The sequence below is a fragment of the Bidens hawaiensis genome, unplaced genomic scaffold (genome assembly GCF_021521415.1).
Source record: "Bidens hawaiensis isolate Kalapana, Puna unplaced genomic scaffold, B.hawaiensis_p1.1 tig00004124_1, whole genome shotgun sequence".
Classification (NCBI taxonomy): Eukaryota; Viridiplantae; Streptophyta; class Magnoliopsida; order Asterales; family Asteraceae; genus Bidens; species Bidens hawaiensis.
In genome coordinates, this window is record NW_027491244.1 from 361303 (window position 1) to 433391 (window position 72089).

General features: G+C 36.7%; 1 protein-coding gene and 1 pseudogene across 2 annotated transcripts; both read right to left on the bottom strand.

Annotated features, from left to right (window-relative positions):
- Positions 1–35810: 35810 nt before the first annotated feature.
- LOC143625580 (uncharacterized) lies at positions 35811–38916 on the bottom strand. Its single transcript, XM_077095879.1, has 3 exons — positions 37891–38916; positions 36488–37084; positions 35811–36197 (listed from the first exon to the last, which is right to left on the bottom strand). The coding sequence occupies exons 1-3, from the start codon at positions 38698–38700 to the stop codon at positions 36156–36158; spliced, it is 1449 nt and encodes a 482-aa protein (XP_076951994.1). The 5' UTR covers positions 38701–38916; the 3' UTR covers positions 35811–36155.
- Positions 38917–47967: 9051 nt separating this feature from the next.
- LOC143625574 (uncharacterized) lies at positions 47968–48994 on the bottom strand (annotated as a pseudogene). The gene is made up of 4 exons (XR_013152295.1): positions 48972–48994; positions 48405–48924; positions 48251–48339; positions 47968–48143 (listed from the first exon to the last, which is right to left on the bottom strand). The product of XR_013152295.1 is annotated as an uncharacterized LOC143625574 (transcript).
- Between the last annotated feature and the right edge of the window lie 23095 nt (positions 48995–72089).

Genomic DNA, 72089 nt, shown 5'->3' on the forward strand with positions numbered 1-72089 from the left:
AAACTTCATTTCTGCGTCATCAGTCACTGATTTGACCTTGCAGAACCTGCTCGAATATTCACTTTGCATCTGCTGCAACAAACAATGATGAAATTGCCTTTAGTACCTGTTCATTCTTGACTTGTACATTCTCCTTATCAGTTTGTACCATCGGCAATATTTTTCAACAAACATTTACTGTTTGTGCAGCACGAACACACAAAACCCTAATTTTTCAATCCAAAAAAAAGTTTCGTAATCTGAAATTAATCACTATAGCCCTATCCAAGTCATCTCGAAATCAAAGAAACCTATCTTCATATCATAATCAACCTTTTCAGATCTAGAAATAATCAGATGAACAGTGTTGCCCCAAAACGAGCCAAATAACACTGTTACATCAGATCTGGACCGTTTTGACCAAATAAACATGAAATTGATGTTGGATCTCCAAACGAGTCATCAACCCAAACATCAATCCATATACTTTTCTCTGAATCATCAAATAATTTCAAAACCCCCAAAAAATAATTTCAACGAACTTCATCGTTTAACGTCCATGGTGGATTCAAGAGAGAAATGAATCTGTTCAGGGGTTAGTCTGAATGATTCGGTAACCCAGGCTCTGATACCAATTGTTAGGTCCGAGCCCCGGTACGGAAGCGTGAATAATAGTCATTACTAATCAACGGTGTGGAGCTCGGATCTAGGGTTAGGATCGAATCTAACTCGTATTCACTCTTGAATGATGTCAGTTGGACGGATGAGGTGTATTGGGAGAGAGCCTGATTTGATTAACAATCAACAATAAAGTAGGATGAACAATTGTAATCAAAACACAAACAAGATAGAAACGGTAGTATGAAATATTAGCCGAATGATTCTCATTAAGATGAAACACTCATACATACATTCATACATACAATCAATTAAGAAATATCTCAGCCGCCACCAGGAGAGCTCATCCTGGAGGCAGAGACTCTCTCAAAGGGATAAAACCCTAAATCTCACACATACACAATACAGTCACTCATACTAGACAAATGAATAAAAACATCTATTTATACTAGCCTAGCATGACTTGGTCTTCAAGCCATCCACCCTTGGTTGAGACCAAAATAATATATTTTTCACCCAAAGATTAATTCGATGCGTCGGTCTAAAATATAAGTCCCAACAGATCCATCACCAGTTGCATCCTCTAGATGGTTCCCACCAGAATCGTTTTTCCAACAATCTTGTCAACTATGGCTTGAATTACCCGATGAGAAGTTTTTTCTTGAGTCCTTTTGGCTCAATACCTTGAAAAGCTTAAAAAGCTAGATCATAATAATGACCAATAGCATCAAGTTAAGGAAAGGTCTTCATATTCATAGCTCTCACAGCACTTGCAAAATCATTGGCATCATGGGGTCGGTATACTAAAAGTCCCTCAAGGGAATGGCCGGCTTGAGCTTCCTCGAATCCAATGGCAGGTCATGGTGACGATCGTGAACAATGGCCCTTGTACAAACCTCACCTAGGATATAGTTGAATTCACCACTATGCATAAGAGACAATATGAGGAATACCTTGCTTAAACAGCAGTTGTTTATGCGAAAGAAGCTCATTAACCTTTGTTTGAATATTAGCAAAAGTAGCATCCATAACAAGCTTCTCATCCGTAAGCTTCTGCCCGTCAGCTTCTAGCTTCTCTCGATCCTTAGCTAGCTTCCTCTTCTCTTAAACCATTGAATTCCTATCTTGACTAACCTTGTTGCGCTTCTCAAAAAGATCTTTGACCTAGGCTTCCACCTAGTTACGCCATCTTTGGTGGAAGCGTTAGCAACAACAAGTTCATGAACCAAAATCTGCTCATGATCAGTCAAAGTCCCAACATTCTCATTAGCCTCAACCAAGGCGCTCTCCAACTTCACCTTCTCATCCTTAAGCTTCTTAATCTCTCCCAAAGCATAACTCCATCGTCCTAAACCATCCGGAACAAGAGCAGTCAAGTAAGCCAAGTATTGCATAATCTTCGCTGTCACCTCACCATCGCACAACGACTCGACAACCTTTTTGTCAGCTGGAGGAATGCAATGAAGAAGAAGATCTTGTCAAACATAAACCTTCTTCAAAGGCGTCACAGTTATAAACCTTCCATGCTGGAACATACACGGTAGTCGCTTCATTTGAATAACATCTTCAACATCAGTAGTTCGGGATGCAAACCCCTTCCAAGCTCAACGACCTAGAAGTAAAGAAGGTGCCTCGTCATTGGAGTGACAAGCACCTCAAGCATTTTCTAGTCTAGGTCCCATTTCAAAATCTATGTAGTAGTTGTTTCAGTGTGATGTGAGTTGAAAATCAATGAATGACATTATATTTTGAGTAACAATACTATTATCTTGTCTAAGGATGAGCCCCACCAAACTAGGCTCCATGAGGTCCGATGAAATTCCTACCCGTGTACAGGGTTGAGCTCCTAGGCCATATCGCTCAACAGGTAACAAGATGCTATATTTTCATGTATACAGGTTGAGTCCCTAAAACAATACGACACCATGGAAAACATAAAAATAAACTATCTCCATGTAACGAATTTGAGCATCTCTTACCAACTTGTTCCATAAGTACAAGAAGCTAGATGCTTACAAAGTTGATAAGCTTAGAAAACTAAAGACCTATGTAACAATATACCACAAACAAGCTAATTAAAATCTTATGGACTGACGAAAGGATGGGATATATTTTACATTGGTTCTTAGTTACTAAGGTAAAAAAGGGTGTCTACAGCACCACTCCTTAACAAAGTTTCGAAGGCATTGTAAAATTGTGACACCCTGCACTTTCACGTTAACATCGTTAACCCAAACTCCGTTATCTTACACGTCATGCATAACATTTACACGAGTAAAAAATGAGTCACACACATGGTTCTGTCAGTACACGTTGATGATTAATGTTGAGTTAGATATGTTTAAATAATCCAGATATAATTGTTATGTACTAGATAATTTTATGTGTTACACGATTTAGTACATTAATCTCGCTTAACATGCTATTATTTATTAAATAAGAAGATAACAACTTGATCAGATGTTTATAATATTATCTATGTGAAAATACATGCTAAATGATTGTGTGTTTAATTCATACCGTATTTTATGAAATTGCGATCGATTACGTGTAATTTGTATGTTTTCACCTTTTACAAATTAATATTTATGAAGGAAAAAATGAGGCTTAGGTTTATTAACTTGGGTTAGTATTTTATTCTTAATGATTCATTATAATCCGGTTTGGGTGTTATAAAGTTCGTTTAAAGCCAAAACTGATTCTAGAAGGACCATTCTTGTAAATATGATTAATTATAATATTAATAAAATAACCACCCTAATCCCACCCATAAACCGCTTTAGCCTCCATCTGCCTCACACCCCCACACACAAACCCTTCGATTCAAGTTCCATTCTTGCAATTAGTGGTGTCTTTGAGTGATTTACATGATTCCTAATGTTAATTGGTAAGTTTTATGTATAAATTTTATGTTTTGATGAGTTATTGTGAAACCCTAGATATTCAATCTCTGTAAATTTGACGATTATAACGTTAATTAAGGAATTAGAACCCTAGGGATGACATAAACATGTTAGGGTTTGAGTTTTGATAACAATAGTTTGCTGACAGGTTCGTTCTCGTTTATTGATTGGTTTGTAACTTGATGTTAATCGATGATTATTGATCGATTCTTGATTCTAGGATATAGAATTCTGAGTCTAGTTTCCAAAAAGGTAAATTTTATAATTTTTGGACAAGTTTTGAATAGTTTTTTGTTATTTTACAAAAACATGTGTCAAAGCTTATGCGGTGATTCAAATTCTGGTCGGTCTTCCCGACATCATTACTTGATATTAAAAAATCCAAATGAGTTTGTTCCACTCCTGGAACATAGAATTATGAGTCTAAAAGACAACCGAATTGGCCTTGCATAATTTGGATAAATAAGTTTAGAGAACCATGAAACAACTTTTTGTTGCGCAATCTGCTGAACTGTTGGTACATATCTGCAATGATTGAATTATTGTGAGTTTTGTATGCATGAGTAAATATAATAAAATAAAAATTTTGAGAAACCTAATTCTTATATGCTACTGTGGTAAATTTTGTATAATTTATTCTTAAGTTTTAATTAGTAATTAAAATCAGTTTGTACATACCATAATCTGTCTCGTGAACAGAATTATCATAAGTTAAGTTGTATGATGAATATTTGGTTTATTTGCCGTGATATGATGTGTGGACACATGTTAAGACTTTTTGGTACTTTGACATTACTTATTATCACCAACGAGTTTCGTATCAAGTTTGTGTTTGTGTGTGAGTCCATACTTGGGTTTTATAGTCATGTGTTGTTAAACTCATTCTCATAACTTAAAGACTTGTACTAGGTAACAATTAGCGAGTCAAATGCATACTTTTGGTTTTGAGAAAAATCTATTACACGCGACACCAGGTGAGTTCTTGATTTTTCCTATTTGTTTCTGGAGAGAAAACACAAAACTATTTTCGTATACTTGTTTTCTAGAAAGAAAACACCAAACATTTTCCTTACTTGTTTTCTGGATTGAAAACACTAAACTATTTTCGTATACATGTTTTCCGGATTGAAAACACTAAACTATTTTCGTATACTTTTTTTCTGGATTGAAAACACAAAACATTTGCCTATACATGTTTTCTGGATTGAAAACACGGACGTACTTACATAATAGTTTTCTGGAGGAAAACGCAGCAACTAATTTTGGATTTATGTAATTTCTTATATATCACAAGTGTATACTAGATGCCCTCATATCACTTAAAGTCCTTACATACCTTCAACCGTTAAGATGGGATCGCGGGGAAATTTAAGTAGTACTACTGGGTTTGACAAACCCCACCTGCTAAAACTCGACTGGAGGTCGGACGGGTGTAATTGTCCTAACATACTTGCGCTAGATTTATGTGATATACCTGATAAGAAGGCTTACAGACAGTCAGCTTCGGTTCAAACATCTAGTGGCTTGTAAATGGGTTAGCTACCCTGGTATATTTGAAAATGCTAAATCTACTTACACCTATACTACTTATGCTACGTATACTACATATACTATATATACGAATTTTTACTACAACTATTGCACTCACCAACCTCGTGATGACCCTTGAGTATTTATACTTGCACAGGTTGTTAGATATGCTAAGGAGCGGGTTGCATTGCATATATCAGGAGTCACAGTTGTCGGATGAACTTTTATTTCACATTGTTTAAATTTGATGGGTTGTGCATGTTTGAGCACGAGGTTTATTATTTTAAACCATTTACTTTACGCTTCCGCAATACTTAAAACTATATAGTTTGGTTTTTGTTTTCTCATGTTTGATTGAGACATAATAATATTTCAAATATTTTGAATTGGATGTTTGGTATAACAAATGAACTAGATCCTGGTATGTCACACGCCTCGCGATAAAATTCCGTTCGTCGAAATTTGAGGGTGTGACATATTGGTATCAGAGCCATTGGTTATAGTGAACTCGGTTTGTTTACAAACAAAAAAAAACAGTCTATAACCTTTTCAAAGCTCAACAGTTTTTCAAACGTGTCAACCTATCAGTACATTGTTTTCATGCATTACATTACGTAGCATTCACACATACACACACACACACACTATGTGACTGGTATTCCCACAATAACTAGTTCACCGTTTCTAGCTGATAAGATATCCTTTAATTTGTTATCTCGCGTCTTGCTTCACATCCTGATACGTCTTTTGACGCCATCACTAGTTTGGAAGCGGTAGGTATAGCACTAATGGAAGGTAAGGAGGCATGAGAGGAGTCGCGACACGCCAGCACCCTAGGTGACACCAAGGAGTGGCAGTGATTACCAGGCTTAGTAAGACACTGAATACATTGACAACAAGTTCCCTTCTTCCACTGATTTCAGCATTATCTCATTGACTTTCACTACTTCTATTTATGATATTATCACTATCTTATAAAGGCATAATAGAAGGGACATAACACCCCAATGTAAGATAAATTGACGAGTAGGGTCCGAAACGTAATCGTGAATCTATAGGTACATTGGTGTGAGATGGGATTCCATTGTGTAAACATTTTTCTAAAACAAATTCTTGGAACTCTAAACTCTGTCATCTAAAGTTATTGAAGACTAGGAGCCCTCGACTACCACAAGTGAAATTTCTCATCCTGATTAATCCTTGTTTTAGTGAATTCAAAACTCTCATCAAAACTTAGTTAAGAAACCCTCTCGATTGAAAACTCTCCGAGAATGGACCTCTAGCTTTGACTTATATGTGGAAATTGGAGAAACCCTTGTATATTAACATCATGTCCCATATGCTCCATCTATAAATTTCCTTGAACTCTATTGCGCTGACTGGTGGTCAACCCTCCGCCTAAGTTGATTTATGGAATATCGCAACAAACTCTACAGCCAGACTTTCTACAAGATAATCATGTTGTCTCAAATCCTTAAGCTTTGTGTTAACCAACCTATATTGTATGGACACCATTTCCGAATAATAGATCACCCTCCTACAACGATATTATCTGTGATGAACACATATGAATCTTTCACTTTGTTTTTCCATTTTTCTTTCCCGTGGTATGGAATCTTGATTTGAAACTTCTTTCACATAAGAAGTTGTCTCTACACTTGAAGCATCTTATATCACACATATGATGAATAGATCCATCATTCAACCAATCGGAAAGAACACCCTTTATTAGCCGGCGTAAAGCTCTCTGTTTTTCGAAACCCTCCTTTGAGAATCCAACCAAACCCGCTAAATATGTAATTCACGAAGTGAAAGCATTTGGTCGGCAATGCAATTATTCTTATGGATACGACCCTAGACAAGACACCTAAGCTCAATCCTTCGGGCAAAAGTTAAGGAACGAATTCAAACTATTCTACTTCTCCTTCAGTTATCGTTCACATTGGCAAAGTAATGATTGGTGATAGGAGCCACTTGCAATGTTCTATTAGTTTGGTGGGTTAGCTGCGGTACACCCTATATATAAGCACAACAGTATGTTGATGGTGGGGACTAGAGCCAGATCATTTCTCGATCTTAGCCCCTTAAGCATATTCACTCTGCTTTGACCTTACATAACCGGTACTCACACCAAAGACCATGAATCTTAAATTTTATAAAGCATCACAAAAATCATTCATGCAAGACATTTCTCAAATTGTTATACAGCCATGCGCTAACTCTCGTTTCGGACTCAAACTATCATAATCAAAATTTCAAGACGAAATTTCTTTTAACAAGGGGATGATATGACAACCAAGAATTTTTTTTTATTGTTTTTAAACTTTGGCAACTCTGCCCAAACTTTGGAAGCACTAATCGATAGACGGGATGTCTAATTTCTTTATTTTGATCATACATATAGACGAAAAGTCTACGTAATTTCATTTTGATCATACACATAGATAGGGAGTCTACTTATTTACTTAGCGACACCTATCAATTTTCGGGACGAAAATTCTTTCAACAAGGGAATAATGTGACACCTTGCACTTTCACGTTAACACGGTTAACCCAAACTCCGTTATCTTACACGTCATGCGTAACATTTACACGAGTCAAAAATGAGTCACACACATGGTTCTGTCAGTACACGTTGGTGATTAATGTTGAGTTAGATATGTTTAAATAATCCAGATATAATTGTTATGTGCTAGATGATTTTACGTGTTACACGATTTAGTACATTAATCTCGCTTAACATGCTATTATTTATTAAATAAGAAGATAACATCTCGATCGTATGTTTATAATATTATCTGTGTGAAAATACATGCTAAATGATGGCATGTTTAATTCATACCTTATTTCATGAAATTGCGATCGATTGCGCGTAATTTGTACGTTTTCACCTTTTACAAATTAATATTTTTGAAGGAAAAAAACGAGGCTTAGGTTTATTAACTTGGGTTAGTATTTTATTTGTAATGATTCATTATGATCCGATTTGGGTGTTATAAAGTTCGTTTAAAGCCAAAACTGATTCTAGAAGGACCATTCTTGTAAATATGATTAATTATAATATTAATAAAATAACCAACCCTAATCCCCACCCATAAACCGTTGACCTTCAGCCTCCATCTGCCTCGCACCCCCACACAAAAACCCTTCGATTCAAGCTCCATTCTTGCAATTAATGGTGTCTTTGAGTGATTTACATGATTCCTAATGTTAATTGGTAAGTTTTATGTATCAATTTTATGTTTTGATGAGTTATTGTGAAACCCTAGATATTCAATCCCTGTAAATTTTATGATTATAATGTTAATTGACGAATTAGAACCCTAGGGATGACACAAACATGTTAGGGTTTAAGTTTTGATGACAACAGTTTGCTGACAGGTTCGTACTCGTTTATTGATTGGTTTGTAACTTGATGTTTAACGATGATTATTGATCTATTCTTGATTCTAGGATATAACATTCTGAGTCTAGTTTCTAGAAAGGTAAATTTTGTAATTGTTGGACAAGTTTTGAATAGGTTTTATTATTATACAAAAACATGTGTCAAATCTGATGCGGGGATTCAAATTCTGGCTTGTTTTCCCGACATCATTACTTGATATTAACAAAGCCAAATGATTTGGTTCCACTTCTGGAACTTAGAATTATGAGTCTAAAAGACAACAAAATTGTCCTTGCACATTTGGATAAATGAGTTTATAGAACCATTAAACAACTTTTTGTTGCGTAATCTGCTGAACTGTTGGTACAAATCTACAATGATTGAATTATTGTGAGTTTTTTATGCATGAGTAAATATAATAAAAAGTTTTTTGAGAAACCTAATTCTTATATGCTACTGTGGTAAATTTTGTATAATTTATCCTTAAGTTTTAATTAGTGATTAAAATCAGTTTGTACATGCCTTAATCTGTCTCGTGAACTGAATTGATCATAAGTTGAGTTGTATGATGAATATTTGGTTTATTTGTCGTGATATGATGTGTGGATACATGTTAAGAAATTTTGGTATAGTTTACAATACTTATTATCACCAACGAGTGTCGTGCCAAGGTTGTATTTGTGTGTGAGTCCATACTTGGGTTTTAGAGTCATGTGTTGTTGAACACATTCTCATAACTTAAAGACTTGCACTAGGTAACGATTAGCGAGTCAAGTGCATACTTTTGGTTTTGAGAAAAGTCTATTACACGCGACACTAGGTGAGTTCATGCTTTTTCCCATTTGTTTTGAGGACAGAAAACACAAAACTATCTGCAATGATTGAATTATTGTGAGTTTTGTATGCATGAGTAAATATAATAAAATAAAAATTTTGAGAAACCTAATTCTTATATGCTACTGTGGTAAATTTTGTATAATTTATTCTTAAGTTTTAATTAGTAATTAAAATCAGTTTGTACATGCCATAATCTGTCTCGTGAACTGAATTATCATAAGTTAAGTTGTATGATAAATATTTGGTTTATTTGTCGTGATATGATGTGTGGACACATGTTAAGACTTTTTAGTACTTTGACATTACTTATTGTCACCAACGAGTTTCGTATCAAGTTTGTGTTTGTGTGTGAGTCCATACTTGGGTTTTATAGTCATGTGTTGTTAAACTCATTCTCATAACTTAAAGACTTGTACTAGGTAACAATTAGCGAGTCAAATGCATACTTTTGGTTTTGAGAAAAATCTATTACACGCGACACCAGGTGAGTTCATGATTTTTCCTATTTGTTTCTGGAGAGAAAACACAAAACTATTTTCGTATACTTGTTTTCTAGAAAGAAAACACCAAACATTTTCCTTACTTGTTTTCTGGATTGAAAACACTAAACTATTTTCGTATACATGTTTTCTGGATTGAAAACAGTAAACTATTTTCGTATACTTTTTTTCTGGATTGAAAACACAAAACATTTGCATATACATGTTTTCTGGATTGAAAACACGGACGTACTTACATAATAGTTTTCTGGAGGAAAACGCAGCAACTAATTTTGGATTTATGTAATTTCTTATATATCACAAGTGTATACTAGATGCCCTCATATCACTTAAAGTCCCTACATACCTTCAACCGTTAAGATGGGATCGCGGGGAAATTTAAGTAGTACTACTGGGTTTGACAAACCTCACCTACTAAAACTCGACTGGAGGTCGGACGGGTGTAAATTGTCCTAACATACTTGCGCCAGCGTTTTGTTATATACCTGGTAAGAAGACTTACAGACAGTCAGCTTCGTTTCAAACGTCTAGTGGCTAGTAAATGGGTTAGCTACCCTGGTATATTTGAAAAATGCTAAATCTACTTACACGTATACTACTTATGCTACGTGTACTACATATTCTATATATACTACTTTTTACTACAACTGTTGAACTCACCAACCTCGTGTTGACCCTCGAGTATTTATACTTGACCAGGTTGCTAGATGTGCAAAGGAGCGGGTTGCATTGAATATATCAGGAGACACAGTTGTCGCATGAAATTTTATTTCACATTGTTTAAATTTGATGGGTTGTGCATGTTTGAGCACGAGGTTTATTATTTTAAACCATTTACTTTACGCTTCCACAATACTTAAAACTGTTTAGTTTGGTTTTTGTTTTCTCATGTTTGATTGAGACATAATAATATTTTGAATATTTTGAATTGGATATTTGGTATAACAAATGAGCTAGAACCTGGTATGTCACCCGCCTCACGGTAAAACTCTGTTCGTCGAAATTTGAGGGTGTGACAAAAATAATAAACAAAACACGAAAAGAAAACATAGAGAAACAAATAAACAACTAAGAGATAGATTTGAAAACATAAACGCACCATAAGGAGGTGCTACAAGCATCATAAAGTTAAAAGTAGAAATTTTCCGTGCCAACAAAGGCTTACAAATCAAAATAAAAGAAGCTTAACACATGAAGCTTTGAAACAAATAACAAAGTTACTTACCAACAACAACATCCTCCTCTCCTAAAGCTTTGGGAGCCTCACCAAAAAGGTTCCCGTATAGCGTGTTCAGTTCGACATCAAAGGCATCGGGGAAAGCTTCAGAAGGGACGGGAGATGAAGTATGCTCAAATTCTCTTAAAGGAGAAAGAGTGCACTCGAGATATGTAGCAAGGGAAGGAGTAACCTCAACTTCCCCACTTCAATCATCAGCGTCAAAAGGATCTTCAGTAGCCAGTACTTCGACATTGATTTGTCCATCACCAGTTGCATCCTCTGGATGGTCCCATCTGAATCGTTTTCCCAACAATCTTGTCAACCATGGCTTGAATTACCCGATGAGCAAATTTTTTCTTGAGACCTTCTGGCTCAATACCTTAAAAATATGAAAAAAGGTAGATCATAACAATGAGCAACAACTTCAAGGTAAGAAAAGGTCTTCGTCTCCATAGCTCTCACAACACTTGCAAAATCAGTGGCAGCGTGGGGTCGGTAAGCTGAAAGTCCCTCAAGGGAGCGACCAACTTTACCTGCATCAAATCCAATGGACTGGCCATGGTGACAACCGTGATCAATGGGTCTTGTATAAACCTCACCAATGGCAGAGTTGAATTCACCACTATGTAGAAGATAGAGACAACATGAGGAATGCCTTGCTCAAACAACGGTCATTTCTCGAAAAGAAATTAATTAACCTGTGTTTCAATATTAGCAATGGTAGCATCCGCAACAAGCTTCTCATCCGTAAGCTTCCACCTATCAGCTTCTAGCTTCTCTCGATCCTTAGCTAGCTTCCTCTTCTCTTCAACCATAGAATTCCTATCTTGACGAACCTTGTTGCGCTGCTCAAAAAGAAATTTGACATAGGCTTCCACCTTGTTCCAATCGTCTTCGGTGGAAGCGTTAGAAACAACAAGCTCATGAACCAAACTCTGCTCATGAGTAGTCGAAGTCCCAACCTTCTCATTCGCCTCAACCAAGGCGCTCTCCAACTTCACTTTCTCATCCTTGATCTTCTTGATCTCTCCCGGTGCATAAATCCATTATCCCAAACCATCCAGAATAAGAGTGATCAAGTAAGCCAAGTGTTGCATAATCTTTGCCGTCACCTCACCATCGCACAATGACTTGGCAACCTTTTTGTCAGCATGAAAAATAAGATTTTGACAAACATAAATCTTCTTCAAAGTGTCACACTTACGAACCTTCCATGTTGGAACGTACACGGAAGTCACTTCATTTGAAGAAGCACCTTTAGCATCAGTAGTTCGGGAAGCAACCCCCTTCCCCATAACCTTCTCTAAAACAACAGCTTCATTAGAAAGTTCCTCTACACTAACATGCTTCTTGTTTTTCTCCACATTTTTACCAGTTGACTCAGGATCCGATTTCTTTACGGTAGATTCGACAGTCTTTTTAAACTTAGCAGTTGTGGCCTCCTTCACGAAACCCTGCTTCGTAGGTTCCTTCAATGGTGAAGGAGTAGAGCTTCTAGGAAGATTTTCTCCATATGAAGAAGAGAAACCGGCGATCGAGGTAACTAGGGCAACATCTTCATCAAGATCAATGGGATTAGTAGCAGTGGACAGGGGGCATGAGTTACCTTAAACCTCTTACTACTTCGAAAGGTGTAAGTCCAAAGACGGATCTTTCAATATGATATCAACTGAACTATAATGATTCAAGAGTATGATGTTGATGCGGAAATCCAACACAAGATGATTCAAGAACAAAGAACCATAATACGTAAAACACACGGTGGAATGCTTCAAAACGTACGCTGATTACGTCAGATGATTAAGCAATACAATACTCGTCTAATACACATTCAATACTAGAGGGCCAAACCACCAAAATGAACCACCAACCAAACCCTATACAAAGAGATCTATATATAGGGAAGCCAACATGCTAGCCCAAAAAGAGACCAAAGCCCACCGATATCCACAAGGATCTTGGTTTACATACAGAACCTAAACCAAGCCTAACTAAGTACAAACCATCAAGAATAGACCCAACAATATCCCCATTGGTTTGTAGCTTCGTTCTTTAATCGTGCTCCATGTAGTCAATGTCAACATCCTTCAAACCACCTGCCCGAAATTTAGTTCTGATGATAGAGGCTGCCATACTTGTGAATTCCTTTGCAGCCACTTCAACAATTGGGTCAGCCATTATTTGAAAAGTTCTAAGGGTCTTGATATCTCTTTACCAAAACTTCAGCAAGTCTCTTGGATCAACAAATCTGAACTGCCCCTCGCCCTTCTGTAAACGTATAACAACGGTGGAAGTCTCACTATCATACATCCAGAACCTCATGTTATCCAGGTTACCATCTAGAATGGCTTTAGGCACAGGAATGTAAGTAGCCTTATTTGTGGCAGGCCACATAACGTTTACCATGGTCTTTCCTGTCTGTGGATCCCTAACCCCCTTTGCCTTCTTCAAAAATGATTATGCAGTTGTCATGTTCGGAAAGCCTTTATCAACTTGGTTCCTTAGGAAATTCCAGAAATCAATACCTATTTTATCATTAGTTGGGTTGTGGAATGGAGCATTGATCAGGTCACTGAGATCCACCTTTGTCCAAGATACAAAGTCTTTCATCTTCTTATAGTACTTAGTAGCCCCGGACTTCCGTTTAACCCACCACATGTTCTTATCAGCATCAAAACCCCACGACAAGACTCCAGAGCGATCACCATATTTATCTGAAAATCCCTTTGGAAAGGTGACAACGAACCTGTCTGGATGATCGGACGATTCAACATTTTCATTTGAACTTTTCATTACGAGGAGCCTTTTCTTTATGCGATCTGATGTCTCTTTTGTCATTGGAGGAGCAGACATATATTGTTCCAGCGTCTCAGATTCATCTATGTTGGTAGTTGAACGACCGCTGGAACTGCCACCTTGATTCACGTCAGGCATCTTTGAAGTTACATCATCACCGCTCTTGAATTCATCTTCAAACTTCTGAACAAGTCTTTGTTGGAGGTCTAGATATATAGCAATTAATTCTCCCATACCAGACTGAAGCTCTTTAATATTGGAATCTTTATCTGTGTTACTTGCTTTAAGTTCTTGAATATGTATCTCTTTGACAACTAAGTCTTGCTCGAGCTCAAAGATTTGACGCTGCAAATCTTGTACGTCCACATGTTCAGCTTCCAGTATGACTCCCTTTCTCTTATTCTGCAGAAACTGATCTTTAATTGCAAGAATATGGGCAATCTTATCAGCTGCACTCGAGCTCGACTGACCCTGATCAATTCGGTCAGACGATCCCGATGGTTTAGTAACATATGGAAGATCAGACTCAAATTCAAATTCTTGAGCTATGTCATCGAAAATCTGTTCATGTGTTCGAGGCTCAGCAGTAGATGGACTCGGATCAACATGAGTCTCAGGAACATTTGACTCACGTTGTTGTGATTGTAGTAAATGGCTTGTTGTTGATGGTGCGGTTTTTGGTGTTTCAGAGACCTGCACACAAGGTCTCGGATCTTTCTTTCTTCGTTTACGAGGAATGAGATCGGCGGCTAGTTCCTCAGGGATATCGTCATCTTCTTCATTTACAGCGACTGCTTGAGGTGGCTTCAACGCAGTCGACTGTAGTAGTTCCTTGAAAATCTCAAACTCTTTTATTTGCTCAGTAACTAGAGCACTAACTGTTTCACGGTGATCAGACTCCATATGTTGTACAGGAGTCTCCTCATCTTCATCATCTGATACGATCTCAAGTGTAGCAGCACGCTTTTGAACTGGTACTACATGCTCCTCAGCAACTTGAGCAATAACCGGTATAGTCTCTATTTCAGCAAAACGGCCAAATTTAACCAGTTCGTGAGACCCTGGTAGACAACTTTAGCCTCTTTCCTTGACTGTTTCATCAACCCAAAGGTATTTTGTCTCATCGACTTCATATCCATTGTTTCAACATATCTGACGAGATCAGTGTAATGGGAATCAAAGATCATCTGTAGAAACCGTGGATACATAAGAAACATCTATTTCTTCTTTCCCTTCAGATTGCTCATCATTTCATCGAGAACGAACTTGGAATAATTGTAATTCCAATCCATGATCAGAGCAAACACAGTCAACATTTGCGTGTGGCTAATCTCATCGGAACCCCCTTTTCGTCCCGAAACACACGTAAAGAATGTGTGTATCATAAATCTCCAGTACGGGTGAAATCTCCAGTACTGGAGGATAGGATCCCTTGTAGCCCATTCTAGTAAGAACCTCAGAAACAACAGTAGTCGTGTATTCCGTTGGGTAATCAGGTTGATCCCCAAATAAAAGAGCCTCACGTATGATGGCCTCTGTGATGACGACCGGCTTCTTTTGCACTTTGGAGTACAACTCCACCTGGTCCTCTTTGGTTGATTGAGGCATTATTCCAGAAGTCCGTGATCATTTTCTTGCAGATGACAGGATTTTATCGCAAAGCGTGAGAAATCCTGCAAGTGTTGAGTACAACGATCATAGAATTGAACTCCGTGTATGCTGGAGAAAGATCAAACAAATATCCAGCTATATTGTGAGTGTCAACGAACTTTAAGGGAGCTTGATCAGCCATTACGTAATCCAGCAGTTGGTTTTGCATCTAGATAACCTGTGAGCAGAAAGCTGATGCAGCAACATATTCAGCCTCAGCGGTTGACGTGGATATTGTTTGTTGTTTCTTGCATTGCCATGAGATAAGACGATCTCCCAAAAACTGGCAACCGGCATATGTGAATTTCTTGTCAATGTCATCTCCACCATAATTGCTATCAGCAAAAGCATATAGATCAAAATCTAAGTTTTTGGGATACCAAAGACCTAACTTCGGTTGTCCCTTCAGATATCTAAAAATACGTTTAACAGCAGTTAAATGAGAGAGTTTAGGGTTAGCCTAGAAGCGAGCACACTGGCAGAAAACGAACATGATGTCAGGACGACTGGCGGTGAGATACATCATGGGCCCAATCATCGATCGATAGTACATTTGATATATGGGACTCCCTTCCGAATCAGACGTCAGGAGTGGCCTTTCCGCCATAGGAGTGGTACCACTCTTGGAATCATGAAACTCAAATTTTGCAAGCATATCTTCAACATATTTTCCTTGATGCAGCAAAATTCCTGTCGAACTCTGACAAACCTGCAACCCAAGAAACGTTGTCATTTCTCCCAGTGAGCTCATTTTGAACCTCTTTTCATTACTTCCTCAAATTCAGATCACAACTCAGTACTGGTAGACCCAAAAATAATGTCATCCACATAGATCTGAACCAGAATCAAATCTTTCCCGACAGTTTTAAGGAACATAGTTTGATCAATGGTCCCCTGTTTATAACCAAGTCCCAGAAGATGAGCTGTCAGCGTAGCATAACATGCCCAAGGCGCCTGATGAAGCCCATACAACGCTTTAACTAACTTGTAGACGTGATTGGGATTCTTGGAGTCCATAAAACCTGGTGGCTGATCAACGTAAATCTCTTCTTTAACCTCGTCGTACAGAAACATGGTCTTAACATCCATCTAATATATTGTGAAACCCATGTATGACGCATAAGCCAGAAAAATAATGATGACCTCAAGGCTAGCCACTAGAGCATAGACTTCAGTGTAATATGACCCTTCAACTTGACGAAAACCACGAACCACTAACCGTGCCTTGTTTCTAACAATAACCCCTGAGTCATCTTGCTTGTTTCGGAAAACCCATCTCGTATCTAGTGCTTTCTTTCCCTCTGGAAGTTCAACCAATCTTCATAACTTTAATTTATCAAACTGATTTAACTCTTCGTGCATTGCATCCACCCAACTTGGTTCTTGAAGAGCCATTTCTATCGACTTCGGATCAATCTGAGAAATGAAAAAAGAGAGCAGACAACTGTTTATGTGTCCTGTCTGACCTCTGGTGGACACACCTATTTCAAGAGAACCGATTACATTCTCTATTGGATGATTTCGTTTAGTTTTAGTTGGAATAGGTTGCTCGGGAACAACTCCTGTAAGAGATAGATTTGATAAATTCTCATCAACTTCAATGAGAGGATTCTCCCACCCAGAGGCCTCCGTACTGTGTGAGTACGAAGTACTGGCAATGTATTCATTTGGAATAATATCGAGAAACAGAGAAATTTGACGGAGACGGGAATAGGACTCTCCCCCCTCAACAGTTGGAGCATTTTCAGAAGAGGTTGTCGACACGGTTTCAGAAATTTGTTCGGGTTGATTGACAGAGGCGGAGTGACATCAAGTGGTTCAATGATATCATCATCCAGTTTCGGAGACATGTGAGATACAACATAAGGGTCTTCTTTCTCAGCATCTACGGTATTCCCACCTGAAGTTTCTGTGTTGATAACTGGAAGTACAATGAACGGTTTGAAAAGCTCATTGTAATCAAATAGCCAGTCAGGACCAACACGGGCATCGGTCTCGTTTTCCTCCAACCAAAGAACATCATATGATTCCAAAATTTGCTTGGTTGACTTATTGTATACTTGGTAGGCAGTACGACCAGCATAACCAACGAAGTAACAGTCATCAGCTTTGGCCCCAAATTTTGGAGTTGACTCAAGATTCAGGAGAGTACATGGGTAACCAAATGCTCTGAATTGTGCAACTGTGGGCTTATGACCGTAGACAATCTCATATGGAGTTTTCATTTGAGACTTACTGATTATCACCCGATTTTGAACATAGCATGCCGTATTAATAGCTTCGGCCCAGAAAAATAATGGAAGTTTAGAATCACACAGCATGGTTCTTGCTGCCTCGATAAGAGTTCTGTTTCTTCTTTCAGCCACACCATTCTGTTGCGGTGTCCGAGCTGAACTGTACTAACGAAGCACCCCCCCCTTTCTGAACAAAAATAGTTCAGCGATGCATTCTTGAATTGCGTACCATTGTTACAGTGTATCCCCTTCAGCTTCAGATTCAGTTGGTTTTCCATGAGCACCACAAATCTCTTGATCAATTCTGCAGTTTCACTCTTATTTGACAATAAAAACACCCAAGTAAAACGTGAGTAGACGTCGGTAATAACAAGACAATAAGAACTGCGAGAAAGACTCAAGACATGAACCGGACCAAAGAGGTCCATTTGTAACAGTTGAAAAACGAATGAAATGGTATTAATCAATTTGGGCTTATGAGTTTTTCGATGATGTTTACCCAAAGCACAAGCCACGCATTTTCAATGGTAACAAAATCTTTAACAGGTAATCCATGTACCAAATAGTTTTTAGCAAGACGGCTCAAGTTTATCATATTAGCATGACCAAGACGACGATGCCAAAGCATGGTATTATGTTCTGACACTTTTGAAATCAAGCAAGTTATTTCATCAGGAACATTTTTGTTCATGTCAATCACATAAGCATTATATTTTCTTTGTGATCGAACAATAATCCAGTCTTCTGGTATGATGATACCAGGTTTAAAAATCAAACACTCTTTCTTAGTAAAATGAGTTGAAAAGCCTTTATCACAGATTTGTGACACACTCTACAAACTGTGCTTCAATTCAGGAACAGAATTAACATTTTCAAATTTCAGAACACCATTACTTACAGTACCCTTCTGTGTAATCTTCCCTTTTTCTCCTCCCGCAAAGGACATATACCCACCATTAAATATTTGAATGTCGTGCAGCTGGGAAATGTCTCCTGTCTTGTGCCTGAAACAGCCACTATTAACATACCAAGGTCTGATGATATTCCTCCATAGCTGTTCCTGCACGATGTGCGAGATCAGTTAGACTTTGGTACCCAGTCCATAGTTATACAGGGTGACCCTGACTCATCCAAAGTTGTCACAGGTTGCCATGAAATGTGCTTTTGATCGTCTAATATTGAGTTCGAAACCTATTTTGCCGGAGATTTATGCAACCATTCATGTCTACCATTGTAAGATTTAGCATAATATGTATGAATGGATGACTTGATCTCTGGTTTTTAGGGTTAGAAACAGACGATTTTGCCTTTTTCACTTGTTTCAGTTTCGAATTCATGTTCGTTCTGGGAACCGAAGCACCTTTTCTACCCTCTTTATGAAACATGTTGGGTTTGGTCTGATGAGGACTAAACCTGCCAGATTTGTTTCTGTTCCAATCATCGTCAGAGGGATTAGCCTTATTGTGCCTGAAATTTTGCCTGTAGGTATTATAAGGCATATAAGGCATCTTCCTCTGATAGAATCCATAATAAGGAACATATGGACGATGTGGACAGTTTCTAGCAATATGACCAGGAGTGCCATAGTTAAAACAAGTTTGACGTTTTATATAGAAATCATTTTGGGCAACTCCTTGTCTGGACCGACTGTGTGGACCAGCTTGCTTAACATGATGTTCACCACCTTGTTTGTCATTAGAGCATCCCTCTTTGACAAACTTAGGCGATGAATACTTGTTGAATTTTTTTTAATTTTCAAGTTTATTAGGAACAAAATTATTAGAATTCAAAGTCTTAACAGAATCAATCACACAAGAATCCTTACTCTTAAAACCAGAGCCCACACAAACAGTCGGAATAACAGAATTAAAACAGGTAGGTTTAAAGAAACATCAGAATTAAAGTCTTTATTAAAAGATACACTTGAGTCATCATCCTCATCAGTCCATTCCTCAACGATTACTTTTTCTGCATACGAAGTAAACACATTAGAGTCGTTCACTTTTGAAGTGGACGCAATAGTCTCCACTGAATCGTTCTTTTCACTGTTAGCAGGTTTACCATACTTCATATCTTTAACCTTTTCTTCCTGCTCTTTAGTAAGAGGAATACCAGTGTAGTTGTGATTATATGGTGGGGGTACCTGACTATATCCTATACCCTCTCCTTCATTCTCCTTCCACCATAACTGATTTTCAATCATAGATTTAACTACTTTACTGGAACCATCAAACTTTTTGAAATCGAGTTCAGCCCTTTTAAATTTTTCAGTTAGATATAAGATTTCTAACTTAGATGCTTCAAGTTCAGCAGTTAATTCAACAATTTTATCTTTAGCATCAAGATGGTGACAACATTTCAGGCTAAATTCAGATTTCAGTTTTGAAAAATCTTTCTTTTGAGCCACAATTTTATCCAAATAAGCCTTTTATGTTTTCTTAAGCTTATGATTTCCAGATTTTATCGTTTCCATTTCTCTAAGCAAGTTACTGTTATGGGATTTGTAAAGTTCTATTTTATCAACACAAGCTTGAGAACATGGAGAAGAACTTACCTCAGACGAGCTGGGAGAAGTTAATGCCATAAATGCAAATTGGAGTTCCTTGACTTGTTCCTCAGCAGCATTATCTTCTTCAGTGTCTTCAACATGAGCAACATTAGCAGTCTGGTTGCTGATGTTGAGAGCAGCCATCTGATCAACCCAAGAAAACTATTGAGCAACCAAACCCCTTTCACCATTTCCGGAGATACCTCCAACTTCTCCTCCAGTATTTCCCACTGAAACCAATGCCCTCTCTGTATTTCCTTCCTTTGCTGGATTAATACATTCACGGGCAAAGTGACCCGGCTCGTGACAATTGTAACACCTTCGAGTGTCTTTGTTGAAACCCGCCTTCTGATTATTTGGAATGTGCCAATTATTCCTTCCCGTTCTCTTAGTAAATTTCTTGGCTAGAAACACTGCAATGGCGAATTGCCAAGAGATGTCCATTTATTTTACATAAACTGGATGAATCTGATCAAGTTCAGCAGCAACTACAGGTTGAACCAAATCTCCAGCAAGGAAAGCATTGTAACAGTTCATGAATCCCGCAATTAAAGCAATGCTCTCTTGGGTTTCTTTTGAAATAATGGGAGTCTGATTGGGATTGGGATTCTGGCTGGGAGAAACACTAGATGATTGAGGCTGAGCATTAGTAGTGGAGGATTGACCAGGTTTAGCAAAGAACACTGGTGCAGGTAGAGGTGAGGCATGAGAATATTGACCCTGAGTGGACTTAATCATCGAGAAGTTGGGTTGAGGTTGAAATTTATGTTGTCCCTGAGTGGTCTTGAACATGGAGAAATTATCTTGGGAGATGAGTGCATTGTTTGAAGCAACATTGTACCCAGTTGCACTGTAGGAGTTTGCATGGTTTATGGCACGCTTCTTATCGTCCATTCACATGCTTTGATGATAGCCATAACCTCAGACAATGTTAACTTGTTGAGGTCTTTATTCTTCTTAATGACAGCAACATTCATGTCCCAGCTTTGAGGTAATGAGTTCACCAACTTATTTTTTGTTTCAGCAGCCGTTAAGTTGATGCTAGCAGATCTCATTTCGGTCAAAAGAGTTATGAACCTCTGAAGCTGAGTTTCCCATGACTCTCCCAAAACATGATTGAACATATTGAACTTTTGTCGTAGAAGATCTTGACGACTTCTTTTCATGTCTTTGTTTCCTTCATATACCTCAATCAAGGCTTCCCACAGTTCCTTAGCAGATGTAGCTCTCTAAAGCCCAGGGCAATCTCAGGTGAGAGTGCCATAGTTAGTTTTGAGAGGGCCCTTTCATCTTCTTCCATCTTGGCAAGATCATCATCATCATACATAGCAATGGGCTTTACAGCAATCACAATAGAGTTTTCCTTTTGATAAGTGATGACTTGGGGACCCCTGACTATGCTTCTCCATAAATTTGCATCTTTCATGTTAACATACTTCTCGAAACGAAACTTCCACTCATGGAACCCCTCATGAGTCAGCAGATGGGGTACACGAGTAGTGGTCCCCATTATGGAGTCCAGCTCTTGATTGAGTGAATCATTTCATGACACATTGCTATTGATTAGTTGATCCATTTTGATTAAATTAGTCCAACAGTAAATAAGGTCCAAATGCTCAAAAGTCCAATACACAAGGCCCAAAACAGATGGATCAAGCCCAAACAAGTTCACTGATTGCGTTGACCGAGAACCAGGGTAGACCGAGAACCAATATAGTTGACCGAGAACCACAGATTGTTGACCGAGAACACTGAATGTTGACTGAGAACCACGGGATATTGACCGAGAACACAAATCTTTGGCCAAGAACGAGTAAACTTGGCCGAGAACACAAATCTTTGGCCGAGAACACTGATTTTAAGTCGAGAACGATCAAAGTTGGCTGAGATCACTTGTTTTTTATTGAAATCTTCTTAAACAGAGCAGAGAACTATGTTTAATGGCCGAAATATCTGTGAAAACTAGGGAACACAACCGAGATCTATCAAAAACGTGTTTTAGGATCTTACTTTGGTGATAACGAAATCCCTGATTTTATGGGATTCAAATTATTTCCAAGTAAAATAAATCTTTGACCAAACAAACTATTTACTTCTTCTCCAATTTGGATCTCGCTGAAAGAGTAACCAAAACACCAAGGTGCTAAGATCTTGAATCTGTAAATATCACAATAACGAGCCTAAATAGGTCTAAGGCTCTAATACCAATTGTAAGTCCAAAGACGGATCTTTCAATATGATATCAACTGATCTTGATGTTGGTGCGGAAATCCAACACGAGATGATTCAAGAACAAAGAACTATAATACGTAAAACACACGGTGGAATGCTTCAAAACATACATTGATTACGTCAGATGCTTAAGCAATACAATACTCGTCTAATACACATGCAATACTAGACGGCCAAACCACCAAAATGAACAACCAACCAAACCCTATACAAAGAGATCTATATATAGGGAAGCCAACATGCTAGCCCAACAAGAGCCCAAAGCCCACCAAGATCCATAAGGATCTCTGTTTACATACAAAACCCAAACCAAGCCTAACTAAGTACAAACCATCAAGAATAAACCCAACAAAAGGAAGCATAAGCAGCCTTCCTAACAATACCTTTGGAGGGAAGGGCAGCAGAGGTTGAGGTAGAAACATAGTCTCCCGACAGCAGAGCACTGATTTCTGCATAGAGGAAGGTGAAGGTCAAAACCAAGAAAAATAAGATGTTTAACAACAATCTAACATACCTTGTTCAACACTAAAGATCTTGGGCTTAGTAGGAGGATTAGGCCACTTGATGCTAAGACCTAAGTAAACAAGAATTTCTTCGGGGAAGGTCCGAAGCTTAACGAACACAGACCAAAGATTCTTAAGAAAGGCAGTATCAAGCTCCTCAACTTTGGTCTCAACAGTGTTCAAATCAAGCTTATGTTTCCTCCATAATAGAGAAAATGGTAGAATAGAATCTGACACAAAGAAAAACTTATCTTTCCAAAAAGAGGTAAGACCAACTGTGCTCAAAATTAACCCTGTTTCACAGTGAGAATTCTCTACGGAAAACCAGTTCCCATTCTTGGCAAGTTGGAAAAACCTCCGATACATCGGAAAAGGGGGATCGTAACCAAGAGAGCAACACACAACTTCAAAATTAAGTATCCGAGAAACTCCAATGTGGTGATACTCCAAAACACTAACAATAAACTTAGTAAAAGGGTATCTGAGATTGCATTGGTCAAAATATCGGGTATAAATGAGAATCTTGCCCCGATGATAAGAGGAAATAGGGTGGAAGACTTAGGCAATTCCGGCTGAAGATAAACCCCAATCCCGTACTCCAAACAAAACCGATCAAGTTCTGATTGGGTCCGTTTCGAAAATTGGGTAGCCATGTCGCCTTTTGAACCCATGATTGAGAAAATAAAGCGAAAAACTGTTTTTATCTTTAATAAAAAAGAGGATCGGAAAGAAAACCGCCGGATATAGGAAGTTGTAATCGAAGGATAATAAGCAAAAAATTTGGAGAGTGGCTTGAATGGCGGTCCCTTGGGGTTATAAGGAATTTTTTGAAGTTCAAATCCTCGAAGATAGGGACAGGTGGAAGGTCAGGATCAAACTAGGTTTAGCTGTAATAGCAGGTCATGTAATGACCACATGATGAAAAGGTCAAATCAGTCAGACGTAGTAAGAAGCAGCCGTCAAACTGAAAATCACAATAATGATCTACAGGTCACTACGAAAGCTTCCAGCTTCCACCTTAAGTTTCAAACATGGAAACTTAAGGTTGTTAGCTTCTAGCTTCCAGACCAAAAGACAAGGAAACATTTTTCAGCTCTCGGGCTTCATTATAACAAGCCCAAAACTGCAAAATGGGTCATGCTTTGGTCTATGAAGAGGCATTCTGCTGAGCCCAAAAGCATTAAGCACCTGGGGGAAACATCATAAAGAAAAAGGAGTTAAGTCACAAGCATTCACTATTGCAATCCGAATAATTCTGATTGTGGGGCTTATGACGTCGGTAGCCTTACCTGAAGTATTAATAACATTAAATACTTAGGATATAAATTAGTATTCTTATCATGTTATTATTATTAACTAGCAGGGGGTATATTGTAATATTAGAATATAGAACGCATGAATAATTAGGGTTACATAGCGGTTATTGTTTAACACCGCTTCAGAAAAGTCGCGTCGTTTGCAACGCAACGATTCTGTATCTATATATACGGTTGTGTATTTGTTGTAAATTAATCCAATTAGTTATTCAAATACTTTCATTCTATATAATTGTTGTTCATTCACTTACTTTCCCATACCACCAATCAATTGTTACTGCTTCAATTCCAAAAATTGGTATCAGAGCCTCGTTAAAGATCGATCAATTGAAGAAGAAGATGAATTCCCACACATAAATCGAGATTATGAAAGATCTCAGAAGCATGAAAGAAAAACAGTGCTGATATAATCAAAACCTATGTTCGCAAGGAGAGACATGAAGAAGCGATCAAGGATTTCCAAGATATGGAATCTGGACAATTAAGTGTCCTTAATTCCGGCCAGATGAGGGTCGATGATGGCTGTGAAGAAAGCCATATGATTCACCCAGACGGGGTGGTTATCACATCACGTATTGCAAAAGGTAAAGATTATAATATTCAATTCAAGAGTGAAATTGAATCGCGGTTTGCGGGTGTAACGATCGGTGATGACCGTCTCCTCTACAAGAATGGAAAGAGGTTGACGAAACAACAGGCAACACGATTAAGATGAAAGTTTAAAGGAATAAAGCCTACCGGAAAACAGATTAAGAACGAGCAACAATCCTCTACCCAATATGAAAAGGTATTCTTAAATTGTTATAAGTGTAACAAATCTGGACACTTTTCGTTTAATTGCCCATCGGATCAATACCAAAATACGATGCACTTTGAATTAAACGAAACCAAAGAATTTTTGGTTTATGGAACTGATTATAAGACTTGGGAAAATTATTGGGTTATGAACACCTATTATACCAATCATATGTGTGGTAATCAAGGTTTCTTCATAAGGATGAAAGAGGATTTTGGGAAAAACACCAACTAGGATATAAAAAATATTGATCTTATAAGGGGAACGAGAGATATGTTGATAAAACTGAATGGAAAAGATACACTAATCGAAGGAGTGTATTACATTCCAAGTTTAGACAAGAACGTGTTAAGCTTGGAACATTTAATCAAACAAGGATTCAAGGTCGAAGTTGAAGGATATATGTGTCACATTAGTTGGGATAATTTTGACATCATGCAAGTAGAAAACTCGAGCAGGTTGGGTTCAATTGAGAAGGAAGAAGAAGCACCTTTGGAAGAGTATTATGCAGCCCTAGATTTGCAGTCAAGGTAAATCCGCAACAGCGAAGAAGCAGTCCCTAGACACCCGAGAATATCTTCCTCGAATGATTGCATGACCATCCTCAACACCTTGCATAGTTATAACCTTGTTTATAGGTACAATGACGAATTTAGATATGCGTTTAAAGATCTTGTGGAATGGTATCATAAGGTATACTTAAAATCTTGCTTTAAAAGACCCATTCCACCATACATGAGTGATGGTACCGAAATAGATCTTTATGATCTATACATGATGACCCTGCTAAATGGAGGCTATGTAGAAGCGACCGTCAACAACGCTTGGAGCTACATTGCAATGGACATTGGATGTGAAATAACGATGAAGTATGAAGCAAAATCCGTGTATCTCTTCTACCTTGAAGGTATCGAGTGGTATTATGAGATATTAAAGACAAATGGCGCAAATGAACCGGGAACCACTACAGCTCCACCCGGATTCAAGAAAAGAAGGGCATCCAACTGAAGATCCACGCAAAAGGCCTAAGTATCTTGTGATTAAGGGGGAAAATGAAGTATTAATCACATTAAATACTTAGGATATAAATTAGTATTCTTATAATGCTATTATTATTAACTAGCAGGGGGTATATTGTAATATTATAATACATAATGTATGAATAATTAGGGTTACATAGCGGTTATTGTTTAACACCGCTTCAGAACAGTCGCGTCGTTTGAAATGCAACGATTCTGTAACTATATATACGGTTGTGTATTTGTTGTAAATTATTCCAATTAGTTATTCAATTACTTTCATTCTGTATAATTGTTGTTCATTCACTTACGTTCCCATATCACCAATCCATTGTTACTGCTTCAATTCCAACATTACCCACCCACAAGCTGAAGCTTGCAAATGGAGGAAGCTTAGGAATATAGAAGCAACTAACATAAACTGCCAGGCAGGGAAGCTCAAAGCTTGGCCCGCAAGATTCCTAAGTTGAATAGGAAGCTCTGGCTACAGTAAATGATGATACAAAAAGTCATGACTGCCAAAAGCTAGTGCATGCCATATAGTAAATGCAACGACATGACAGACAACGGCTGGACAAAGCTTGCACGGAAATGACATTCACCCAGTCTGCATAAGCTGAACGTAGAGCTGACCTTTTCCCCTTAAGAAGCTTAAGCTTCCCCCAGAGAAGCTTTCGACTGTCTATAAAAGGAACATTTCTGCCAAAGGTATTATTATTCCCATTCACTCTATTTCTCGCTACTCTTTCTTCATGCTTACTCTCCTATCAATCTTTGTATCATATCACTGATTCTCACGCCGGAGGTTGATCGTATGAGACCCCTCTTACGGTGAGATTAGTCGGTCGTGTTTTTTTTTGAATCTTAACAGGTTAGAAAGCTTTGTTAGGCATATACTCTTGAACCGTCATTTCCTTATTATGAGTTATATCTGTTTTAGTAACACCAATCTACATCCTTAACAATCACAAATGCTTTCAATTAGTTGTCATGTTAAAATTCTGCTATTCGTTTAAATTTTAAAAACAGTTATGTTTGTCTAGTCCTACATTATCCTTATATATATTTTCACAATATCACAACTTTTCACATTCATTTTCATACATCTTTTATACCAAATAAAATTATGTATAATAAATGTAATTAACTTAATATAAAGCAAATACATTTTTTTAAACGATCAACTAAGCAACGTCGGGTACTTCGTACGTGGCATTCATTGGCTAAAGGTAGCCCGAGCCAGCCACTAGTCCGGACGGATAGAGCCCCTAGCGGTCCTCCTATTGAGGGATTCACCGGATAAAAACCGACCCCTACGCCCGTCAAATGGCACGTCAGGGAGGAGCCGGTAAAACCGGGTGAGATCAAGACTGGAACCCTGGCAAGCCATGGTTATCCCTCATATCTCCCATATAAATTGGTGATAGTGAGGTTTGAACCCCCTACCTCTCACTAGTAAAGTGAGTGCTCTACCATTGAGCCATAACCAGTTTATACATAAAGCAAATACATTAATAAGCGAAATTATATAGTATTGCATAAAAGATAAAAATTAACAAAAAAACAATTAGTAAAGAATGATTTTGCGATACACATATTGCATATATTTGTTATTTGCATATATGAGGCTCAGCACAAACACTCAAATCAATGCCTTTGAAAGGCTTAGCCACCTAGCTAGACCAATTCTAGGGACGGAAACATAAAATTTAGAGTTTAAATTTTAAAAACATAAAATTTTAACAATCTCAAACATTTTTTTACGACGAATTTATGTTATATGAAAGACTCGAACTCAAAAATTCTATGACTCTGATTTTTGGTGTTTTAAAGACTTTGCCTTAACAATCCCCCATAGACGTTTAATTTACTTACGTATTTTTAATTTCAACGAACCTAAATGTTAATTTATATTATATTAAATAATAAATCTTACTAATATAATAATAAATTTTCTATATAATTATATACTTTAATCAGGTATGTTCCACGAAGAAAAGTTATAAAATCTTAAATGTTGTACTTGCGGTGATTGTTACTCTCCTAGTCAATATCATAACTTTATATAAAGATGAAAGATATAGAAATTTCTTTGAGACTCATTATTGATATATTATCTAGGCACCTTTTAATCTTCAAGTTGATGATTACTTTATTTCGTTCGGGATCGAGGATATAAATACTTTGACTAATTCGATATAAAAAGGCACATATGCTTGTATACATTAACGAGTAGCGGACGTATAAGTTAACTTTTTTAAACGACAATTATTGTTAATTAACAAGCAAAATGTAGTATTAAAATCAACTTAGAGAAACGGTTAATCGATGATTCATAAAGCTCTCATAACATTATTGTTTTTTGAAATTTTATTTTTTGTTTTTTTGTTTTTCAATTTAGTTTGGGTCCAATAGTTTTATCTATTTGTGAATAAAAAAAACTTAGGCCATATATATATATATATATATATATATATATATGCGCTCGCGTGTGTGTTTTGGCAACATTACGCGTCTCGACCGACTGTTCGGCTCATAATACCCTAGAGTTGGCCTTGCTTTGCCTAGATATTAGCATTTAATTTAAAAGTTTGTTTAAATATATATATAATTATCTCGTGTAACTAGAGTAATTATCTTTGTTAAGATGATTGTTTTATAAGTAGAGTAATTACAGTTTATAACTCGAGTAATTGTTAAAATACATATACTTTACATATGAAACATAATTACTTTAGTTATTTGTTTAATTACTGAATTAACTCATCACGATTAAGATCATAGTTGTTTTATAAGTAGAGTAATTATGGTGTATAACTAAAGTAATTATTATAACACAATTATTCTACTTATTAACTATAATTACTATTCGTAATATGTTTACGCACAATATAGTCTTTTTTAGCCATTAATATCGCACCATTAATAGGACTCAGATTCTACAGTTATTCAATTGGTTTCACACGATTGATAGAAATCAATATGTATAATTGATTTGGAACTCTAAGTTAATTTAGTTGATCGAATTCTTTTATTCCAATTTGTTGATTTAAATCGACATTCGTCTGTGTTAGAATTGAATTGATCAACTTCATTGGCTATCGCTAATTGCTTGAATCACACATGTTATTGAAATTTACCGAAGTTTGTTATGTACAGATTTGTCATCTCTTATTTGGTTTTATTGTCGATTGGTACGGTTCATATTAATTTTGTTTGTATTTTATCCATACCCAATGTGTGTGCGTGCGTGTGCGTGTGTGTGTGTGTGTGTGTGTGTTGGGAAAACAATGATTTAATCTTTAATCAACCTTAATGTTTTGATAATGACTTAATTAGTCTAATATGACATGCAAAAGTATTAGTTCATCATTAATGCTATATACCACACATTGATGATACATCTCGAGTGACAATAGTTAATAGATAGTTACGCTTATGTTTTGTGTCGTTTATGTTTTGGATGGGTTAGTATGGACTTGAATGGCAAACAAACTTGTCATGGGAACTTGTTAGGCTCGCTAAGTTTGCTAGACAAGACCAGGCGAACTTGTCGAGTTATATATAAGACAAGTTGGCCTTAGGGTTTTGGTTAACTTATGTTCTCTTTGTTATCCGAACAAAGTATGTTCATGCTTGGAAGTCTTGAATTGATTGTAACTTGTTTATGATCAACAGAAGAATCATTTGAAGTATTTATGATACCATCTTCTCGTGTATTTCTTGTTACCGTTAATCAAATGGATGCCGCACATTTATAGTGCGTCTTGATTACGTCAAGATTCATTTAGAGACCTACTTACACATGTCCCTTAATACTTGGTTGATCATCATTGATCATAAATGAGTATGATAAAAAAAACCACTTTCTCCCGACTCTATAATTAAGTGGTAAACCGGTATGCGCATATGCATGGGTGTGTTTGTGTGTGTGTATGAGAGAGAGAGAGAGAGAGATGGAGCAAGAAAAACAATGCTAACCAATCAACTTTAAAAACAAATAAAATTATTCTTTATTTGTTTTTATTATATGGTTAAAAAGAATAAAAAAAAATTAAAAAAATTATGCAACTCATAAAGTTGAATATACATGTAACAAATGTCAACAATTAAATATAATGGAAAAATTAAGAGGAAATTGCATATTTCTCCTTCTAAAACCTTTTAAATACATATATACCCAACCCAAATATTCAATTGCATATTTTCTTCTCTTTAATTACAAAATTGGAAAAATTTACTCATTTTGATTTATTTTAATTTAAAATAGTTTATGTAATGACTAATTTAGCCTTACTTTGGTGTGCTATCAACAAAAAATCAACAAAAACCTAAACACCCCCCGATCCCTGGCTAAAAAAACCTAACCCTCGGGCTAACAAATCTGAACCCCCACCCATCCACCCAACCTCCCCCCTAGAAATACCTAACCCACACTCCCTCTCGGCTAAAAAAAATAATGTTCCACCCCCACGCTAATAAACCTAACCTCCTCCCACCGCCGGCTAAAGAAAAAACAAATCTAACCCTAAAAGATAAACTAAACCCAAAAGCTAAACCTGAAGGCCATACCAAGGTTTTTTTTTTTTTTGAAATGAGGAATGTTAGATAATTATTTTGTACTTTTACTTTTTTTATTTTTGCAATTTTTTTATCATTTTTTATTTATTTTATTCATTTATTTTGAAGTGGTTCAAAACTGGAGAAGTTAGAAAAGATTAATTTTTTAAATATAAAGTTTTCATTAAAGAATAGTGGAATATGCAATTGAATGTTTTTATTGGGCAAATATGCAATTAAACATGGTTTAGAGAGGAAAATATACAATTTATTCAAAAATTTGATGTCACTCAATCAAACGTTGAATGCTTAAATGAGATTTAAAAGAATGATATAATGCCCAAAAATTTATAGTTTAGACCATGTATAGTCATAATGTCCTATCCCTATTCATTATACGTCATGTGACGTCCAGTAAGAGTTATGACCTTTTGTAAAAATAAGGTGTAGTCATAACTCTCCACCTCTAGGCATTATGCGCCACGTGGCGTCCAGTCACATTTACACTTTTTGTTTTTTTTTTCTAAATTATATTAAAAGTAAACAAATAATAATAATATTTTGTTAAATAAATATTATATTAACATAAAAACAAACACTACTCATCTCTATTGTCACCCTCGTTGTCTTCCTCTTCACCCTCCTCGTCGTTGTCTTCATCATCGTATTCATCATTGCCTTCGTTTGTTTTCATTTTCACCTGGAAAACGCCGATTCATCCAAAGATGTTGGACCAAATCCCCCTTAAGTGCGCTATGTATTTCTCTTGACCGCACAAAATACGCGTTTTCAAGTCTTTGCTCCATACTTGCTGGAGTTCGTGGTGGATCCGAGTCTGGTATGAAAGTTGGACATATTGCTCTTCCCTCGTGTTCGATGATCATGCTTTGCATTATGATACATGCATACATCGCATAAAGACCATAGACGACAAGGATTTTTAACAAAATGTCAGTGTTGTTGAAGAACCCCAAAACACTTCTTGATATCCTTTCTTGTAGACTCTTGTACTTTCTTAAAATACTGTCGTTTTTCATCCAAAGGGACTCTAAATGTTTTCACGATAATCGCTTACTCTGGATATATTCCATTACCCAGATAGTACCCATGATGGTAGAAGTTATCGTTAGCCCAAAACGAAGCGACGGAACAGTCCCAGATATGTAACTCTCCATCACATACGACTTTTCTAACACAGTTATGTCATTGTTGGAACCGAAAACACCAAAAAATGCCGACCAAATCCAAAGGTCGTATAAAGCAATCGCTTGAAGGCTGACCATTGGTCCCTTTTGGTCACCTCGTGTGTATTGACTTCGCCATGCAGTTGGACAATTAGCCCATTCCCAATGCATTCAATCTATACTCCCTATCATGCCGGGCAAACCATGCACCCTTGCATGTGCCTCGTAAAGACGTTGTAATCATTCCATTTGGACTCTCTCAGATAATGTGGTCCATATAGTTTCAGTATTCCTATATTTTACACAACTTATAACATAATTAATTAAAGTAAACAAGTGATATAATTTATTAAAAAGAAATGAAACGTACCGTAACAAAAATACTCCAAGGTGTCCCGAGTTGTTTTATCAGCCATATTTAAATACCCGTCGATGATGTCGGCCGTATTTCTGTAGGCGAGCACGCATATGGCTGACGTAACCTTCTGAATAGTCGTGAATCCTAGCATCCCTCGGCCGTCTGGTTTTTGCTTAAAGTAATCAAGATCACGCTCCAAATCATTGGTGATGCGCATAAATAAAATTTTAGACATCCGAAAGCGACGCCTAAAAGTCTTCGGGTTCTTGTATCTTGGCAAGTTGCTGAAGTAATCCGTCATCAATCGGTTGTTGGCTTCAATACAATCTCGTTCGATATATGCTCTTTTTGAAACCGGGGGGGGAGAGCTAATAGAATTCATATAAGTTGTCGCGAGCACAATCGCACTCGTAACCGTCTCTTCCTCCGCGTCGTCTTCGGCTTGTCGGTCGGGCCCAAAAAATTGTTTATATATAGAAGTAGGAGAATCCATTGGTTTATAGGGAATTTGGGGTGAGGAAATATAGAGTAAAAAGAAATATTTATAAATTTGGTGAGTTTTGATTGAGGATGAAGTTGATTTATATATAAAACAAATTTTTTTTACAACGGATATATGACCGTTGGAAGTAAACGTCGGTTTTTTTTTTAATTTCGTGCCATATAGCATTGTAGACAAAACGCCATTCCACATTCAACAACTCAAAACGCCAGGGGGTGCCCTCGGTGTTATGGGCCAAAACGTCACCACTACGGATGGCCTTAGTATGATACGTGTTGTACTTTTGTATCGAGTTATAAGTTCACAAACACTAGCATATGCACTTCGGAGATCACTGTTGTGGTATAACACTTGAATATGCAAGATGGTAAAATATACCATTTATAATTCTCTAAAATTTTTCATAGTTGGGCTGGGCCGTTAAGAATGCTAATTTTTGCAATTAGAGGTAGAGGTGCACAAAAACCCGAACCCGGAACCGGACCCGAAAAAACCCGGAACCGGTTTTTCTAAAACCCGGGTTTTTAATACCCGAACCCGACCCCACCCGTAGGGTACGGATAGGGTATGACTTTCAATGTTGAAACCCGAACCCGAACCCATACCCGATCTAAACCCGATAATACCCGAAACCCGGTTCTAGGTATACCCGAAACCCGGTTTAAACTATACCCGAAACGGGTTCTAGTTATACCCGAAACCCGGGTTTTTTGCATACCCGAACCGGATTTTTTGCATGCCAGGATATTAGTGTTTGTGCACATGTTTTTGTGTGGCTGTCCACAAATCTATAATCGTTCTCCAACAGATCTTTTTTGGAGCACGTATATGATATAAATAATTGTTTAGAGCAACACCTTTTGATATACCAAACAACAACTGAAAAGACATAAAATATATGTTTTTTGTATCATTGTTTAATTGTTTATGTATGTTTGAATGAATTTTAAAGTTTGTATGCAAAAAAATGGAGTTAGGATAAAAATAAAGCAGACCCGTTAATAGAAAAAAACTGTAGAAATGGGTTTCTTTATAATACCCGGAAAATAGGGTATTCAAAACCCATAAAACGGGTTTTTTTCAATACCCGAAAATAGGGTCTTCAGATGCTCAGGTATTGAAGACCCGGTTCAATACCCTACCCGAACCCGGTACACAGGGTATGGTTTTTCAAGCCAATACCCGACCCGAACCCGACCCGGTTATTATTAATACCCGATTTTTCAATACCCGATCATACCTGAACCCGGTTCCATACCCGAACCTGGTTTTTTATAATACCCGAAAATAGGGTCTTCAAATACCCGGGTATTGAAGACCCAGTTCAATACCCTACCCGAACCCGGTACACAGGGTATGGTTTTTCAAGCCAATACACGACCCGAACCCGAACCGATTATTATTAATACCCGATTTTTTAATACCCGATCATACCTGAACCCGGTTCCATACCCGAACCTGATTTTTCATAATACCCGATTTGTGCACCTCTAATTAGAGGAGCCTATCAATAGAATTGGGCCTCGGGATGAGCTCAACAAATGGACCCACATCATTTGTGTGACTTCTCTGTCAATATGACAAGACTTGTTTCGACATGATGAAATTTCTAGATTCATAACCTTAAATGACTAATTTCTAACTCTTTTGGTTGATCTCATTACTAGAAAACTGACTATTTAGTGAGGGATGTAATATACATAATACAGAAATATAGGGAAAATTCTTTAAATTGACCATTTGAAGAGAGAAAAAATGGAAATGACTCACTAATTTTCAATATTTCTAAAATGAGAAAAAATGGAAATGACTTACTAATTTTCAATATTCCTAAAATGGATCAAGACATTTGGACTAGGGCAATGAGATTAAAAAAGATTTGAATCTCGTATGTTCCGTACAAATTTAAAATGAATATCGTCTTTCCTGTCCAAATTTTTAAGTATTTCATCTTTACAGTTCAATTTTTGAGAAAAAAAGTTCTCTATCTTCTCTAATATTTTTTTTTCTCTCTCCTTCAACGTCTCTCTTCTTTTTTTTTCCTTCCACCTCATCTTCATAATCATCATCATCATCTTCTTCTTCTTATTCATCATCTCCGGTGAGTTCTGGTTTTCGACGAGTCTGAGGAGAAAGATTTTGACGAAAACATAGTGGCTTAATCGTCAATTTCGTCATCTTCATCACGATTACATAAATCATAGAAATAATTATCGGTCACTGATGAGTAATCTTGGAATTTGATCGTTTTCTGGCGATGGGTTCTCTTTTTCTTTCCGGTGATAAAGAATATGAAGAAGATAATGATGAAGATGAGAAAGAAAAAAAAGAAGAGAGAAGTGGTAGGGAAGAGAAAAAAGTGTTAGAGAATATGACAAAATATTCTCAAAATTTGGATCGGGGAAGCGAAATTATTTATAATTTAACATGAAAGACGGGATTCACTTTAAACTTGGACGGCGAAGACAAGATTCAAATATTTTTGAATCCTGTCGCCCCAGCCCAAATTTCTTGGTCCATTTTGAGAATATTGAAGATAAGTGGGTCATTTCATTTTCTTTTTCTTCAAATTATCCATTTAGATAATTTTCCCATAAATATATAACTAATGAAATCACTAAATAAATATATAACTAATGAAAGAACTAGTTAGTAATCCTGGAAAAATTATTGACGGGTCATCGACAAATGATCTAAACCAGGAAAATTAGACTATCATCATCGACTATAACCTTGGAACTTGGAACCACCGACAGGTGTAAATACAAATTTGGTCTTGTCTTTGAGATACGATTTGGATAAGATTTCTGGTTATACTTTTTAGGTGTCGTTGGTGAGAAGCCATTGCTAGCATATTAATTATTCATTAGTAGTTAGCTACTGAAATGAAATATAAGATTCTCGCTAGCCTTTTGTGGTTGCGTTGCGTAGACTTGATGTTGTTGCCGGTGTGATTATTCTTCCAATGGATACGCCTTTTGTTGCCGGTGTTATCAGTTGATGCATTTCCTTTTGTAATTAACATGGGTATGTTGGATATGAATGCTTTGATGGACACGGTGAAAGCACCCACCCCATAACACATTTTAATGTACATAGCAATTCATTTTTTCAGTCTGTGGGCTCAATATGCAAATGCATATGATTACATTACACGTTTAAAACATAAACAAAAGGCCTTTATACGCGATATTCGTTAACCTCCTTTAAAACACGGACAATATCTCTTTGATTTCAACTATATATATCAATTCAAAGACGAACAATATGTTCATCATACATAAAACAAGATCTTTGTTAAAAACATCACAATTCTGGATGCAAAAACCTTCATCCAGTTCAACCCAACTGTTAACTAACAATTGCCTCTAAACTGCCAAAACAAAAAAAAAACACCAACGCCGAAATAGACTCGCCAAGGGGCCATCAGAAAACAAAACAGCCTCACATCCTTCACGAGTTAACGATCTATATCCGTTTTCTTCATCAAAATGAGATCTCTGCGTACTTGGAAACACTAAGCAGTTCCTGAAATTAGGAAAGCAACAGGATTTATAAGCCAAACGTTAAATGGTTCAGTTTTCGTGACTCGAACCCTGGACCTTTGGGTGTTTAGAAGACTTTATCTCTGCCACTGGGTCACCAACCCAAGACTTAAAGATTTAGATATTTGCCGCAATAATGTATCTTTTACTATTATAAATTAACCAAACTAATTAAATAAAAAAATAATAATTCAGGTCAACTTATGCCAACAAGTCTCAACCCGTACCAACAAAACATATGTGTTTGGAATCGTTATCCGACAGTCAAGTTACCTCGGAATAGCGTGCATGACCATGATGCACATTTGAAGTCTTCACGATGGATTCCCATTTTGGCCCATTTACAGGACTCTTTACAGCATTAACCTGTTGCATCTTCTTTTGAAACGGGCTCCTTAGAGACATCTTACGCCAAAGCCATGACTCCGAGGGTGATTTAGGGAGCGGAGGCACGAGACCCGAGGCATCACGATCACCATTTGGGTCAACCTTGACCTCATTTGGTGTCGGGTTTGATGGTTTGTCAACCCAATCTATGTACAATGTCTTCTCGGGTACAACTGAAGGACTATCGTGTATCAAACGAGGAGAAAAATGACTTTTCACATTAAGGGAAGGGCAAGTTTTGGGCTTGGCAATCTGATTTTGAACATCTTTTGGGAACCCGAGAAAGCGGGCCCCATCACGGAACGGAGATCGAGGGGATTCGTTACGGTATGGGGAGATGCGACCACTACGAGACAACCCTCGGCTGGGAGATGATGGTAATGAGTTACCCGTTCGAGTGAATGAACTGGGCTTTTGTTGAGTTTCGTGTGCTTCTTTCGATCGTGTCTCTGCTCGTTTTTTAATTACGGCATCCATAGCTTGCTGCAAGACAGAAATTATTAGTAACCATCGAATTTACTACTTTATGCAATAATGTGTTTAGAAATTAGTTATGAAAGTTATTATACAAGTCACATTTGATTATTTACATGTTGAATGATTAATTTTTAACATTTAGTTTCATACTTAGTTTAAGATGAAAATTTCCAACACGACATGAGCACCACATCAAAATAATATTGGGCAGTCATATCTAACCCGTTTAATAAGCAGGTCGTGTTTAGATTAACTTTTTAATTCAAATGGGTTGTGTTCGGTTTTACATTTCTAACCTATCAAAATCTATGGGACGACCAGCTAACCCGTATAACCCATTTTTACAACCCTAACCAGATTAACGAGTTAGCAACTTGATTACAATTTATATCACGCGTTTAGATAATGGTTAAACCCGAAACCCGTTCCGATACAAAACATACGTCCCATTTGTTTAAGACACTGACCTACATGGATCCATTATTATAAAGTTGTCGACCCGAAAATAACAAGCCGGAATTTGAACAAACCATCATGACCTTTGTAGTTAATATATCTTACCCAAACCAACCCATATTATTTTAAAAGCAACCCAAACTGACCTATTTGAAAGGCTTTGGGTCAAAATTACCCGTATAGTTAAACCGCCCGTGTCCAGGATTGACGTGATTCTGATTATTTAATATTAATTGAGCAGCTAATTTACAATTTTACATGCATTCAATCTGTATCCCATGATTCTGATTATTATTTAATACTAGTCAATCACAGACGACAAAACTTTTCCAATTTATTAAAGTCACAAGAATTACCTTCTCAAGACTCGGAGTCAATGGCCCACTGTATGATGTTCTTCTTGACAGCCTCGGAACCGGTCCCGGTGAATCCGCAACCGCAAACTGGCTGTGATGATGCTTCGCTTTCGGTCCCGACACACGATTCTTCGTGCATATTTTCGGGATAAAGAACCCAAAACCAAACCCCTTTTTACTCTTCTTCTTAACCTCATCATCATCAACCACAACACTTTCCTTATCACTCTCAATATTATTATTATTATTATTATTATAACTATTGACCGGATACTTTTCGAGAAACAACGGCCTCAACTCGCCGCTATAAACCTTCTTAACATACTTTGGAGGCTCAATAACCGGAACCGGAGCCTCTTGCTTCTTGGCAACATATTGTGGTGGTTCGACTACCATCGACTTTGCAGCGGGCAAAAACCGATTCATTAAGTAATCACGTGTCTGGTAATCCGAACAGAAGTCCGTTTCGCTGTTCTGTTCACTGAAAGTACACGAAATCGACATTGAATGTGTTTCAATTGCATCACTAGTAACATCTTCTGGTGGCTGCTGATCAATGTGGATAGGTTGCGAAATTCGGGTGGTTTTCGGTTGTTGTAAAACGGGTGTTTTATCGTCTTTTGCTTGGCCCGGACTCTGTTCCCAAACGAAGGGGACAGTTGCGGGTTTTGTGAGTTCTTGTTTGTTGACTGGAAGTGATTGTTGTCGGGTTGCTCGTGTTTTAGTACCCGGATTGTAAGATATTCGGTCGGATGATAATCGTCTGACCGAGAGTAACGGGGCGTTCAAATCGAGCTGTTTCTTATTCATTTCCGGGGTTTCGAACTACAAATTGAACATGATGGAAACAGGAAACAATGAGAATCAGCTTTAAATAAGTAATTAATTAATATGTGATAATGTGAAATATCAAATTTGCATAAAGTTAAAAAAATACCATGCTTGGCTTAAGATGAAAGGAAACAGGGGAATGAAACCCTTTATATGATGACAGAATAAACTTTATGGGTTAAAGATTGTTATTTACTAACAAAATTGTAGATTTAAAGTTAAATGTAAATAATTGCATTGTAACTGGGTTTTTGAGAAGGCTTAAAAACCAAAATTATTAATTTATGTTAAACCTATGCAATGTGTACTTGAAATTAAATATAGAAGAAAAGGGAGACATTATTTACAACTACTTAAACTTACCTTAAATGTGGAAATTATGAAGAAGTGCAATTCCAGTGAAGCAGAAGAGAAAATGTGTTTATTGAGCAAGGAATGAAGGAGAAACAGAAAATATTGAAAAATAAAAGGTTGATATTTTGGTGGGGAGATGGGTTTTCTGAAGAAATTTGTGGCCTTGATTCATGGCCAAAATTAAGGCAAGATTGGAGTGAAGTGGTTCTTCTAGTCTTGATTCTAGAGTGGTGGGGTGGGGGTATGAAGTATGAATCCTTGAGTATGCTTTGGCTTTGGTTGACAAGCAAGTATCCAATGTGGGACACACATGAGACCAAAAAGAGAGGAAAAGAAAGTTGCTTTAGTCATTGTCAATTCAATTTAAAATATTGTAATTTCTTGACAAAATAAACAACTTTGAATAATTAAATAACATTTTTTTCCCTAAACAATATGAAATACCTTGAATAAACTCATAAAGCTTAGCAAGTCAAGCCGTTGATTGAGCTACCCAAAATCGTCTAATCAACCTTGGTCAACAGCCAACTTATTTGATTCATAACTTTTATTAAAGTTTGTTGATTTTTTTTTAACGACCAACTAAGTAACGCCGGGTACTCCGTACGCGGCCCTTATTGGCTAAAGGTAGCTCGAGCCGGCCACTAGTCCGGACGGACGGAGCCCCTACCGGTCCACCTATTGAGGGATTCACCAGATAAAACCCGACCCACACGCCCGCCAAATGGCACAACGGCGAGGAGCCGGTAAAACCGGGTGAGATCAGGACTCGAACCCTGGCAAGCCAGAGTTATCACTCATATCTCCCATATAAATTGAAGATAGTGAGATTTGAACTTCCTACCTCTCACTAGTAAAATGAATGCTTTACCATTGAGCTGCATCCAATTTATAGCTTGTTGATTTATTAGAATGCAAAGAGTGGTGGACTTAAAAATGATAAATTCTAGTTTCTAGCTTTTTTTTTTACATTTTATGTGATGAAATTAACAAAATATATTTGCTTTCTTACTTGGTTGTTTAAAAAGGTTATAACATTTATTTTAAGGGTTATAGGTTTTTAATACTCTTATTTTTATACATTAGCTGATAACACTCTCAATTAATGATCTTTTGTCACAACTCCCAACTTATAACTTGTTTTTCTTTATCACTTCAGAATCTAATGAATCTTAACTCTGTTAGTTTTTTTGTTGACATGACTTTTTTTTAATAATTAAAAACAGATTGCGGGCCCCACACCATCACCTTCTTTCTTCCACATTCCACAACCTTCATTACCACCATCCAACCTCCTCAAGCACAAACTCCTTTCCATTATCCAGATTCTTAATCGTACACACCGCATCATCATCTTCATTATCATTAGTATCCTTACCATCATTCTTACCATTACAATTCTTACGAGTTCGAGCCAAACTTAAATTCAAATCCACCTCTACCAATATAGCATCATCACCTCCATTCACACTCAAATTCATAACAATCTCATCGCTACGTATAACATCCTACTTTTATGAATAAATAATAGAAGACTTTATTTAAATAACTTGCGTGTTATTATTTAATTAGGTTAGATAATAACAATAGAGTGTGGCTTGGAGAATAAAAGATGTGTAACATTCCGAAATTTCTATAAATAATATTTAATATATTATTTACTTCTGAAGAATAAACTGATATATAGTAGATGGATAATAATATAATTCTCGTTTCCGGTATCGGCTAATAAAATATATTATTATGAGGTGGGCTTGTGTTGGGTTAAGTAGATATGAGTTATGGACTTGGATTAAAAAGGAAGGAAGAAAAGACCATGGGCTTAAGCCCATGACCCATAATATATAAACCACAATTACTCCCTAATCCATTCATTCCACCCATTTCATACACCATCCAAAACACACACTTAAGCTCTCTCTCATATTTCTCTCTTTCTCTAGCCGAAACCAAGAAGAAGAACCGATCTCGACCCGAGGTAATGATAGTACTATATTGTATGGATCCAAACCCGCTAGATTTAGTCGCGAAATGACGAGCCGACACCCTTAAACCGTTAAAGTCATGAGATCTGGGTGGAATTGGGTATATACCGATCAAATATGAGCTTAGGGGTCACCCTAACTCAGATCTAGATTGAACGGGACGAAAAACGGTAAAAAACGGGGTAAAATACGCTTTTCGGGAACGGAGGCGCCGGAAAGGCAGCGTACGAGGAATAAGATGTCAGAGAATGTCACCTAACCCTAATTCGTTAGCGGGGAGATGACGAACTACTAGTAATTCTTTAGCGGGAAAATGACGAACTAGCAGTAATTCGTTAGCGGGGAAATGACGAACTATTCGTTAAGGGGGGAATAACGAACTAGCAGTAATTCGTTATGCCCATTCGTTAAGGGAAATAACGAATTAGCATCAGTTCGTTATATGGACCAATTCGTTATAAAAGCCAATTCATTAAGAAATAACGAAGGAGCCTCCTTCGTTAACGAACTAGATAACGAAGTTGACTTTGAAAGAATGACAAAAAGGTCCCTGGACTTAAAATAAAATGGATTAATTACAAAGAAGCCCTCGAACATTATGAGTTAGCAAATAAAATAATAATTTAGAATTCTAATGAAAAATGTGTTTAGACAGTTAATGGAAATAAATTTTTTCCAAGCTGACCTGCTAGGGGCTGCCGCCCCCGGACCCCCGTTCGTTGTGGGTTATAATTAAACTAGAAACACGATATGGGTAGCGATAGATAATCTATACGTGTAATTGTTAAACAGTTAGTCGCGTACAGCTAAAGAAAGGAATGATCATAAACGATGAACGCAACCGCATTCAGGTGAGTTTCTAGCCTCACTTCCTTGTTATGCTTTCGGGGCTGTGTGCATACTCAATGTGAAGTGTGAATACACTTATCTTAAGTGGTAAGTGTATGCTATAATGTTTGATGTGATATATATATATATATATATATATATATAGATGTTATGAATGGATGTCTGTCGATGCGTGAACGATCTTCGGATATTGCACGTGTAGACAGGGAAATGTTTGTCGATGTGTGAACGATCTTCGGATATTGCACGTATCGCCAAAGAGAATGATTTCCAGGTAATAAACAGTTTGTATGAATGTTATGTTGTGACTTGTTTATTATAAGAAGTGTGTTGTAGGCACGTCGAGTTAGAGTGTGGTAGAAGTGGTAACAGGCTGGTAAGGGTGTAAGTGGCATGACGATAGTACATTGTATGGTAAACCTATACGTGTCTTCGTTATTAAGTGGCACAACGATAGTACGTGGGAGGGCAAGCCTCTACGTGCCTTCGTTAAATAAGTGCTAATACGGAAGAACGTGGAAGGGCAAGCCTCTACGTTCCTTCGTTAAATAAGTGGCTAAGATGTAGAGGCAGTAAAGAGGATAGCGGTGAGGTGAGCATGTTAGATGAACGACTATGTGTCCTCGGACACATATGTATATATATAAATGCATGTAATGGTTGTATGGTAAGTTGCCTGATTAACTAGAACTCACTCAGCGTAGCTGACTTTTAGTATGCACGCAGGTAAATACGCTTGAAGAGCTAGCATGAGAACGGCACATGGCTAGGATTGAACGACTGGCATCTGAAGATGGAAGAAATGATGTTTTAAAGATGATGTAACATGATATGTCTTAAAGACATGTTTGTATGTTTTGTAACGAATGATTAAAGTTAACATTTCCGTGAAAAGTTTTTATTAACTCTAATTTGTAGAACTGTGTTTATGAGTAAATCCGACATGAAATGTAGGGCACCGGTAACGGGGCCTTACAAGATGGATTAAGGGATGGTGATGGGTCTTAGGTCCATGAGCTTGAGGGTATTTAAGCACCCTTAAACCTCCCTAAAACCCTATCACCCTCATTTCCACCAACCTTGCCTCCATACACACTCAAAAACACACACAAACACTCTTCTTTAATCAAATCCAAATCCAAGCTAAAGGAGGGCAAATTCGTGTTCAAGCATCACCAAATAACTAGATTCACGTGTTGAATCAAGTCCGAAGCAAAAATGAGCTATAAGAGGTACGCTTGTAGTTTAAGGGTAATGTGTTTCATGTCAGGTTGCCAAACGCTTTAGTAGGATGATGAATAAGATCTCATATTGTTAGAAAAACACAAACATTGTAATAAACGACTTAACAAGTGTGATACGGGAAAATGGGAAATGTTCAGGCCGTATTTAAGTAAGAAAATGAAGTTGTTATGGCCCAAAACTCGTTTCATTAGTAAATTGGGCATAACAGGATGTAAGAAAGTGATTAGAATGGATAGGCATGAAAAAACCATATTCGAATCAAGTTTATGAGAAACACGATTCGTTTGAAGGAAAAACGAATTGAATCGAAATGAAACGAATCGCATTGAAATTAAACAAATCGAATCGAAATGAAACTAATCAAATCAGATTGAAACGAATCGGATCGAAACGAATCGAATCGATCTGAAACTCGATTCGATTAGAATGAAAACTCGATTTGACTCAAATGAAACTCGATTCATTTAAAGTTCAATTTTCTGATGAATTTTTAATAAAGCCTTATTAATAAAATCGAGCCATGGGCTCTGCCCCTTGGACCCTGCTAGGGGCTGCCGCCATTAATATGATCTAGTTAGGGGTAGTTATTGATACTTATAATTGTTACACAGTTGGCTGTGCACAACTAAGGAGGGGTATTACAGTTAACTCATAAAGAATCAGGACACATGTGAGTTTCTAGCCCCTTTCTCCGTTCTGTTTTTCGGGGTTTTGTGCATACTCTTTGATAGGTTGATACACTTATTATATTTGAAAAGTGTGTGGTATGTGAATGCGTATGTATAGAAGTATGTTATATGTATACAAGAAAGAAGGTATGTACGAATGTATGGTTGAATGAGCAAGAAGGAACATACCCTAATAATATATGGGAATGTATGGAATAAACTTTAATAATATATGCGATTGTAGGTGTAACATCCCTAAAATGGCGGTCCAATTTTTACAATGAATAAAGTTGAAGGATTAAAAATATACTTTTAAAGACAAGTAATGGGAAAAATTTAGATAAGTAGATAAAAAGAAAATAAGGAAATAAAAATATAAGGTAAGTCATCCCTTATAAAGGAAATAAGAAAAGAGAATTCATCCCACATGGAAGGATGAAAGAAAGTTGAAGCTTTCCACCTAGGAATAAATAAGAAAAATAAATTCCATCCCACATGAAAAGTGGGATAAATTTGGAAGCTCATTATAAGAAATGGAGTTTCCATAATAATATCATTTTATGCGTAGCATGCACTAAGTGGTCCTAGAGAAGGGTGCAGAGCACCCGACGCACACGCGCACGGGCAGGGGCGGAGGCGAGGACGATGGCGAAGGCGACGGCAAAGGGCAATGGGCGCTTTGATGGCGCACTTTGCACTTCGCACGCTCACATCCCCACGAGCTGCTTGAGAGCCACCTTATTGTTTTTGTAAAGTAGAAGCGAGACCATGACATAACAAGATATGAAAGTGTAGGGACTTAAAATGAAATTTCTGGAAATTTAACCTCATCGCGATACGCGATGGAGGTAAGGCTATGGATTGCGTATCGCGATCTGATGTCGGCAATGCAATACACTGGTCGAGCCACGTGTCAACGCGTGGCAGTGTGGCAGACCACGTGTCACCACGTGGCGTGACCTCATAAAAGGAGGCATCGCGATACGTGACGCAGTTTAAGTAGAGCCCATTGCGTCGCGATGGGACTCAGTTTTGTCTATAAAAGGGAGGGTCACGGCTCACTTCTCCCTCACACCTCCCACTCTCTCTAAAATACTCTCTCTCTACATCGTTTTGCGTGCCAATCTCGTAGTACGTGCCAAGCTTCGAAGTTCTGACTGTTTAAGCCCCGATACGCGATATAGAGTAGAAGTGCTACTCGATAAGTTTTAAATATCTAACTCCGAATACCCGTGTAAGGTAGGGGTTCTGTCTAAGTTATTATTTTATTATTATAAATGGCTTAGACCATAGTCGGAGTATAGCCCGAACTTTGATTACAATTAAGCGTAATATAACTTTTGTTAATAAAAGGTTATGCTATAAATGTTGTTTCTTCTTGATTAAGAAATGTAAGCATGTACATAAAAAGGGTATAGTCAAAATAGTATTTCTTTGTAATTAAGAAATATAATATTCATATAAAAGGATATAGTTAAATTAATGTTTCTTTTTGAAGAAGAAACTCAGTATAGATGTTTCCTCCTGAAGAAGAAACGTAACATATAATTGGTAAATAAAGAAAGGGACTAAAGGTCCAAATGTTTTATATAAATAAATGATTCTATCAAGGTTAAAGCTATACAGAACAGACTAAAGGTCTGAAGCTAGATCATTGATCTAGTTATTTATACAAAGGTTATTCTCGTACTATAGGTCCGAGGTAACAAAACAAGAAGCAGAAATCAGAAAACAGGAATCAGTATCAGAAACTGATTATAAACAGAAAAGGTTAATACGCCCTAAACTTTTACAAACTCTTTTAGAGTCTGAATGTTTGCATAGGATTTACGAATCCTTAAAACTTTGTGTTACAATAATAAGAAATAGACACTCTGATTAAAAGTATGCATGTGTCTGGATCCATTCATACATGGTGACTCGGAGTTCCCCGAGGCCATGCATATCATCAACATGCCTTTGAAAGTCTACGTGACTGTTCAGAGAAATGACATTGTGTATATAGTTAATTGTACATGTACTTAGGGTAATTTTATCCCATTTGAGTTGGGTGCCTAATGAGTAGTCACAAAGGTATTGAAAAGATTTTACAAACAGAGTCAGCGTCATTCACCAGCTGTGTGCTGACGTATTTTCTCACCCATTTTACAGGAAAACATAAAGGTTACGACATACAAGCAAGACAGAATAGAAAATTGGAAATATAGTCATTAGATGCTATCTGGTGGCTCAAATATTTTATTTCAAAATTATTATAAAGAATTATGTTTTCTAAAGAAAACTATTTAAAATATCAAACGGGTATTAAAAACCGAGTTTTCAATATAATAATATTTAATTCAAAGACTTCTGCTGAAAAGAACATATTTTTTCAATCATACTTTGTAAACATTAACTGGGTATTTTAACCCGGTATTTTATAAAAGTATATTTTATATTAAAGAGTTTCACTAAAACAAACCCGCAACTCTGATGTATTTACAAAACAGGTACCAACTGTTGGTTACTCGCCTAGGCCCATAGTCAGGATGTGACGAGTTGGTATCAGAGCTGTCAATCTTAGCGAATTAGGTATTTAATTATACCTAGGCTTTGATTAAGGATAAGTTTCAAAAACTTATTATAAAAAAACTAGTAGGAGTGTCCGCGCGTTGCGGCGATGACGTAACAGGAATTCGGTCAATAGTTGTTCGGTTCGTTATGGTACCCTTATTTGCTATAGTTACATTTAGATTCGATGCAGTTAACGCGAAAATGCATAGATACACATGATTGTATATCATTAGCAAAAAATGAATTAAACACAATTATGTATTTAAGTTTTTTTTTTAAATCAACGACCGTAAACGCGGTAGTTGACACAAAAATGCATAGATACACAAGATTGTATTGATGAATCAAAATACAAAGGTGTTCATGTTTCGTGTCAACCCAACTATAATCCATATAAAAAGCACATTGTGGTTTGATGTTCATAAAAGCCTAAATATAAAAATGCTGATGATATGCTAATGAAGAATCTGAAAGCAATAAAATATAGTAATTACTAAATGTCACATGGATTAATTGAATTAAACCTTGCAATTATAACTAAATGTACTTTGCAAATGAATCTATAAATGGATTACATAAAGTAGAAGATCAGTAGTTAGTGAAAAGTTTTGAGTATCTTATAGCTCTTCTAAGTTGTTCAAGAAGTAAATGGTTGCGTGTATTGGTCACTCCAGCCGACTTCCGAGAAACAGAGAATGAATTAACGTTGATTATCTTCAACTCGACAACTACCTTTTTTATCTCTCACAAAAACCGAAACAAAAACTGTCCCGCAAACAAATCTAACACGTTTAAACCCTACAAATTTTACCATTTAACAGTCTAAACTATTAAATTCCCAAATTGCCATCGAAACAATTTTACTTGTAATATCAAACGGGTCAATTAGGACTGTAACATTCATGACCTGTTAGTTTATCTAATAAACAAATGAACATGAAGGGAAAAAGACACTGAGTGTGAGTTCTACTCCATTAAATATTATATTACACATTGATTGCATTATGTGTGATATTATATCACAGACTAAAGGTGAGAAATAATCTGAGAATGCAAAACATATGCGAGCATATATGGGGCAAGTTATGCAACTTCTGTTTTTGTTTTAACACCACCTAGATTGGGTTGAAGCATGTAAATCGAGCAAACTTAACAACAAACAAACAAACTACCTAAAAGTACATTTTTAATGCATATAGCCTACTTAATTACGACCGCTTCCCCACAAAAGGTCACGTGGCGAAATCATTATCAAATCAGTAAAATAATTACAAAGAGAGCCAAAAAGTCAATTCAACAAAAGCATCGGCGAATATTAGTTACTTAGCAGCTTAATGTTTTACACAAAACTTGCTAACAATAGAGTATGGCATTACCATTAGTTTCAATACCCAATCCAAACGCCTAAACCATTCAACCGGAAACAGGAAACTGAAAATGGTAATTACATACCCTAAAAGATTGATCTTCCATTCCACTTTACAATTGCTAAAGCTGCAGAAATTAGAAAAGAGGTTTTATACTTCAATAATAATCTAATTTTTAGCTAGTTCTTTTTATTTACATGTTTGATCAAAATTATAATGAAAACATAGTTCAACTCAATCATTCATAAGCAAATGGATCAAAAATTGTCACCTCTATTAACATGTAAAATTTTAACAATATTGATACCTCTTTTCGTCTCTCTTCACGTGTGGTGCACCTGAACACAGGAACTGCAACAGAAGTGGGCTTAGACCTTACAGTCCTCGCTATTGCACCAGTACTTATTATGGTTAAGAAATATCAAAATAATAATAATAATAATAATAATAATAATAACTATTAACATTCATAACAATAGTTCAAAAAGGAAAAAAAAGAAACGGATACGAAGATGCTACAGAACAAGAATCATCATTATCCGCATGCTTCTTGTTATTCGGTTGCAAAGGCTTCCTCCCTACCGAAGGTGGGACCGCCTAAACCCAAAAAACACAAATTGAGAAACAAAATATTATTTTGATGCAATTTTATAAAGACTTACTTCATTTGTTTTCTTTGTAACTTGGGTTGAACGATATGTGTTGGCAACAAGATTGCCAGCAGGGCGAGCACGTTTTTTAGTAGCAAGAGCAAACGGCTATGGAACAGTGTGTTTGGTTTTAGCAGATTTGGTTGAAGGTTTGACCGTTGTGTTTGACTTCTTACTTTCGCCTTCGGTTTGCTGCACCGCAGATGGCGTCTTCTCCTTCACCAAGCAAGTTTCAGAGTCCACTGTGTCATTATTTGAATCACCAGAAAGATTGTTTGTATGTTTTATGTCTTCAATAATACATTTTTTCACTTCAAACTCCTTAACTTCATCTTTTGTCTGAATATCATCAGGCTTTGTGTCCTCATTGACAGAATCATTCGAATCAACCAATAGCTCATTACTTGAATCACCAGAAATATCATTATTATCATTATCATCAACAGTGACAGAATCCACTTCCTTGTCCATACATATATTAGCCAAAGAAACTTTAAACATTGATACTTTAAACAAAGATACTTCCGGTAACCTGCAACAGAAAGGCAAATATACTTTAAACAAAAAAATCGAAATCACCGGAAGACGGAGTAGACAACCATTAAAAGAATAACGTCGACGAAACCTAATTTTCCGAGTCTCAATTTCCAGAAACTTAATTTATACAGAGTTTAACTTTCTAAGTCTCAATTTCCATAAACTTAATTTTTGTTCTAAAGCAGCAAAGAAAATCATAGAGATACAATAGAGTAATGAACAACCATACGATGATAATGACCTGTTTTAGGTTTCCAATCACAAGAAAGAACTCTTATAACGATTATGGTGTAGGGCTTAAGAACATAAATGATGATTTTAAATGGTTTATGGATACTAACCTGTCCCGATAAAACTCAATAGAACATAACACAAATGTTAGAGATGATACTTAAATTGAATGGGAAAAACCTAAACAGAAACGAATTGTTGGAAGTCAGCAATGAAGCAATATAGGATGAATGGAACGTCAATTGAATAACAATTGATGACGAAACTGAAACCAATCATTAATTCTAAACCATTCAATTGAACGGATTGAACGGGGGCGGTTGGGATGCTCCGGCATGTATCAATTAATGTTAACACGTCTCATAGAGAGAGAATGTTGGAATGTGAAAAGGTGCCTATATTCAAGTAAATTAGATGCTTTGTTGAAAAGTACCAAGAATTTACTCATAACTAATACGGATAAGAAATAACAAATACAGATAAGACAGGAGCGTCTTCTTATCCCTAATCTAACTTCGAACAGATTCCCGATTGTCAATCTAGTCACGGATTATCACAGCCTCTATCGGGTAGAGGAAGAGGATTCATAGGGAAGTCATTACTCCCAATATCTATATCTAGTGATGAAAATTTATACCAAAAATCAATGGAGGAAGATTCAGATACGTTTGATTCTAACATCTCATTAAGCACAAATCATTCCAAATTAAAATATACATAGAGCAGGATCAAGTAGATCCAAAAAACCAATAATGTCGAAAGGAAAAGAAGTAATGACTTATCCGTAAGAATATCCTCAGGGATATGAATATTTTAATTTTCTAGCAACTCCATATCCTTACTTTGCTCACATTCAAAATGAAGATCTGCAAACAAACTTCAATTCCTTAGAAGGAATGTATCACATTGAGGATAACTCAACTCAAGATGAGATCGATGTTACCAAATTAGCCGAAACAATGCTCCAAAAGGAAATAAATATGTCAAGAGAAGAAAGTGTAAACTCACAAAATAGTCCTCCCAAGAAAACTGGAAATGAAGAAAACATTGAAAAAACAAAATAAATGAAATTCCCACCCAATACATATATTGTAACATCCCGAAATTTCTAAATAATATTAATTATATTAATTATTATTGGTGAGAAAGTTTACTCGGGTTAGCGGAGAAATAATAAATAAGTAGGAGTTAGTATGGGTCGGGCTAGTGTTGGGTAATGGATATGGGTTATGGACTTGGGAAAGAAAGAAGAGACCATGGGCTTAAGCCCATGATCAAGAATTATATAAACCTTAATTCCCATTTTTCATTGATCTCACACATATTCCATACACCACCAAAACACACACTTAGCTCTCTCTCATATTTCTCTAACTCTAGCTGAAACCAAGAGGAAGAGCTGATCCCGACCCGAGGTATGATACTATGATGTTGTTTATACTACCCGTTAGATTTAGTCACAAAACGACGAGCCGACACAGTTAAACTGTTAAAGTCACGAGATCCGGATGGAATCAGGTATAAACCGAACCTAAGATGAGCTTAGGGATCACCCTAGCTCAAAACTGGATCGAACGGGACGAAAAATGGTGAAAACGGTGGTGAAACAAGCGAGATCTCGCTTTTCCGGCGAGATCCCGTTTTTCCGGCAAAGGCGGCGCCAGAAAGGCGGTGCCGAGTTATGAATACGAGGTAATGAATGTCAGAGACATTCTCTGACCTAAACCTAGTTCGTTAACGGAGATTTAACGAATTAGAAGGTAATTCGTTAAGCCATTCGTGAATGGGAGATAACGAAGCATACACAGTTCATTAATCCTTTTCGTTAAGGAAAAAATGACGAACTAGCTCCAATTCGTTAAAGTAGTTCGTTAAGAAAGAACTAACGAATTAACCCGCAGTTCGTTAAGGGTTCAGTTCGTTAAGGGTCCAGTTCGTTAAGGATCCCATTTCGTTAGAGGTTCAGTTCGTTATGATGACCAATTTGTCATAAAGGCTAATTCGTTAAGGAATAACGAAGGAGCCTCCTTCGTTAACGAACCAGATAACGAAGTGGACTTTGGCAGAATTATAGAATGGTCCTTGGACTTAAAGAAGAAGGATATAATTACATAACTGCCCTTGGACTTTAATAATTTATAAAAGATACCTATAAAGGTTAACGAGTAACGATTTAACTAACCGGGTAATGATTCAACGAAGTAAAACCGGCTTAGATGCGTAAGACTAATCAAGTATCAATGAGAGTGGCTAGAGTAGTATTTAATATTGCAATTATTAAACTGTTAGTCGCGCACAGCTCGAGAAGGAATAACCAGTAGCCAAAGAAGTAACCGAGTTCAGGTGAGTTTCTAGCCCCATTTCCTTGTTATGTTTTCGGGGTTGTGTGCATACTCGATGTGAAGTGTGAATACACTTACCTTAAGTGGTAAGTGTATGCTATAGATGTTGTACGAAGTAGCTATTCTATAATGCTTGTCGGTGCGTGAATGATCTTCGGATATTGCACGTATCGTCAAGGACAGTGATTGTCTAGTGGTTATTAGTGTGTATGATTGCTATGATGTGACTTGTTTACTATGTAAATAATGTACTGTTAGGAAGTGTGTTATAGACAAGTAGAAGTAGAGAGTGATTGAAGTGGATAGGGGTCTAGTAGGAGTGTTAAAGCTGCAAAGTGGCATAACGTTCTTCGTTATTAAAGTGGCATAACGTTATTCATTATTAAAGTGGCATAAAGTGGCATAAGTGGCTAAATTGTAGAAGTAATTAAGTGGTTAAGTTGTAGGGGAAATTAAGTGGCTAAGCTGTAGGGTAATTAAGTGGTTAAGCAGTAACAGGTTAGACAGTGGATTATGTGCCTTCGGACACGTATATAAATGCCTGTAGTGGTTGTATGACAAGTTACTTGATTAACTAGAACTCACTCAGCGTAGCTGACTTTTAGTATGCACGTAGGTGATTTGACCAGAGAGTTAGCATGAGGATGACACATGGCATGAATTGAATGGTTGGCATCTGAAGATAGAAGAAATGATGTTTTAAATATGATATTTTATGTTATAGTTTCAAAGAAAAGGATTTATTGTTTTGTAACGAATGATTTAAGTTATCATTTCCGCGAAAGTTTTAATTAACTCTGATTGTAAGAACTGCGTTTATGATTAAATCCGACGTTAAAGTAGGGCTACCGGGTACGGGGCCTTACAAGTTGGTATCAGAGCAAAGTTCGAGAGATTTAAGCATCCTACATGCTTAGACTCGAACAGAGAATGGAATTTAAGTAATAAGAAAGAAGATGCCAGTTCAAGATAGCCATGTGTCGCTCAAGCAAGCTCGGTAAAGGTAAAAGTGTATGACTACATAGTACGTGATAACATTAACTTAATTGTTAAAGAAAGAACATGTGAGCAATAGGGATATGATTGATTACTTATTTGATTGATTAACTATTTAGATGTAGAAACTCGCACAAGTGAAATCATAAAGGGAAGTATGTAGAACCTGAGAAGTAAAGCAAATAGTTGATTACACTTGGCCACTGTCATTAAATACTTACCTTCCGAATCATGTGCTAAATAATTTCTAGAGTGATGACGTTTGTGTTTTTCCATTTAGAATACGATGGCTAGAGGAAGAAGGTTTGTTGGTAAGGGAGGTCACGCTGGACGTCCTTGTGGGCCACGTGTTGTTTGGGAACCTTTTGAAGAACCAGTTACTACCACGAGAAGGGAGAAAAGTGAAACTCTGCAAGGACCAAGCAGCGATGAAGGGTATCAGCTGGATCATGTTGTTCAATTTGCCATTTCTTACGCTGTAGCTGCTGCCGCGAAGAAATTTTGTCCTGGCAAGTTTGCTGAAAGCCATGCAAGGGCCACTAAGAGGGCAGGGGAAGACGGTAAGAAAGTTGATGATGATAACGGAGGGGAGAAAGGAACCAAACGGTCTGCAGATGTCTTGGAGTATGCAGAGAAGAAGACACCAAAGATGGCGGCCAAGGAAACATGCAAGGTGTGCGAAAAAATGCACTTGGGAGAATGTAGGATTGGGTCGGACAAGTGCTATCGGTACGGAAAGAGTGGACATTTCTCTCGAGAATGCCCTGATCGCCCAAAATGTTTCAAATGAGGTAAAACTGATCACATGACAAGGGAGTGCAAGGGGATGGAAGCGGGAGGCGCAAAGGGGATATGAACTTAGGCCAAGGGAAAACTGCCAGAAGGGAGCGCTCGATGAATGAATAATTGCTTATGCAATATTTTTATCATGTTTTAATTTTGATTGCCTAAGAACTTGTTTTGTGTTAAGGTTTAAAACTTATGCTTATCTATGACGTGTAATATACTGAGTTGGGTGATGAATGATTATTATGTTATGATAAAATGTTGTTTTAGACGATAGTGTTAGATAGTACGAAACCAAGCCCCATTAGAAGGACGAGACGAGACTTGGTGCATCGAGGGCCTCATGGAAAAGCTACCTCGAATAGCTAAAACCCATGAACATCACTCAATGACTGCAAGTCAGGAGTAAGAAGGATAACCCATAAAGCGAAGGTGATTCAATAAAGCATGTGAATATAAGGAGTGTTCCTCTTAAAAGGGACAAGTTAGGTTTCGGGGACGAAACCTCTTTAAGGGGGGAAGACTTGTAACATCCCGAAATTTCTAAATAATATTAATTATATTAATTATTATTGGTGAGAAAGTTTACTCGAGTTAGCGGAGAAATAATAAATAAGTAGGAGTTAGTATGGGTCGGGCTAGTGTTGGGTAATGGATATGGGTTATGGATTTGGGAAAGAAGAAAGAGACCATGGTCTTAAGCCCATGATCCATAATTATATAAACCTTAAATTCCCATTTTTCATTGATTTCACACATATTCCATACACCACCAAAACACACACTTAGCTCTTTCTCATATTTCGGTCTCTCTAGCTGAAACCAAGAGGAAGAGCCGATCCCGACCCGAGGTATGATACTATGATGTTGTTTATACTCAAACCCGTTAGATTTAGTCACGAAACAACGAGCCGACACCGTTAAACGGTTAAAGTCACGAGATCCGGATGGAATCGGGCATAAATCGAACCTAAGATGAGCTTAGGTATCACCCTAGCTCAGACCTAGATCGAACGGGACGAAAAACAATTAAAACGGTGGTGAAACAAGCGAGATCTCGCTTTTCCGGCGAGATCCCATTTTTCCGGCAAAGGCGGCGCCAGAAAGGCGGCCCCGGAGTTATGAATACGAGGTAACGAATGTCAGAGACATTCTCTGACCTAAACCTAGTTCGTTAACGGAGATTTAACGAATTAGAAGGTGATTCGTTAATCCATTCGTGAAAGGGAGATAACGAAGCAGACACAGTCCGTTAAGCCTTTTCATTAAGGAATAAATGAAGAACTAGCTCCAATTTGTTAAAGTAGTTCGTTAAAGGAGAATTGATGAATTAACCCCCAGTTCATTAAGGATTCAGTTCGTTAAGGGTCCAGTTCGTTAAGGGTCTAGTTCGTTAGAGGTTCAGTTCGTTATGATGACCAATTCGTCATAAAGGCTAATTCGTTAAGGAATAACGAAGGAGACTCCTTCGTTAACGAACCAGATAACGAAGTGGACTTTGGCAGAATTACAGAATGGTCCCTGGACTTAAAGATAAAGGATATAATTACATTACGCCCCTTGGACTTTGATAATTTATGAAAGATACCTATAAAGGTTAAAGAGTAACGATTTAACTAACCGGGTAATGATTCAACGAAGTAAAACCGGCTTAGACGCGTAAGACTAATTAAGTATCAATGAGAGTGGCTAGAGTGGTATTTAATATTGCAATTATTAAACAGTTAGTCGCGCACAGCTCGAGAAGGAATAACCAGTAGCCGAAGAAGTAACCAAGTTCAGGTGAGTTTCTAGCCCCATTTCCTTGTTATGTTTTCGGGGCTGTGTGCATACTCGATGTGAAGTGTGAATACACTTACCTTATGTGGTAAGTGTATCCTATAGATGTTGTACGAAGTAGCTATTCTATAATGCTTGTCGGTGCGTGAACGATCTTCGGATATTACACGTATAGTCAAGGACAGTGATTGTCTAGTGGTTATTAGTGTGTATGATTGCTATGATGTGACTTGTTTACTATGCAAATAATGTACTGTTAGGAAGTGGGTTATAAACAAGTAGAAGTAGAGTGTGATTGAAGTGGATAGGGGTCTAGTAGGAGTGTTAAAGCTGCAAAGTGGCATAACATTATTCGTTATTAAAGTGGCATAACGTTATTCGTTATTAAAGTGGCATAAAGTGGCAAAAAGTGGTATAAATAGCTAAGTTGTAGGAGTAATTAAGTGGCTAAGCTGTAGGGGAAATTAAGTGGCTAAGCTGTAGGGGTAATTAAGTGGTTAAGTAGTAACAGGTTAGATAGTGGATTATGTGCCTTCGGACACGTATATAAATGCCTGTAGTGGTTGTATGACAAGTTGCTTGATTAACTAGAACTCACTCAGCGTAGCTGAATTTTAGTATGCACGCAAGTGATTTGACCAGAGAGTTAGCATGAGGATGGCACATGGCATGAATTGAATGGCTGGCATCTGAAGATAGAAGAAATGATGTTTTAAATATGATATTTTATGTTATAGTTTCAAAGAAAAGAATTTAATGTTTTGTAACGAATGATTTAAGTTATCGTTTCCGCGAAAGTTTTAATTAACTCTGATTGTAAGAACTACGTTTATGAGTAAATACAACGTTAAAGTAGGGCTACCGGGTACGAGACCTTACATAAATGGAATTCAGAAGATGATTAAGGAAGCTATGAATCCAGTTCTTGATGCAATCAAGGACATTTCTTCAAGTCAAAGTCAACCAAAATCTAACAAGAAAAGTCGAAGTAAGTCTATTGTTCAAGAAAGGAAGAGGCTTATGATAGCTCTACATCTGATAACAATTCAAAGAGTAAAAAACGAAAGAAATTAAAAGTCCAAAAAGGATGTGACTTTAAGAATTTTAAAACCTACAATCCTAAAGAATTTCATGGAGACTCGGATGCTATAGCCGCTATGAGATGGCTAGAAGAACAAGAATCAATCATAATCAAAAGCAAATGCACTAGTGAGGAAGCTATCCAGTATTCTTCACAAATGTTCAAAGGAAAAGCTTTTGAATGGTGGAATGCCCTGATTCAAATTAAGGGTCGAGAAACAATGTATAATTTAAGTTGGGAAACATTCAAATGTCTCATATTAAAAATATTTATTCCTATTCATGAAATGGATCGGATTCAAACTCAGTTATGGAATCACAAGGTTGTTGGTACAAATCTTAAGGAATATAACACTAAATTTCTAGAATACTGCCGACTGATTCCACATATAGTCACTCCAGAATATAATAAAGTAACTCGTTATATGTATATATATATATATATATAGGTTACCAAGAGAAATAAGAGACATGGTACGATCCAATATGCCATAAAAAATTGATTCGGCTATGGAATTGGTCGGATACTTAATCAACGGTATGATAAGGAATCAAGAAGAAGAAAAGAAGAAAGACAAAGAAACCAAGAAACCTAAAGATTTCGTGAAGTTAGAAAAAGAAGAAAATACTCCAAAGTCAACATGCAAAACTTGTGGAAGAAAACATACTGGAAAATGTCGATTAGAAAATACAAATAATTGTGCATACTGCAAGAGAGCAGGACACACAATAGAAGAATGCCGTAAGAAGTTAGGAGTATGTTTTACATGTGGAGAAACGGGCCACTTTAAGACTGAATGCCCGAAAAGAAAAGCTAGTCACGCCTAATGTATGACAAGATCATATCAAAGAAATGTCAGATAGATTAATTAACTTTTGTACATTAATTGTAACTCGTTATCCAACGAGAAGTTTTGTAAATCAAAGAAGGGTATTTAATTCCCTATGTTATAAATGAAATATTAGCATAGATATCGTGTTAATACACAATAATGCTTATATTCATTACCTCTAAAGGATAATTAGAGGTCCAAACATTGAAAAGTTTTCCCGGGACTTAGAATGAAAAAACATATCATATAGAAGGATGATACATTAAACATCATAAAATATCAAATATACAAGGACAGTATATTATCAAAAGGAATTTCTGATTAACCATAAGACATTTAAGAAATACAACTAATGGAATATTATATTACCTACCAACTAGGGTTGATAAAAAAGTCAAAGAAACAGAATTCGAAAATACTTCTGAAATACAGTTGCAAAGTATAGCAAATGTGATTAAGCCAAAGAAGAAATATTCAACAGACTGAATCCAAACAAACAATGTAGTTGACATCAGTAAATATTTAGAATACAAAACCGTAAGGTAAATAGTTAAACACAACTGAGCACTGTGTTTATCAATTTATATTTACTAAGTGATATTGGTTTTTAATACTCCCAACTTTCCCTCATTGGTAGATAACACTCCCAACTTTCGATTTGCCATCCACCACTCCCAACTTTCACCCTATTTTCCTGTACCACTCCCCGTCTAAATGAACACTAACCTCGTTAATGTTTTGGACTAAAAATGTCATTCAAATTAGTTGAGGGGTAAAACAGAAATTTTATTTTTAACACACAACCTCCATTCCGGTGACCTCGTTTTTCCGGCGACCTCTTTTTTTCCGGCGAATTTGAGTTTTCCGACTATCTCATCTTTCAGAAAATGGAGAGTGTTCAGAGGTGTAAAAAGGTGATGGAGATAATGAAGATTGTGAACCGGTGGAGATATGATGAAGATGGTGCTCTCCAGAAACTTGCAACTCGATTTTCGGCACGCAGGCGATCCCGGAAGGTGGCTAGGTGAGACACTGGTGGTGGCGTGGGTGGGGGTTGCGGTTTTGGGTGGTGGGCGGTGAAATGATGGATATGGTGTTCGCCGGAAACCTGCAACTCGCCGGAAAACTCAAATTCATATTTGAAGCTCGGTGAAATGATGGATATGGTGTTCTGAAAGACGAGATAGCCGGGAAACTCAAATTCTCTGGAAAAAATGAGGTCGCCGGAAAAACGAGGTCACCGGAAATGGAGGTCGTGTGTTAAAAATAAAATTTTTGTTTTACCCCCTCAACTAATTTGAATGACATTTTTAGTCCAAAACATTAACGAGGTTAGTGTTCATTTAGACGGGGAGTGATATAGGAAAATAGGGTGAAAGTTGGGAGTGGTGGGTGACAAATCAAAAGTTAGGAGTGTTATCTATCAATGAGGGAAAGTTGAGAGTATTAAAACCAATATCCTATTTACTAATGGTATTCTGAACTATTAACTAGTTACATCATTCAAGGATGTAAGTTAACAAAAAAAAATACCTTAGTCATTCTGCATACGGATTGTAAAAACAGGAACCAGATTAGATAGAATCTAATCAACAATCGAAAAGTAAGAACCATTCACACTTAAGAAAACGTCATCCCAAAACCAACATAACCCAAACCATTAGTATATAGTTTGCAACAAAACAAAGTACTTAAAAAAACACACACAAATGGGTTGCACCAACGAGGGAAAACGGTGCAACCCTACTTACTACCATAACCAAAACATATGAAAATCCTAAACATGCTACATTTGGCAATAGTCGATAGCTAGACTCACAACCCCTTATTAACGGGTGGCTCTTTGATATTGAAAATTGTTATACGACCCGTTTAGTTTGATGAGTTTACCATGGGTTTGTAAGAAATTGATGGTAAACATAAAAAGTGTTTTAGAAAAAATAAATAAACGGGTCATGCCACCAACACTTAAATTTACCCGGACCAAACCTGATACAATTTATGTAGTGAAGAAGGCGATCATCACGGCATTCCTTTATACTTTTGATGTGTTTATATGACCGTTGACACGCCTTGAACTGTGGTTGGCCCGGCTTTCTCCATGCCCTCTCCCGTGGTGTTTTTTATTTGGGTGGCGATCCACCATCATGCTCATCCATGGTCGGACATTCTTTATTGCAAGGTAGTGAATCAGATGTCACCATAGTCATTGGTTTGTTGGTAAACCCACTCACTTGCAAATTTTCTTATTGGTGCGGTGCTTTATTGACTTCCACAGTTGGTTTTCCAAATAATAATGCTTCCAATTCATTAATATCACCAACCGGGTCGAACTCTTCTTCATTCACTTCCATGAGCGGTATACCTAAAAATTCATCCCCAAACTCGAAGATTTCTCCATGAGCGGTATACCTAAAAATTCATCCCTAAAAATTCATCCCCAAACTCGATGGAATAATGCGAACCGGAGGTGGGACTTTTGCGGTACTTTGTAGGCTTGAGAATTGCACTTTGTCCATTATGGTCTCCGGTTCTTGAGTTTTCTCCAACACAACAATGGATGAGGGTTGTGGTGCTTTAATTTCCTCCTCATCATGCCAATATATATTGTCATTCGTGTAGCAAGGCAAACTCTCTCGTCGATGGTTAGCACAAAGTTCATTGATAACAACACTTTGGGCCTCTAATCTACGGAGATGTTCCTCAAATTCATGAGTATCAAGTATCGATAGCGGTATCCCAATATCTTGCATGCCTTTTTCGAGCATCGCGTCCCAACATTTCATTCTTTGTGCCCAATACTCTAGAAATCCCGTGCTAAGATCGAGTTGGGAAGGTGGTATGTTGGGCCCCTCAAATGGTTGTGAATAAGGGTAAGGTTCTTCATTCAAATTGGTGGGACACACCCAGGTGAATAATAACAATCATGTGTGTGATGGGGTTCCCCACATATTTCGCACCAAACCTTCATGTGATAATTCCCATCATCATAATTGTATCCTTCACAATAATCTCCATAGTAGTGCTGCTCAATAGGTATCACTGCGAGGAACACTCAAACAGAAAGGATCACAGGCACCAAATATACATGAAGAAAAATAAAGTAAATAATGAATAAAGCAAAAGATATAAAAATAAAAAAATAACTCATATACACAAAGTGGCTACAGAAATAAAAAAAGTAACTAAACAAGTAAAAGACACTAAAATTTGAAATAAAAATAAGATGAATAAAAACGAAATAAAGTAAAATAAAATAGATCGAAAATATAAACAACGCTAAATCGAATACTTGGATCGTTCTCGAAAAGTTATCGTATCCCCGGCAACGGTGCCAAAAACTTGACATGTGTGAATATATATAAATATTTAAGTAAAGGTTCCATACAAATCGGGTTTTAAAATAGGTTTTCACCTACAACTAAACCACACAAGAAAGGCAAGTGTACCTATCGTTTGTAATAAAGTGTCGGTAAGAACCGAGTATCAATCCATGGGCACGACAACTTTCTAGTACTAAATCTTTGTAAATGACCAACCGAACAAATAAATCTTGATTTGAATATTTAACTAATTAAACTAGCATATAATGAAAACAAAGCAAGTAAAAATACAAGAAAAATAATCAATCCAACAAACTACCTAGACAAGAATCCACTCTACTAACATGACAAAATAGCAATGATATGGCAAAACATCATGAATCTAAACATAAATACTAGATTTCAATAAAGCAACCTAATACTAGCAAATAATCATCATGATGGGTTTTCAATCAAGAGTTAAAACATAGACTAGCTTGTTTGTCAAAACAACAAAGTCTCATAATCAAAGGAAAGTTAGCATGAACAACATTCTAACCACCTAAGATTACACTAAAGTAGCCAAATTCATAAAATTAATATAAACTTATGAAACTTTAACTAGCAAGTCATCACCAAGTCAAGAATCATAACAACACTCATCAATTTTTCAATATTAAGTGTAGGGTTTCATACTCATCAATAATTATACAACCAAGTTAATTTTTACTAGTCATTCCTAACTTAGTAATGTAAACGAAGATTTCATGAACATTCAAAGTTTACAAACAAACATCTAGAACATAGTTTTCCTACATGAATGCCTAAACATTTGCAAAAGTAACAAGGTTATGTAACATAACAAGCATGAACACCATCAATATCACTTATAAATTCAACCATATTCTTGAAAGAAAACCACTTTACCAAAATCATGCATAGATAATATATCACATTAATAAGAGTTTCAACATTGTCTAGATAGCAAAAGTAATTAGCCCATAAGGCTTAATACAACTACAATCAAACTAGAAATAAGCTTACAAAGCATGTTCAAGAACAAAGGAATGCAAACTAAGATCAAGCAAGGATTGAAGGATGGAATGATGAATCTTGTGTTGATGGAAGCCTCCAAGAATCCCCTAAAAATGCTGCACTTGGTTGAGAGAATCCCCAAAACTCCACACACCAAAATGAAGTGAAAATAAGTGTTTATAAACTTATGGACAAAGTGCACAGTCATGCACAAAAAGTGCATGGTCGTGCACTATTTTGGGTAAGTCAAACTTTCACTTTCGGTGGCTCAGAGTTGCAGGTTCTAAAAAAGTGCACGGTCATGCACAAAAAGTGCATGGTCGTGCATTTCCGGCACTAGCTAGTGCACTTTCAAAATTAATGTGTCTTGTCCTCGGCATCGGATAGTGCACGGGCTCGTGCACTCGGAAGTGCATAATGGTGCACAAAAAGTGCATGATGGTGCAGTTTCACTTTTCGCACGATAGTAGATGTGCACGGGTTCCAATAAAGTGGCACCATCATGCACATAAGGCGCATGATGGTGCCATTTCAGAGCATGGTCATGCACTTTCCTAGCATGGTCATGCACTTTGGCACGGTATCATATGTGCACGGGTTCCGATAAAGGTGCATCATCATACCCATAAAGTGCATGATGGTGCAGTTGCTCAGCATGGCCATACACTTCCTTAGCATGGTCATGCACCTGCTCTCTGCATGGTCATGCACTTTCTTAGCATGGTCATGCACTTTTGGCAGATTCATGATTTTTGTCCGAAAAACGCCATCTTTTCATCGTTTATTCGTCGGGAGGGCGCCCGGCTTGCAAATTCATAAATAACTCAAATAAGTACCGAATACAACGAATTTGCATGGAGTTTTACCAAAATAAGAGGATAATTTGATACTAAAAGGTGTACACTTTGTGTTACATCAGTAGTCACAAAGGTATTGAAAAGATTTTACAAACAGAGTCAGCGTCATTCACCAGCTGTGTGCTGACGTACTTTCTCACCCATTTTACAGGAAAACAAAAAGGATAGGACAGACAAGCAAGACAGAATAGAAAATTGGAGATATAGTCATTAGATGCTATCCGGTGGCTCAAATATTTTATTTCAAAAATATTATAAAGAATTATTTTTTCTAAAGAAATGTATTTGAAATATCAAACGGGTATTAAAACCCGAGTTTTCAATATAATAATATTTAATTCAAAGACTTCCGCTGAAAAGAACATATTTTCTCAATCATACTTTGTAAACATTAAACGGGTATTTTAACCCGGTATTTTATAAAAGTATATTTTATAATAAAATACTTCCGCTAAAACAAACCCGCAACTATGATGTATTTCAAAACAGGTACCAACTGTTGGTCACACGCCTAGGCCCATAGTCGGGGTGTGACAGAAGGGAACATACCTTAATATTATATGTGAATGTAGGGAATAGACCCTAGTAATATATGTGAACGGAGGGACCATACCGTAATAATATATGTGAAGGTTATAAGGCGAGAGACTCTTTACAACGTAGGTGTCACATCCCGATCAAAGGTGTTGGAACATGTCGGGTTGTAACGAATTGATCGGACAGTAGCTCAAAAGTAACTAATTAAAGCGACAATAAATATTTAATTTCATTAACATTAAACAAGTACACACATTCATTAATCATAAAAAATGCATCATAATTTCGTATTTTAAATAAATATCCTTACGTAAAACTAATATCTTCGATCTTGAACAATATCAGTTACTTGTACCTGTAGCATATATAAAAATAGAGTTTGTCAACACGAATGTCAGTGAGAATACATAATTTTTAGTTATATATATATATATATATATAGGGGAAGATTAACGTACAAATGAAGTTAACGTGCTAAATATGAGAATCAAGTAGAGTAATTATATATACAAGTAGAGTAATTATCATAGAGTAATTACATAATTACTCTATGATAATTACTTTAATTGTATACATAATTACTCTACTTGATTCTCACGTTTAGCACGTTAATTTCATTTGTATTTGATCCAAACCCTATATATATATGTATATATATATATGAGGAAAGTGAATATGGGGGTATTAAGCATCTAACCTTGCATGCGAAACCATTAAAACTACGTAGTTTTGATGAAAAGTTTCTAAAAATACCTTTTTTTACTTTCTCGATTCTCTTTCTTATTCCTTGAATTAAGTAAATTTGGAGTAAACCCTGATTCTTAATTGATCATCATCCACGAAAAAAGTTAGAAGTAAAACATATATATTTGTGACGAGAACAAGAAGAAATTGCCTACCATAAAATCCTACGTGTCGCTCTCACGTCGCTTCCCACCCCCTTTAGAGTCACCAGATTGTTTGATTTTTAAATGAGAACTCTCATTGATTTAACCCGGTTTTAACCCGTGGTACCATTAAACGGGTCATATCACCTCCATTTTTCTCACGTTCCACGTAAACACATTGCATCCTCTTTTCTTATTCATCCAAAACTTTTTAAAATAATCGATCTCCAAATTATGCGGGTATAAAATATAAACAATTCAAAGATATAAAAGTATATTAATTTTTAACCTGGTGATCTATAATTACAAAGTCCAAGGTTCATTATGTAAATAAAGTTTAAAATCAATTTATATATATTTATAAAGTACAGGGTTTAAAGTGTAAATATAATTTAAATTATTACAATAATAATAATAATAATAATAATAATAATAATAATAATAAACCCAGCCCACCCTTCCCCGTCTCCCTCGTATCGCTTTTCCGGCAGCAAGTCTGGCGACCGGATTCCGGCGCCGACAAACTTTAAAACAACGATTAAACCCCCGATTCAATCCGTTAATATATCCAAACGTCGTCTCCGCTAATTATAAACATTACTACATGATTTGTTTCGTCATTAACAACCCCATTAACACGTATTAATCACTTAATCGGTCGGATTATAATTAAAACTCTATTAACTCAAATTAAATACCAAATAGTTCAATTGACACTATAAATAGTACCCTAACCTTCATCTAAACGTCCCGCGAACATAAAATTATACAAACAAACACTTTATAACCACTAAATTGTTCACCCACATACGATTCCGGCTAAGCTCCATTCACCGTCTTTTCGACATCATCCAAGGTAATTATTGTATGGTTTTGGTTTGTTTCAACCCGACTAATAAAACCCCTAATATCAATTTAACATGTTGGACTCGGTCTGCCCAAGAGACATATTAAATTGATGTGGCTAGTACGTTATGATCCAAGTCGGGTCATACCCAATAACAAGCTAGACAAACACCGATAAAATTCGTTCATATATGATGTGATCATAACAAATGAATATTAACACTTGAGTTATTTGGAAAGGGGTTTCTAAATAAAATGTACTTGTGTAATAAACAAATCATATGGATGATTTATGTTTTATGAAAGAACATTACATAGTGTTATTTAAGTTGGTTAAATAACAATATGTGAATAATAATAACCAAGCATGTCTCTTAACATATAATAGGTTTTATAAGTTATAAGTTATAAACTTATAAAACTATATATGTATGGATATATATATATGTTTAAAGTTTTATAAAAGAAAAAGATAATAAATCTTTCAAATGTAATATTATTATATGTTTGAGTGGAGACTTGCAAGGTGAGTGGAGACATGCAATGGTTATTATTGGTGGAAAGAAAGATGCCTTTAAATAAAACCAAGTCTTTCTCTTTCATTCTTTCATAACACACATAATTTCCAAGTAAAATAATCTCTCTTCCTCTCTTGGGTATTTTCATCCAACATAAGAAAAGAAGAAGAAAATTTCAAGTGCAAATTCTAGCTAGAAGTGGTGTGTTGTTGAAGCTTGGGGTATGCTAGCTTGAGGAGCTTCCATATTCAAGTTCTTATCTTTCAATCATCATCTCTTTCACCCGGTTTTGTCATATTGAAAGGTAGTAGTAACATGCATGGACTTATAGTGACATGCATGTATTTGATAGTGTGTAATTCGTATTTGGATCTGGGTTAGGGTTTTGCATGTTTAAAATTGGTTTGTACACATCATATTAACAAGATTTAAAACTTTTATATCCGTTGCGTTTTTGGTAAAATAGGGATTTTATCACTTTGATAATCTTGTTAAAACTCAACAATGGCATCAAGAGCCGCTTATACGAATGCATGCTTCATTAGACCCAAAATTTTTCGGGTTTATGGTGGGTTTCACCATTTGGCCGAAACTTTTTGGGGTTTTGGTTACCCCATGGTTTTTCAAGGTTATCTTTATATGCATGTGGTAATCTTGAAAAACCAAGTCATTTGGATGATTGTTTAGTTTGTTTGGACAAAACCCGAAACTTTCGGTTTGCTTAAGCTTTGGCTGAAAGTTTTGAGGAAAAAAGGGGAACCATTTTGGTCTTGTATTATTGCATATTTGGAGGTGTAATAAATGTTCATAACCTAGCCATGGCCTTGTGTTTGGTTGAATGATTGTGTTGGTTGTTTGTTCATTCGATTTGGTTGTAATATTTATTTGGGTTTGTAATCTATTTATTCATTCATATGGCTTGTAATCATTAGTAGATTAGATGTATTTCTTTTACTAGAAAAATGTATTAGGATATATTTTGTAAAAGAAGATGCATGGATGGAAGCCCAAATAAAATGATGAAGACCACAACACCGGGAGTAAACACTTGGAGCATATGGATGCGGAATCAAGTGGGAGTTCACCGACACAAGTGCATGTTCTTTTGGGTCCCTTAGGAGAGACTTTTTGACACACTTGTCTTCGGTCAACAAGTGTGGTCAATATTAGGAGGCTATGGTTATGAACTTGTGGTTGTGTATATTTTAAGCTTGCATGGTTGATTTACTTATTATTTGCAATATGGTTTGCTTAACAACTTAAAATCAACTAGCATAAAATTGGTTCCTTAGAAATTGTTAGGTAATAAAAATTGGTTTTATTAATAACTAATGATTTCATAATAAAAATGGGTTTTATTAATTGGAACTTTGAAAATGGTTTTTTCAACTAAGTACCATACATTTGAATGCATGCAAATGAAAGGTACAATAAATAGTTTTCCAATCTAGAATTTAGAAAACTAAAATCCCTTTTAAAAAACAAGTTAAACACCATCCTTTTATACGACACTTAAGTCACTTGTAGACTTGAAAGTGAGTTAGGATCACCTAAGCACTTTTAAGAAAACTTGTGATCTTAAGGTGATTTTACAAGTACTTTTGGCATTAGGATCACCTAACCACTTGTATGAGTAAACTCACACGTGTGTATAAGTAGGACGACTTGATTTGAAACCATGACTATAGGATCACCTTAACATGGCGTTCAAAGGTGTTGATGGGATTTAACATACCAACTAAACATATGATGTTTAACCGATCCCATAAAACTAGAAGTTGCAAAGGGTTGCAATTGTTAAACGTTGACTACCTTGTTAATTCGAATAGTAGGATAAAGGTCACCTAACTACTATTTGAATGAAACGTTGGGTTCTAGATTTTAATCAATAATTGTCTTGGAGACATTTAAAGGGTATTAAAGATTAAAATTTTATTAATATCGAAAATACTAATTTGAACTTTGTTAAAATTCTTTTAGATGGCCGTAAACAACGCACCGAACGCAATTATCCCATACGTGCATAATCTATCACTAAGATCCATTCTGGATAAGGATCGTCTAAACTTTAACAACTTCATGGATTGGTATCGAAACTTGAGAATTGTTCTCAAGCAAGAAAAGAAGTCTTATATTTTAGACGATCCTATTCCCGATGAACCTGATGTCAATAACTTGGATGCCTATGCGGATCGGTTAAAATACACTGAGGATTCGGTGCAAGTTTCTTGTCTCATGTTGGGAACAATGATTCCCGAGATCCAAAAGGATTTCGAGAATCATGGGGCGTATGACATGATAACCCAACTTAAGGAAATGTTCCTTACTCAAGCTCGGGTTGAGCGATTCGAAACGGTTCGAGCGCTTCATGCATGTCATATGGAAGAAACCCAATCTGTTTCATCTTATGTACTTAAGATGAAGAGCCACATTGATCGGCTTGAACAGCTTAACTGTCCCGTCTCAAAAGAGTTAGCCACGAATTTAATCCTAAATGGCTTAACTAAAAGGTTTGAGACATTCGTCATGAACTACAACATGAATGGATGGGACAAAAGCATTGGTGAGCTTCACGCAATGCTTAAGACAGCCGAGGCCGGCATGGGTAAAAAGGTTTTACCCGTTCTTGCGATCAATGAGGGTGGCTCAAAGAAAAGGCATCACCCGGAACCAAAAGCAAAGGTTGCCGTTGGTAAGGGGCAAGTCAAGAAGGGGTTCAAGGGAAAGGCAAAGGCGGAGCCAAAGCCAAAGAAGCTAAAGGTTAGCGCTGAGAATCCGTGCTTTGGTTGTGGTGAGATAGGTCATTGGATGAGAAACTGTCCGACCTATCTCAAGGAATTGAAAGCTAAGAGGGATGCGGGGCAAACCTCAGGTACAACTTTCATGATTCACATTGATCTTAATATTATTTCTTCTAACACATGGGTATTGGATACCGGATGTGGAACTCACATATGCAATTCATTGCAGGGGTTCAAATCATGGGCAATGGATCAAAGGTTGACGTCCAAGCCCGAGGAGATTATGTTTTAAAGCTTCCAAATGGTTTGGAAATTGTTTTGAAAAACATTTTATATTCCCCTAGTTTAACTAGGAATATTATCTCTGTTTCTGTATTAAGACAATCTGGTTATGACTTTAAGTTTGTTGATAATGGTATTTATGTTTTCATGGATAATGTCTTTTATTTTAAAGCGATGCCGTTTTATGGCATTTATGAATTAATTCATGATGACTCATACATTGATAACTCGTTGTACCAAGCTAACACCAAAAGACTCAAAATGGATTTGAGTAATACTTTTCTTTGGCATTGTCGTCTTGGTCACATAAACAAGAATCGTATTCATACACTTCGAAAGAATGGTCTTTTGAAATCAAATGTTGATTCATTTGATGAATGTGAATCTTGTTTATTGGGAAAGATGACCAAAGAACCCTTTAATGGAACAAATGAAAGGGCGAAAGACTTATTAGGTATCATACATTCGGATGTATGTGGACCTTTTAGGACAATGACAAGAAATGGTGAAAGATACTTCATTACCTTTACCGACGATTATAGTCGCTATGGGTATGTGTTCTTGTTAAGACACAAAAATGAGGCCTTTGAAATGTTCAAAGTCTTCCAAAATGAAGTACAAAATCAACTCAACAAAACAATCAAAGTACTACGTTCTGATAGAGGAGGTGAATACCTCAATGATGCGTTTCTAGAACATCTTAGGAGTTGTGGGATTGTCTCACAACTTACTCCACCTGGAACACCACAACATAATGGTGTGTCCGAAAGGAGGAATCGAACTTTATTAGACATGGTTCGATCCATGATGGCTAGATGCTCATTACCTCTATCATTTTGGGGTTTCGCTGTGATCTCTGCTGCTCGTATTTTAAATATGGCACCAACCAAGAAAGTGGATAGGACACCTTTTGAAATATGGCAAGGCAAGGCTCCAAAATTTTCATATTTAAAGGTATGGGGTTGTGAGGCTTATGTTAAGATCTACACCCCTGACAAACTTGAATTTCGATCCACTAAGTGTATATTTGTAGGATATCCCACGGATTCGATGGGATATTATTTCTACAATCCAAGAGAGCATAAAGTGTTTATAGCTCGAAAGGCTAAGTTCTTGGAAAGAAGGTTCCTTATGGAAGGAACTGATAGAACTGTAGAACTCGAAGAGGATCGAGAACTACAAGCCGATACACGTTTGGTTGATACTAGCAATCAACAAGAGGCTGTTGAGGATGATCAAATGGTTGATCAAAACACACAAAACATTCGCAAATCTGGTAGAGTTAGCACCCCACCTGAGAGATATGGATTTTTCATGGATGGATGCTACGTGGTTGATTCGGATGAACCCACCACATACCGAGATGCAATGTCGCAATCTGATTGTGACAAATGGCTAGAAGCCATGAATGTTGAGATGCAATCCATGCATGACAATCAAGTATGGGACTTGGTTGCTCCACCTCTAAATTCCAAGCTGGTTGGAAGTAAGTGGGTTTTCAAGAAGAAAACTGATATGCATGGAAACTTGGATACTTATAAAGCTAGACTTGTAGCAAAGGGTTTCACTTAAACTCAAGGGGTTGATTATGATGAAACTTTCTCGCCCGTGGCGATGCTAAAGTCTATAAGGATATTGTTTGCCATAGCCGCATATTATGACTATGAGATATGGCAAATGGATGGCAAAACTGCTTTTCTAAATGGGTATCTTAATGAAGATGTTTATATGGTTCAGCCTGAAGGTTTTGTCGATCCACAACATCCTAACAAAGTATGCAAGTTGAAGAAATCAATCTATGGATTGAAACAAGCATCCAGAAGTTGGAATCACCGTTTTGATGATGAAGTTAAGAAATTTAGATTCATCAAAAACGCTGATGAAGCTTGTGTGTATAAGAAAGCTAGTGGGAGCATCATAACCTTTCTGGTATTCTATGTCGATGACATATTACTGTTTGGAAATGACATTCCAACCTTGGAAGGTGTGAAAGCCTGGCTTGGAAGCTGTTTTTCCATAAAGGATATTGGTGAAGCCGCCTATATTCTGGGAATAAGAATCTATAGGGATAGATCAAGGCGGTTGATAGGTTTGAATCAAAGTGCATACATTGACAAGATCTTGAAAATGTTCAAGATGGAAAACTCTAAGAAAGGTTTGGTACCTATTCAAAGAGGAACGATGTTGAGTGCTTCTCAATGTCCAAGCTCAAAGGATGAGCAAGAAAAAATGAGTGGTATCCCATATGCATCTGCTATAGGATCCATCATGTATGCCATGATTTGCACTAGACCGGATGTGTCATGCGCCTTGAGCATGACAAGTCGATACCAACAAAATCCGGGAACTAGCCATTGGATGGCTGTTAAGAGCATATTGAAATACCTTAGAAGGACTAAGGATATGTTTCTAATATATGGCTCTGGTGAGGAGGAACTCGTTGTAAAGGGTTACACTGATGCGAGTTTCCAAACTGATCGAGATGATTCTCGATCATAATCGGGATACGTTTTCGTTCTCAATGGTGGTGCTATCTCATGGAAGAGTGCAAAACAAGAAGTGGTAGCTTTATCCACCACTGAATCTGAATACATCGCCGCCTCCCTGGCAGCTCAAGAAGCTGCATGGATTAGATAGTTCATTGCCGATCTAGGAGTGGTTCGTACCATTAAGAACCCTCTAGAGATCTTTTGTGACAACGAGGGTGCGATTGCTCAAATCAAGGAACCCCGCGCACATCAAAAGACTAGGCACATTGAGCGGAGATTCAACTACATAAGGATGAAGTTGAAAAGGGAAAGATATGTATTCCCAAAGTTCACACTGACCAAAACATTGCGGACCCACTCACGAAACTCCTTGAAAGGCCGAAGCATGAGAGTCATACTTGCGCCTTAGGACTACGATATTCTAATGATTGGATTTGATCAAAATTTGTATTTGGATATTGGAACAATTTTATTTTAACTCAATCATATGGTTTTGGTTATGGTTATGGTTATGTTCTTGAGTTATGTTCCATTTTAGTATGTTTAAATCCGTGAATAATTTGAATTATTCTAAACGTCCGTAGTCGTTCATATTTGTGGGAACAAATGTGAAAGTAAGACTATTATGAACTTGGATTGGTAGATATTCATGAGGTATGAATATAGCAAAGGGTTGCTGCCAAGGTTCATAGATATTTATGGGATAAATATTGGACTGACCCGCTCTCAATTTTACTGCATGGAATCCTTGGGATTTGTGATCATAAGTAAATTTGAGTAAAGGCGAACTTCATAGTATCCTCCGACCTGAGATACATATTGGGTCTTGATATTCATCGACTATTATTCTTTGACTTAGTTCTTCGCTGCTCTGAAATATGTCAGTACATAAGGCTAAGCTCAAGTATAGTACAAGGTGATAGTGAGAGACGTATGTAGTCAATATGGTATTTGTCCCTCTTATTCGTTGAGAGTTAAATTTCTAAGGCCTGACAAGTTAAATCAACAGAGAATGATCACTCTGTGTCTCTGGATTTAACATGACATTTGTGGCAAAAGGATAAATGATAGTTTCACCTAAATCATTTTCAAGTATGGGACTTGAAAGGGATGATGTTATTGAATGGCACTTCGTCATACGTATTAGGGGTAGTAAACCGTAGTTAGGCGGTATTTGCTACTTGCATCAATCTTCTATGTATCTTGTGCAAGTGGGAGATTGTTGGACTCGGTCTGCCCAAGAGACATATTAAATTGATGTGGCTAGTACGTTATGATCCAAGTCGGGTCATACCCAATAACAAGCTAGACAAACACCGATAATATTCGTTCATATATGATGTGATCATAACAAATGAATATTAACACTTGAGTTATTTGGAAAGGGGTTTCTAAATAAAATGTACTTGTGTAATAAACAAATTATATGGATGATTTATGTTTTATGAAAAACATTACATAGTGTTATTTAAGTTGGTTAAATAACAATATGTGAATAATAATAACCAAGCATGTCTCTTAACATATAATAGGTTTTATAAGTTATAAGTTATAAACTTATAAAACTATATATGTATGGATATATATATATATATATATGTTTAAAGTTTTATAAAAGA

What these genes read in the sequence shown, in the direction of transcription:
- LOC143625580 (XM_077095879.1), bottom strand. Translation starts at nt 38,700, where the DNA reads ATGAATAAGAAACAGCTCGATTTGAACGCCCCGTTACTCTCGGTCAGA. An exon ending in TGACTCCGAGTCTTGAGAAG is followed by an intron (nt 37,085 to 37,890) that starts GTAATTCTTGTG and finishes TCTGTCTTGCAG; the next exon opens with CAAGCTATGGATGCCGTAAT. An exon ending in GTCATGCACGCTATTCCGAG is followed by an intron (nt 36,198 to 36,487) that starts GTAACTTGACTG and finishes TCCTAATTTCAG; the next exon opens with GAACTGCTTAGTGTTTCCAA.